Raw genomic sequence first — 72089 nt, forward strand, 5'->3', positions numbered from 1 at the left:
GTCATCTCAATGACATGATCATGCATTGAGAGTGTGCCATCAAACTTCATGGTTGTAAGATCTGCCATAAGTTTCCCCGCAAGGGATTTGTCTGCAGTCTTAAACCGATCTTCTATTACTTGTAAATAATCCTTAGCATTTACCGGTTTAGGTAAGGAAGTTTTGATGTTGCTAGCAATTGTCATACGTAAAAACATAAGACTCAATCTGTTAGACTTCTCCCAAGCTTTATGGAGAGCCTTTTGTTCATCATTACTTGTTTCTGTAAGAGGAGCTGGCTCTTCAATTTGAAGAGCCAAATCCAGATCAAGTACTCCCAAGGTGAATTCAACTTTCTCTTTCCATTCTGATAAGTTGATTCCCGTGAGAAGTGGGACAGATGAGACAGATGATGACAAATGCGCAGGAAAAGATGCTGCAATTTGTAGAGATACATTAAATTTTAAGGCATTTAAAAGACATAAGTAACACATAAAATTGAATATTTACGACAAGAAAATATAATGCTCCTGTGGGCAGTCACTATATATTCTACAATTTATACCATTAAAAGTCGTAATATCTATCATACATAATTAAGTAATATATTTACTTTAATTAGACCCAAAAAAAAATCTGTGGATTTTCTTAGTCTATATATACATTACTTCTTTATTATTAATCAAAATATAATTTTAATTATCTGTGGATAATTAATTAATATATTGACTAATAGAACATAACAATGGTAATATAATATTTTATGCAATTCATAATCTTTAATTGAATTCAATAGTAAAATTTAATACATTAAAACTTTTAATATAAATATTAAATAATAAAAGTTCATAATTATCGTCAAAATTTAAAAAAAAAAATTAACATACAGATTTAACAAATTTTAATAGTTACCCTTTTAAATTAATGAACAAATGTATACACTATTTTAAGTCACTAATTCCAACAATTACGAATACAGAACATTTAGGTGAAAAACAAAATTATGTCCAGCAACAAAAATTTCATTCAATCTATAAAACATAGCTTTTAAAGATTCATTGGCCTTCTTCTTTAATTATAAATAATATAGAACATTTAATTCAAATATGAATCCAACAAAACTTAACAAGTGAACCAATTAGTAAAAACGTCAAAACATAAGCAAACATTCATATCAAAAATTGTTGGCAGAGACATTAACCAGCAGTATAATATCACAACAACAAAAAATTCTTTAATTTGTCTATTAATCGATTCACAGACTTATAAAATTTTGACAAAAGAAACTATACAAATATATGCTAAGGCAATCCGATAATCATTAGCCACGCAAATAAAATAAAATTATTTAATCAAAATTAATTAAACAATTTTAATATGAGTCTATTTATTTAAAAGACAATCATGTGTTCGTTAACCTAAGCTCCGATACCACATGTAAGTTAATTTACATGAACCCTAAGATCTTTGAACAAACATGATAATCACAAATAGACTAATATAAAGGAGAGATAGAAGAATACCTCCTTCCATAGCGATTACGAATGCGGAATAATATAATAAACACTATAATGAAGAGTTTCGGTTTCTCTCCTCTCGCCTATATATCTTTTAGTTATGTGTTTGTTGGTGTGTTTTTGTGATGGTCCAAAAGCACTATACATAGGAGAAGAGAGGACCGAAATTCCAATTAGGGTTTCCCCTAAAACTTAATCTCAACCGTCCATCAAGGTAGAGTCATAATTGGAAAAGATCTCCTATTTAATAACCAAATCAATTAGGTATATCTTACTTCCTATAGAAAATAAGATTCCTAATTAGACCACATTACGGGAAAGGAAATAGGCTTGAGGGTCAAGTAAGGACCTTTAAGGTATTTTCTTACAATCTGTGCTTTCTTAAACTCTCACTCTGCTTGGCCATTCTAATTGATAAATTAAATTTCAATCAAAAAAAAAGTTGCTAAATTAAATATATATTCCTTTTAGCATATTTGGTGGTTGTGTTATATTTTAGAATTTTCGTTGCCAATATTCTTATAATCAGCCCTAGCAGCGGAGCTGAGACGCCGTTAAAATCGAGTCGAATTGGACTCTCAAATTTGAAGGTGAAAACTGAATTTGAATTCCACAAATTTTTGTTTTAATAGTTCGAACTCGCTTGAATATTTACCTCGATCGACAGTTCCGCTCAATAATAAAAATTAAAGTAGTACTGTAAACATAAAATTATAAAGGGTAAAAAATTATTGATTAAAATTCAATTAGGTTTGCTAGCTTATAGAGGCGAATATTTGAAGTCTACAAATTAACTCTAGCAATTTAAACTTGAATTCGACTCGATAATTATCAACCCGAGTACAAATACTTTTCCGAGTTAATTTTGAATAACTCACAAGTTGTTTCGACTCGATAACAACTGTTATCATATCCCTATTTTATTTAGACTAGTCTCGCTTTGCGTGCTACGCACGTGGCTCGTAACGTGACTCGTCAATTCATGTATTATTATTTTAAAACAAAATTTAAAAAATCAAATTAATTTTTTTTATAGTTTTACACATAACTAACAAAGATTTGGATAATATCAATTGCGTTGCTAGTGTAGTCAAACCAAAAGATTGATATTCCTATTAGTTTGGAAAAAAATTAGCTATTTTTTCTATACTCAATTAATATTCTTCTGTCATGATACAATTTTATTTTAACTAAGGAATTATAATAATTTTTTTGATTAATTAAATAACTAATTTGTTAATGACTAGACAAATTTACCGAATAATCTTTTTTAATTTATTATTAAATAAAGATTTTATGCTCATTAACTAAATATTTATTTAACCAAAAAGAAAATTAAATATTTATTTAATTTATCACTAAAAATCTATTATAATTAGAATCCTAATCAGAATAGAATTATATTATATGTAATTCACCTATTTAATTCTTGATTAATGACCCAATTCTTAATTCTTTGTAGATACGTAATTATATTTTGATGATTTTGTTACTAACGAAAAGCATGAATCAACAAAGGGCACTGAGGTATGGATTTGAAATTGGTGATATGGTGTTGGGAGGAAAGTCAAATATCATCCGTGGACCGTGGTGGCTTCGGCATAATTTTAATGAAGTTTTTTTGAAGATAGTAGTGAACAGAAGTAATTTATATATTCAAAATATAAATATTAATTTTTTTTGGTTTTTGTATAACAGTATAATAAAAATCGATATTACAAAATTAAAATATATCTTTTTATAAGAAGATCCTGTATTTGATTTAATAAAAAAAATAAGAATTTAATATGGATTAAAAAACTACATTATCTATAACAAATCAAATACTAAACTTTAATCAATTCATGTATTATTATTTTAAAATAAAATTAAAAAATCAATTTTTTTTTTAGTTTTACACATAACTAATAAAGATTTTGACAATATTAATTGCGTTGCTAGTGTAGTCAAACCAAAAGATTGATATTCCTATTAATTTGGAAAAGATTAGCTATTTTTTCTATATTCAATTAATTTTCTTCCGTCATGATACAATTCTATTTTAACTAAGACTCTAATTATAATAATTTTTTAGTGACTAATTAAACAATTAATTTGTTAATGACTATAAAACCGTTATCTAATTTAAATTAAAAAGGGTTATTTCGTAAATTTGTCTGTCCTCCCCCTCCTCCATCCGTGCTTTTATATATAGCATAGATTATCACTTACATAAATTCACCTTATTTTCATTGTCAGTTACATGAATTTCAAGAGATCGCTTTCAAAAAACAATTGACTTTTAAATAAATTATATTTTAACACTCGCTCCGTCCCATACGTAAAAAAAATATTTTTATTTTAAGTCATTTTAAAATATATAAGAATTTTTTGTTATGTCAGCACTGATTGAAGTAATATTTTGAAGACTAAATCAGACATATTGGTTAAACGAATTCGATCTAAAATTAAAAGTCATTTTCAATTTGATTCTTTCTCAATATAAAAAAGGTTTAAATGTTGGAGTTCTATTTTTATTATTATTTATAAAAAAATACATATTTTTATTATTTTTACACATAACTTTCAAAAATAAAATTTTCATGAATCACTTCTCAATTAAATAAATATTCAAATTAGATTTAAATTGCTATCAATTTTTAAAATTGAGATGAAATCATCGAAATTTAATATGTTAGTTAAATTTGTAAAAATATGTTTAATTTAATTTCCATTAGCCCTATTTAAAATTATTAATCAATTCTTTTAAACCATAAAATCGTAAAAAAATTAGAATAACATAGCTGATTGAATCATAGGAAAAGTTTTTGTCTTTATTTATTAAATAGAAAGGTTAATTTAGCTATAAATTTTCCAATATATTTACTAGTTAAATTTTAAATAAATAAACTTATTTCATATTCTGTAAATCGAATCGATGGTTAAAAAAAATACTTAATACTAACAATTAACCCACACTCACGGGTGGATGTAAAAAGAGTTTATAGTGGGCAGCTGACCATCTTATTATTTTGAATCTTTAAAAAAATATGAATATATACTTTAATAGTATAGTTTTTCGATCCTAAAATTTATAGCACTGACCACCTTAAAATTTTATATTATTTATCTTATAAATTTTTGGTACAATCTTGATAAAAAGTTATGGATCCGCCACTACCTCGCTAACAATTAAAATAGGTCTATTTTTACTAAAAAATAAAATTAATAAAAAGACAATGGTTAAAACGTTGAATTATAAAATAATTAAATCGGTTGAACCGGTAGCGACCAATACACCGGTTTGGTTTTTAAATACTGTATTGTGGTATGGTTAGCCTTCAACTTATAAGATGAGTTAAGTGTATTCATTTTTTATGATTACTTTCTTTTGTGTAGTGTGATTTATCCTTTCCAAGATGTCTTTTCAACCTTTTTCCACTTAACTTTTAATTGTCTCTTTTAACCATATCATGATTGCTAAGTGTTTAGTCAAATCATATTTTATCCCATCAATTTGTATTTGTATTATATATACATCTATTTTAACTTATATTGCAAAATTCACATTATCCCTCTCTCGTGATAATGAATCAAATTATGTTCCTAATAATTTTGACAATAATTAAGCTATTTTTAAAATGATTTTTTTGATAGACCTAATTGATCTTGGACAGCCTTTCTTATAATAATCATTCAATTAGAAAATTAATTTTACTCCTTCTTCCCATTTAAAATCAATATGTTTTACTTTTATTATCATATTTTAAAAGTTTATTTTATATTTTTAACATCATTTTATGTGAAGATTTAGCTTTTGTTTTTTTTTTCTTTTTAAATCAGTGACTACTCTTATAAATTAACACATTTACAAATCATTATTTACAGACATAAAATAGAAAAATAAACAAATTATTGTCTTTTTAAATAAATGTTTCTCCCTCCATTTATTGTCGCTTTAGACTAAATTACTAAGATTAAAAAAGTGCCTTTTTCATTTTAAATTACAAACATAAAGACTAGTATCATCCTATTTATAAACTGCACTATTAAAAAATTTAGTTTTGTAAATAGAGTTATTAACCCACTATTGGATGATTTAATTTTAAAAATTAACTACAATTTAAAAAAGTGATTTAATAAAAAGGTTAAATTTGAAATAGTATTGTAAAAATTAACATATAAATCATAAATTGACAACTATTGATAGACAAAAATGCTCCCTCCATCCCATTTTATTTGTCCTATATACTATTTTTAGATGTCCCAAAATTATTGTCACAATTTGATTATAGACATTTACTTTCTTCTTTTAACCTTAATATTAATGAATAAAATTTATTGATTAATGTGTATAACAAATAAGCGTGTTTGACTATTTTATATTTTCAATGTAAAAATTAAACTATTTTATTAAATAAAAACAAAAGCTAAAACTACCCATCCAATTCTCTAACCGTCACCCATTCACCTAAGCCCAACCCAACCAAATTTAAAACTACCTACCCAATTTCCTAACCGTCGCTCCACCTGACACCGACGTCGCCTCACCCACCTACCATCTTCGTTTGAAGGCGAGTACACATGCTCGTTTTCAGGCGAGCAGCTCTTCTCGCCAGAGAACGAATTGTCTGCTCGTTCTTAGTAGATTTGCTCGTCCTCGGGGAGCAGATGCATGTTTACTCGTTCTCAGGCGACGATGGTGGCTGGACGGCGGGTGGATGAGGCGGTGTCGGTGGCAGGCGGAGCGGTGGTTAGTAAATTGGGTGGATAGTTTTAGATTGGGTTTGATTTAGGTGGATGAGTGGCGGTTAGAGAACTGGATGTGTAGTTTTAGATTTGGTTGAATTGAGTTTGGTTATTAGGGGTATTTTACATCTTTTAAACAAAGGGATTTTTGTGATTGCCAGATTGAAGTTTAAGGGGTTTCTGGATTTAAAATGAAATTTAGAGACTTTAGTGATCGGAGACCCTAAAGTCAGGGACGGTAGAAGATTTTAAGCCTCCTTTTAATGATTAGTGGATGTTTCGATTCTTTTGCACGTGGAGGTACGTTTTAATGTCGAAATCTCTTATGTTATTTATTTATTTTGTTATATTATTGTTTGTTGATCAAATTTATAACCGAATATTTATTGGATGGTTTCGATTTCACTGCACATGTTAATCGGATCACGAACCAGTCACAATAGTTGGATCATAATTTCAACAATTGATATTTATATTAAATGTTTTAGATCGTGCACCCGTACCTACTGCCCTCTAACAAAGCCCAAGCCAGGGGGCGGAGGCTCGTGCAGGCCTATCTGATTACTTAAGATCCAAAGTAAATTCTCAACAATGGCACATGATTGTTGCTGAAGGTGACAAATTAAGCTATATAATTTTAAGACCATACTGTGTAAAGTATTTATTAGGAGTGGCATGGACCGATTAACTGATCCATAAGAATACTTTATAAACCAGTTTATAATAATATAATTTTTAAAATTAAAAATTTCATACAGTTAACCATTAAATTGCTTAACTGTTTGAAATAGTTTAATTTTTCGGTTTTGCGGTTTTTAACCATTTAATCGTTAAAAAAATTGAATGCAAAAACAATTATAGCATGAAACTTTGAGCATGATCTAATGGAAAAAAAATTTAATTTCCATTCTATTTAATTTTTCAAACAAACAAAAAAGAAAGTTTAGAAATTCAAACAATACATAAACAAGAAAATACAAATTTAAATTATTTTCTTGAATAGCTAAATCAATTAGGTAAATATTTTATTTAAAAAATAAAATTCTTTTAAAATATTTTTCATATTTAATACTCCTAAAATATAAATATATTTTTAAATAAAATATCTTTTGCATGTAACTTTAGGTTTAGGATTTCTGTGTGTGTAGAGTAGATATTGTATTTTATTTTAATCATTTAATTTTTTTTATAGAATATATGAGTATATATATATATATATATATAATTTATAAAAATATGTATTATTTATAAATCAGTTAATCGGTTAACTACGATTTTTAAAATTCAAATCATAAACCTAAACTATTAACCAAAAAAATTAAAAATTGAAATTGAAACGTATACTCTTGGACCAATCAACCACAATTTCAATTTGATTTCGTGGTTTTGGTTCGGTTAATCGGTTTTATCGGGTTTTTTGCCCACACCTAGTTTTTATAAATTATTTTTATAAACTTTATATATATTAATAGATCAAACTACTAATTTAACTCATAGAAAAAAAAGGATAAAATCAGTATTTTTTTTGTTCTATTGTACTAAAGAGGGTCAAAATAGCACTTTTATGAGTAAAAACGAAATTAAATTGATATTTTATAAAACGTTGAGAACCACTAATAACTTGTAAAGTCAACAAAATAAAATACCACTAACAAAAACAGTAGGAACAAATATTTAACAACAAAAATATACTCTCTCCTTTCCATTTAATAAGAGACATATCTCATTTTTATTTGTCCCATTTAAAAAAGCCATACTGTATTTTTTATGTCAATGTATATGAATTTTCCTTTTTTACCCTCTTTTCTCTTTCCATAATTATTACTTTAGTTTATACATAAAATACAACACTATTATAAATAAGGTATAAAATTAGAAAACACTATAATAATTGATGTTGGGAATGACTCCTCTCAAATTTAAAATTCTCTCCATTTTTTTCAAGTCCACTTAGATGAATGACACATAAGCAAAATGATAAACTTATTATTACATTAAATTAAAACTTGCTTATATGTCATTCATCTAAGTGGACTTAAGAGAAATGGGGGAATTTTGAACTTAAGGGGAGCCACTTCCATTGATGTTTTTCTTAATTTATATGAAAAAGTCATTTGTCTCTTGTTAAACGGGACGAAGGAAGTACTATAATTTTTTTTAAAAAATCAAAATATGCCTATTGTGCCCTCAATTAGCAGAAATAATTTGCTTTCAAAATAGCACCACACTTTCCAAGGCGCGTATCTTTTTGTCAAATTGAATCCAATATATAAAAATATATATTGCATATATAAATTTTTCTAATAGTATTGCTAAACTATTAGAATGGGATTGGTCTTAATTGAATCCATATCGGAAATATTGGGTAATTAATCCTGACCATCACTGAATTTTTGAGTTTTTTCATTTTAGTCGCTAAACTATTTTTTTTTTCATTTTGATCACTAAACTTTCATTTTTTTTTCATTTTAGTATTTCAGGTCAAAAATGCTTAGGTGGCAGCCGGAAGTTGACATGTGACAACCGGATTTTACAAGTTTTACTTTGAAAATTTATCACATATACATAATTTCACTTTGAAAATGAGTTTTTAGATCAAATAATGCATATATGGCAAGTTTTCAGGTTAAAAAAAATTAATTCCGGCTGCCACCTAAGCATTTTTGGTCAGAAAATACCAAAATAAAAAAAAATGAAAGTTCAGTGATCAAAATGAAAAAAAAAATAGTTTAGTGACTGAAATGAAAAAATTCGAAAGTTCAGTGATTTTCAGGAACAATTACCCCGGAAACATTAGTAGTATGTTTAGGATTTTTCTGTATTTAATTTATTTTTAAACTTATCTATTTCACCATTGAAAAAAGTGATTATCATTTATCCGACAATGATAAATAGACAATGTACTAACCATAAAAGTCATCCTATTTGAAAACTATTTTTTCAAACGAATAAACAGGAGTATTTTTTATACAAATTTTCTTCTTATTTCTTTTCTGAAACAATAATTTTAAAAAATCAACGATATTTTTTTCTGTAGAAAAATACGTTTCCCAAAAAAGATATCAAAATGTTAAAGACCCCAAGCACTGAGTAGCAGAAAGGCAAACTAATTTAAGTATGATTTTAATTGGAGGAAATTAGACTCAGCACTTGATTATCAAAAATAATTCCAAAAATACTTGAGCATCTTTTTTTTTTCTGTCAACATTTGATCCCACCTTTTTATTTCATCTAGCATTTAATTCCACCTTTTTATTTCATCCAGCACTTGATTTCACCTTTTTTTTTCATCCAACATTTAACCCAACCTTTTTATTTCGTCCAACATTTAACTTTATTTTTTTATTCAACCAACATTTAACTCCATTATTTTAAGACTTAGAATTTAGATTTTAGAATTTTAGGGGTTTAGGGTTTATGATTTTAGGGTTAGGGTTTAGCATGATTTAAGGTTTAGCATGATTTAGGGTTTAGAGTTTAAGATTTAGGATATAGGGTTTAACATGATTTAGGATTTAGGGTTTAGCATGATTTAGTGTTTAGGGTTTAAGATTTAGAATTTAGGATTTAGGGTTTAGCATGTTTTAGGGTTTAGAATTTGGAATTTAGGGTTTAGGCTTTAGGCTTTAACATGATTTAGGGTTTAGAGTTTAGTATGATTTAGGGTTTAGGATTTAGAGAAATAAGATTTTAAGTGTTAGATTTAATGTTTTTATTAAATCAAGTGCTAGGTGCAATTTATTTTCTTTTGTAAGTATTGTCCGCAAATAAAAATGAACATAAATATTTTTGAGATTATTTTAACAAAATCAAGTATTTTTCAACTTTTCCCTTTTAATTGTTAACCTTGGTTTGGGCTAAATTGTTGTTGAGAAAAAGACAAAGCCCATCAAACATACTGCTTGATTAGCCCATTTGAGAACGAGGCCACTTCAATTTTCTGTCATAGCCCATCGATATTTTTGTTCTTAATGGAAAGCCCATTATTTTATTATGCCAACATAAAAGAATTTGGCCTTTTATTGGTAGATTATTGGTACACCATCAGTAGACTATTGATAAATGGCGTATTTTTATATAAAAAAAAAACGAAGTATTTTTCCCACAACAGAATTTAAGAGTGTATTTTTGCAAAAAAAAAAATTAAAAAAAAGTGTACGGAGCATATTTTTCATAAAATTCTTATATATCCGATTTTATTTATAAATCTAGTGAATTCCGTAATTTAAAGATGGTAGGTTTTTACGAGAAACATTCATGAAACTGTTCTCCTGGAAATATTCCGGACTCGAATCTTTGAATTTATAATCGGGATCGGTTTGAGGTTTGATACTTTAACGAACCTATGCAGATATTCACAGGGCTTGTTTGGTTAAAAACACTTAACCACGTGATCTAAAAGATAATAATCTGGGAGTCACGGACTCAGGCGAGATTAATACCGAAAACTACTCCTAAATTAAAACAATCCGGAGATTGCGAGATAAAAAGCACTGGGCTTGGTTTTTGATTGATTGATTTGTTGATACCAAAATAATAAAGCTCTGAGCTATTTATAGCTCCTCATAATCAAGACTCCTAATTTAACTAGGACTAAGACTCTGAAAGTAAATCACTCCTATTGAGCTACAAACTCCTAATAAGAAGAAAAAGCAATAATTTAAAAGACTTTTCGTTGGGCCTGAATCCCTTGTAAGCCCACATGAAGCTCCTATCCAACAATTATTTGGGCCGGTGTAAACAATGCCCCCAACAAGCTTGAAACATTTATTTTTGGGCTTGTTTCTTCACTTAGTCTTTTCTCTGACGCTGCCAGGCCCATCCCTGAGGCCCAAATCATTGCAGAGAAATTCTAAAGGGGTGCGCATCTATCGACGTTTCGGTACCCCCTTCATGCCACGTCATCACCAGCTGTCACCCACGATGTCACATCTTGGCCCCACGACCTCTCGGATACCTCTAACTTTGTTTCTTAAGAAAAATATCACCTCATTTACTCATTCACCTACTCTCTCCGCATTTTGACAAGCTTTCTCTCTCTTCAGCAACTCCAAGTCTCTTGCAAAACTTCCCTGGTAAGCACTCGCCTCTCTAACCTCGCCTATTTACTTTATTCGCCCGACCTGACCGATCCATTTCAGGAATCATGGCTGCTCCCAATAACCTCGCCGAACAAGTGACCGCAAAAATAGACGAAGTCCGAACCAACGCACCGAACACAGAATTTAAGGTAATTACTGATGCGGGTTATGGCCAAATATGCGTCGGTCCTATTGTCACCTCTCCGAGCCATTTATGCGACCTAACCTCTCCCTTTCACGATGCTGCTCCCCCCAGATTTTCTTTACCCCATCAATCGTCGGTTTGGGTCGGCACTACATTCAGAAACTGGCCGATCGAACATCCTGGGTTCTCTCAATGGGCTGTAAGACTTTCACCACACTTTCGACAATCTTGGATCGACACTGGCATCCATGATCTAATTGAATTGTGCAAGGCAAGCCGGCCGATAGCAAAACACTACATCATGGGGGCCTCTCTTTTCTGGTCGAGCGCCATCAACTGCTTCTGCTTCAAATCTGGGCCGATGACAGTTACCTTGCTCGACCTAGCTCTCATGCTCAATGTTCCCCTTGACGGCGAAAGGATCAATCCGAATCTCCGTGCCGATGCTCCACAGTTTAATTTAACTAAGGCGCAGAAAAGTTATGGTGCTTTCGTGAAACTTTTCATGGGCGAGGAGCCTTACAAGCCCGACCGTAATGAGCATATCGCCTTCCTGGCCTTTTTCATCGCCAAATACATATTGTGCACTTCATCTTTCAGAGTGACCGAAGACTGTTTTCTCCTAGCTACTGCGCTTGCCGACGGTCGAAGATGCAACTTGGGCGAATTCATACTGGCACATCTATATCGTTCTTTGGGCGATATCGCACCCCTGAAAGACCCAAGAACCTTCAAGTGCCCAGGATGCCCACTTTGGATTGTCCAACTGTGGCTCGCCCTATACTTCCCCGAGCTTTTCGAGGTCGGTCCTCCTATCAAAGCCGAATTATGTGGGTTTCAATTGATATCGGCCGGGACTCGCCTTCCTCATGTGCTTGACGTTTTACAAGTCTTCAATAATCATGCAATAAGGTCGCCCGAATTGATGTGCCCTGCTCTTCAGCTCACTTACCCACCGTCATGGTTACTCGCCGGATGGGAAGTAGAAGACTTTGAAGAAGCAGTACAAGCCGATCCGAGACTAAAACTTGGTGGTCCTTACTGGGGAATCGCCCTAAAGTGCAGAAACTTGGTAGCTGGGCTTGATTATGATCGGAGTGGGGTTGAACCATACTGTCCGAACTTTGTGTCTCGCCAATTTGGCTTTTGCCAAGGCCTTCCCTGTCCTTTATTGATCGCCTTCAATAATCGCGGGACCCATAGAACCTCCATAGAAAACTACTCCAAACTCCAGTACATCATTCGCCTTAATAAAGCCTATCTTCCTCCCTTGTCCGAGCTATCTCGCCCTATCATCACTTCTTCCTGTACTCCGGAATTCACCAACTAGTGGACTTCCACCGTCCAAACTTTTTTCGACCTATCGCCTAAAGAAATCCTTTCTCTTCATAATTTTGATTTACCTCCTTTAAACAGAAAACCTACTCATGCCGATTTATTTCTTTTGCAGGCTCCGAAACGCCAAACTTTCACAGGTATTATTGGCTATCATTATGAAATTGCTCGTTTTGAACGCTTTTATAAATTCAAATTTGACCCTCTAGATCGCCCAGGAATGAATTTAAAAATGCAAACTCATAGGAGAATAGCTCGGCAAAACTTTTATAAAAAATGGGATAAAATATGGGAGGAAAAATATAAACACCCGCCCTATCAACTCTTCTTAGAAAAAGTTCGGCCGAAGTTTAAGTATAAGTCCCCAATTGTCCCCAAATGTAATATGACTATCATCGCCCCAATTAAAAAACCCAAGAAAAGAAAGTCTAAAAAACTTAAGGTAGATCTAACTGATCTAGGAGTAACTTACACTGGCATCCGATGTCCACCTGATGAAGAAGCTATAAATGAGCTGGTGCGCATCGGTTACCAGAGAATCCCAGGTACGGGCGATCATCAATTTTTTACAGTTTACTGACCTCATATATGTACTAACTTTGGTTTTCCTTCAGTCGGCATTCCTCACTTTGAGAAGGAGGACAACTGGGAGCACGACGATGAAGAGGAGAACCCTGCGGCCAAGAAGGGCAAAAAGAAAAGATCGGCCAAAACTTCTGACAAAGAACCGAAGGCTAAGAAAGGAAGAGCCGAATCTTCGAGAAAGTCCGGGAAGAAACCTTCTGAGCTGCAAGGTTCGGCCTTGTTCAATCCATCCCCTACGCCGTCTCAGAGCTGCCAGTCCTCATCTAAAGGAAACACCCATATCGAAGGCGATCAGCAGAACATGGGCGATTCCCAGGGCGCCGAAGAGGTTAACAAAAGTTCTAAGGCGACCAGCTCCCAGACACCTAACGCCAGATGCTTGCTCGGCTGTAGCGAGGCTCTCGGCTTCCCTGGAGGCTTTTCAGAGGATGTATAACGAGTCGGTCTTGATTCAGTCTGAGCATGGTGAGCTGGTTCGGCGGGAGCTTGAGTCGAGGGAAAAACTGGACTCCTTGAAGGCCAGTGTTAAGACTGCTGTCACCACCCTTCAAGGCCGCCGATCGCGTGTCAAGGAGCTGGAAGAGAAAATTGCTCTGATGCAGCATGAGTTACGTTCTGAACAACAAAGCATCGGCGATCTCGAGGTTTCGATGGACAAGGAGATGGCCGAGGGGATAGAGGTGAAGAAGCGTCGGAATCTGCTCAAGGGAGATCTTTCAAAGATGAAGCCGAAGTATGATACGGCGATGACCGAGTTCAATCAAGTTCGTAGCGAACTGGGCGCTTGTTTCCGCCATTTTTAAATTTTTATAAGTTCAGAACAATTTTTAGCTTTTAGCTTCTCGCAAGTCCAGAACAATTCAGTTGCTTTGTGCGTTTTGTAATGGCTCCGAATTTTAGTACCATTTGATCGGTCGGGTGGCCGTATCTTGTTTGATTTTTATCAATAATCAATGTTTATTTGGCCAGAGAGCCGTAAATTTCACTTGCATTACTTCAATGTCTGATTATTCTCATATTATCGGTCCGTAATTGGTCCGATACGAAATAATGTTTATTAAAAAGATTACAATACGTTGAGAAAAACGGAGAACCCGTCGAAAAAACTCAACAGATGTGAAATACCGAAACATAAATGGTACTACCAAATGATCGGTGCTTACATAGTGTGGCCGAACACCCCATGAATTTCCTCACTCCGGGATGTTCGGCGGAAGTTTATAACCGATATTATTATTCTTCGGTGGCTCCAAACAACCGACGGTCTACGCCCTCCCAACAGCTAGGGACGTATTTTTTCAGGAATTGGCCGTTGATCGCCCTTTCGTGTTCCTCTCCATCAATATTTGCCAGTAAGTAAGCACCGCCTTCTAACTTGTTGACCACAATGAAGGGGCCTTCCCAGTTCGGGCTCCATTTGCCAAGCCGAGTGTCTTTATGGCCGATAGGCAAGACTGCTTTCCATACTATGTCGCCCACCGTAAATACTTTTCGTTTTACCCGTTTGTTGTAAGCTCTCTCGACCCTTCTTTTCTGGGCTTCTAAGTGATCCAACGCCGTCAAACGTTCTTCGTCAAGGTCGAGAGAATCTATCACCATTTTGTCAAAGTAGTCCTCTTTGGACAATTCGCTCTGGTATCTGCGGCGAGTGGACGTGACGGTCAGCTCCATTGGCAACATCGCATCGTAGCCATAAACCAGCCTGAAAGGCGAGGTCCCAGTAGCCGACTTCTGACTGGTTCTATTCGCCCAAACAGCTTCGGATAAAAGCACATGCCATTGCCTTGGGTTTTCTTCAATCATCTTTTGAACTATGAGCTTGATGGCTTTGTTCGTGGCTTCGGCTTGCCCGTTGGCCTGGGCGTAGTATGGTGTTGAGTGCAACATTTTTATCTTCATTTGGGAGGCCCACCAACTTACATCGCTTCCTGTGAACATTGTCCCTTGATCTGTGGTTATGGACTCGGGCAAGCCGTGTCGGTGGACGATGTATTCTTTGAAGAACTTGATCACCGCTTCTTGTGTCGGCGACTTCAAAGGTTTAGCTTCGACCCACTTAGTGAAGTAACAAGTGGCGATTATCACAAAAGTATGACCATCAGACGAGCCGGGGTATACTTTCCCTATCAGGTCGACCGCCCATCCTCTGAATGGCCATGGCTTGATGATGGAGTGCAGGTCTTCGGCCGGGACGTGTTGTATTGGGCCAAATTTCTGACAAGCTTCGCAACCTTTGGCATATCTTATGCAATCTTGTTCCATTTTCGGCCAATAAAAGCCGTATTTATGGATAAGCCACCTCATTCTGGGGCCCGCCTGGTGGGCGCCTGCTATACCTTCGTGTACCTCGGCCATAGCAAGCATCGCCTCTTTTGGACCGATGCATCTGAAGAGTAGCCCTTCAAAGCCCTTCTTATATAATTCGCCGGCTAAGACTACGTAACTAAGGGCTAAAGTCCTCAACCTCCTATTCGTGGCGTCTGGGTTCTCGAACCACTTCAGGAGCTCGTCCCTCCAATCTTGGGTGACGTCCAGCTGGTAAACCGAGCATTGTCTTTCGTCGATCGTGGTGCCCCCGGTGTGGAGATTCGGTGTCTCCCTTTCTATGGCGTCGAACTCTCGGTTTACCTTGTACCCACTACCGTGCTGAGCTAGGTCGTTTGCAACGCCGTTATCGGCCCTCTCCGTGTATTCTATTCTCGTTTCTTGGAAGCCTTCGATCAGGTGTTTCGCCTTGTTGCAATACCTCACCAATAGCTCGGACTCGCATTTAAATTCTCCTGTCACTTGTTTAATGACTAGCAAAGAATCTCCTTTTACACTGATCGCCCTTGCCCCTAGCTCGGCTAAAATCTCAAAACCGAATATGAGGGCCTCATATTCCGCCTGATTGTTGGTACATTCGAACTGGAGTCTGAATGATAGCTGGTAGGATGCCCCCAAGGGCGTGACGATGTGTACTCCCGCGCCTGCCCCCTGGCTTGTCCTGGATCCGTCGAACCACATCTTCCACACGGCGATGTCGAAGGACGTGATGTCTACTCGACCAGGTGTTTCTTCCTTGAGGGTAATACCAGGGTGATCGGCCAAGAAGTCTGCCAATACTTGTCCTTTTACTGCTCTTTGAGGAACGTACACCAATGTAAACTCGGACATTGCAATCGCCCATTTTCCAATCCGATTCCTCAGGTATGGCTTCGATAAGATATACTTAATGATATCGGTCTGGGATAATACATACACTACGACCGGCAACATATAGTATCGCAGCTTGCAGCATGTGAAGTACAGGCATAGACACATTTTTTCTATGTCGGTATAGCGAATCTCTGTGTCCGTCAATCCTCGGCTTAAGTAGTAGACTGCTCTCTCGACCCCATCGTCCTCTTGGGCGAGCATACATCCTAGGGACTCGTGTGCAGCCGATAGGTATAGCAACAACGGCTTGTTCGGCTTTGGAGGGGTCATAACCGGAGGTTTCGCCAAGTAACCTTTCAAATCGTCGAAAACCCGCTGTTGCTCGTCCGTCCATATCCACTCGTCGGTCTCTTTTCCCCTTAGCAAAACACTCCAGCTGCGAAGTCGGCCCGCTGTGTTTGCTATGAATCTTCTTAGGAAATTAATTTGACCGATGAGCCTCTGGAGCTGCTTCTTGGTTTTGGGTGGTTCGGCATTGATAATCGCCTTGGCTTTGTTCTTGTCTATTTCTAGTCCCCGCTGGTGAACCAAGAAACCCAAGAAGTTTCCAGCCGAAACGCCGAATGCGCATTTCAGAGGATTCATTTTTAACCCATTACGTCGTATACGCTCGAAACCTTTCCGGAGATCGGCCAAATGAACTTCGCCGGTGTTTGATTTGATTACGACGTCGTCGATGTAGACCTCAAGGCATTCAAGGCCTCTGAACATCTTGTTCATCGCCCTCTGATATGTTGCCCCTGCGTTTTTCAAGCCAAAGGGCATCACGACCCATTCGTACGCTCCGATCGGCCCGGGGCATCTAAAAGCCGTTTTGGAGATGTCCTCCTTGCTGATTGGAACTTGGTTGTACCCAGAGTGAGCATCGAGGAAACTGAGTATCGTGTGTCCAGCTGCCCTGTCAATCAGCATATCGGCCACGGGCATTGGGTATTCGTCCTTGGGCGTGGCCAGGTTTAGGTTCCGAAAATCAACGCATACTCGTAGCTTCCCGTTTTTCTTCATTACTGGTACGATGTTAGAGAGCCATTCGGTGTATTGGGCTTCCCGAATAAACTTGGCATCTTCCAGCCGCTTAATCTCATCTTGTATGAGAGTATCCACTTCCCTGGACATTCGCCGGGGAGGTTGCCGAAATGGCCGAAATCCACTCTTTAATGGAAGCTTATGTTCGGCGATATCAGGATCAAGGCCCGGCATTTCCTCGTACGACCAGGCAAAACAGTCGCGGAACTCAATGAGTAGGGCGATCAGTTGCTCACTGAATCCTTCGTCCAGTCCTGCGTTGATGTATATGGGTTTAGGCGATTCACCTGTCCCCAGATTGATTTCGAGGAGATCGTCCTGTACTTGGGCGGGATCATCTTCTAACTTCCCGGTTGCCAATCGTATGTCCTCAATCCGCAGCGATCCTGTTGGGTCTTGCTCCTGGTCCTCATAGATGCATTCGGCCGAATCAATATCGTACAGCGAGGTTAACTGTCTAATTTTCTCCCTCAATTCTTTATGTCGTGCTATCATTTTGAATCTTTGAGGATGGTGGATCGGCCTTTGCCCCCGAGGGTCACTGATACCGGCCGATCCGAGTTAACAAGCAAGCGAGGAGCGCTCGTTTCTCCTTTCGAACTAAGGGATTGTATGTTGCGCACCTCTTCATCGTACAAACGTGCTTCGAGTACGTTATGGTCCTCGCCGAAGGGGTTGGGGTCACCCTGCACAACTTCGGCCTCGCCGTCATCTCGCCATATGAAGAGCATCTGATGCATAGTTGAGGGTATACACATGTTGGAGTGTATCCAATCGCGGCCGAGCAAAATGTTGTAGTTGCTCCGGGCGTTGACCACGAAAAACCCTTCTTCGGTTTCTACTCGCCCTACCTTAATTCTGAGGGTAATGTACCCCTCGGCCGGCGTCTCGCCCCCTGCGAAGTCAGTCATGTAAACGTCGGTCGGGTCAAGCTGATCCCGCGTTATGCCCAATTTTTTGAGCATTTTCGCCGGTAGTATGTTGACGCCAGCCCCATTGTCGATGAGGACTCTGTTAATCGACACCCCGTTTAGATCGGCCTTGATGTATAGCGGCCGAATATGCCTGGTCATCCTTGTTGGAGGTTTACTGAGGGATACTACCGCGGTATCATCGGCGCTATCTCCTTCTGGTACGATTACATCGCCTTCCAACGTTGCCTTCTGCCCTGGTTTACTTCTGTATGAGTTGGGAAGCGTAACCACTTTCACTCCGTATTCGTCCCTTACCACCGGGACCCAGGCTTTCGACATGCCTTTCTTGTGCGAAACGACGACCTCGCGGTCTTTGGGCAATCTTGCTTTAAGCTGGCCATCGTGGTGCGATACCAGTACGTCCTTGTAGGACGATCGGCCGCTGGAATCTTCATCATCCTTGTGAACTACTGCCGCAGCAGACACATCGGCCGCTTGTTTTTCGATCTTCGGCATCCATACCTTCCTTACCTTGGCATTTCGCCTATCAGGTGATTTGGTGTCCGCGTCGGCCTGGTTCCTTGCCCCCAGTCTCTCGGTTATTGGCCTACTTCCGTGCTGCTCTCTGGGAGCCGAATCTGCCCCGTGATTCGCCCGCGACTCTTGTCGCAGCCTTTGCATTCGCCTCTTCTGGGTTTTCGTCATACGAGGGGTCTCCTCCGTTGGCCGAAATATCCTCTTGAATACATTAGTGGCAGGCCTCCGTTGTGGCTCATGCCTCTGCCACTGTTCTGTGGGCGATTTCGGTTTAAAGGTCTTGGGATGCTTCCTCGTGTTATCGCTTCCCTTGACTTTAAAACACGTACTGCATGATGGGCACGTCATATCTGCAGTAGGCGAGTTATATCGCTTCCTCTTCTGTTGTTGAGGTTGCCTTTTTTCTCCTCGCCACTTAGAACCGTCGGTCTCTACTCTCGGCTTGGGTCTTCTTGGATTCCACTTACTCCGTATCTGCCCTTGCTCTAGGTAGCTATCAAAGTGAGGCCGAACTGTGTTAATAGACACGTATTTGGCATCGGCCTCTTTCTTTGTTGGGAACAAGAGTTTCCCTTCGTTAATCGCCTTCTGAACCACGTTTCTGAAGTTTACGCAGTTGTTCGTGCTGTGCCTCCAGGAATTGTGGTACTTGCAGTAATCTTTACCGACCAGCTCCTCCGTCGGTGGAATTGTGTGACCTTCGCTTAGGGCGATTTGTCCATCCTTCAATAAGGCATCGAATATGTCGTCTGCTTTGGTCAGGTCGAACGAATACTCCTTTTGTACTACCGCCGTTTTATTTCTCTTAACAAAGCCAGGCTTTCGCAAGGCCGAACACTCTAGGGGTTTCGTTCCCAAAAATTCGGCCATGTTGACTTCATCCTCGGAACCACTATCCTCGCTATCGGACACCACGGCCACGTCAAGCTGGTCTTTGTAATAGGTCCCTTTAGATGCGCCCCTCCTCTGTTCCTTCTCCTGGAGGAGTCTTTCGTAGCTCGTTACCCTGTTCGTTAACTCGAACAAGTCACGAAACCTGTGGCCCTCGAAATGCTCTCTCATGGCGAAACTCATTCCTCTTACCACCATCGGCACGCAATCGGCCTCTGACATTTTGGTGGAGCACCTAGTCCTGAGGTTTCTAAACCGGCCGATGTACTTCTCTGCCGACTCACTCGGTAACTGTGAGATTCGGGCGAGGTCAGCCAGGGTGACATCAGGTGGTGCCCTGTAAAACTCTTCATGGAAGAGGATTTCGAGATCCTTCCATGTGTCCACCGAATTGGGCGACAATCTAGAGTACCACGTGAACGCCATTTTCGTCAAAGAGCTGGCGAAAAGCCGGAGCTTCCAGAAATCGTGAGCGGCTGCTTCGCCGCATTGGGCTGAAAACCGGGCGACATGTTCCACCGTCGATTGGCCCTTTTCCTCGCCTGAAAACAAACTGAACTCTGGCACTTTATACCCCCTTGGGAAAGGATATAACTTGTCGATCCAGTCTGGATACGGTTTCATGTACGATGGGCGAGGCATAGGTCGCAGATCCACCCCGAGCCTTTCTAGCATGTCCACGAGTTGCCCTTGATTGTATATACTTGGATCGCCTCCGTTGTAGTACGATCGTTCGCCCGTGTTGGGCTCCTGGGTGTTGGCTCCAGTAGCTCCCCCTTGTGGTCTGGCCTAGCCTTGTGGGTTGGACGAGCTTGCTCCCGGGTGATCGGCCCTCCCTGAGAACTCGGCCTCGTTCCTCGTTAAGAGCTTAACGGAACCATATGTATACCCCATCTTGTTGCGTTGTTGTTCGGCCGAACCACCTGGTTGACAAAAACGGCTCGGTGTTTGGTTCTGTTCGGCCTTTCTGTACCCTTGATCGGCCGCGGATTGCCCAGAAAATAATCGCCCTAGGTTTTCCATTGCCTTATTGAGGCCATCTAAGTTCCCTTGGATCTGCCTCTGGACCGACGTTTGGTCGGCCATGATGTTCCTCATTACTTCGGACATCTGATGCATAGCACCGTCGAACATTTGCTTGTTCTCTTGCGCTATTTCGCCCCTCATGGCCGAGAAGTCGGCCTGTGATAAAGAAGGGCGAGAGGGAGGAAGCTGGCGCGAGTAGTCTATCATGTCATCGGTCGCGTCGTCGACCTTGTCCTTAGGTAGGCTCCCCTCGGTGTCCGTTGTATTCGGCGCCTTGCTTGATTGGTTCACCTGTTTGTCCTTGGCCATGGTTTCTGATCTATCCGAATCTGATTCGTCTACTATGTCACCTTCCTTCCGTTGTTGTCGGCGTATGGACCGAGCGTGCCTGGAATCGTCCTTAAAGTCCGTTTTTGTGCTAACCATAAACTGGTCCCCAGTGGAGTCGCCAAAAGATGTTCGCCTGGAAATATTCCGGACTCGAATCTTTGAATTTATAATCGGGATCGGTTTGAGGTTTGATACTTTAACGAACCTATGCAGATATTCACAGGGCTTGTTTGGTTAAAAACACTTAACCACGTGATCTAAAAGATAATAATCTGGGAGTCACGGACTCAGGCGAGATTAATACCGAAAACTACTCCTAAATTAAAACAATCCGGAGATTGCGAGATAAAAAGCACTGGGCTTGGTTTTTGATTGATTGATTTGTTGATACCAAAATAATAAAGCTCTGAGCTATTTATAGCTCCTCATAATCAAGACTCCTAATTTAACTAGGACTAAGACTCTGAAAGTAAATCACTCCTATTGAGCTACAAACTCCTAATAAGAAGAAAAAGCAATAATTTAAAAGACTTTTCGTTGGGCCTGAATCCCTTGTAAGCCCACATGAAGCTCCTATCCAACAATTATTTGGGCCGGTGTAAACAGAAACATATCATCCATTTTATAGGGGAAAATCACAATATCTATCAACTATTTAAGAATTTCATACAAAATTATTGAGTAAAAGTCAACCTGACCCCTCAACCTGTAATCTATCATTTAAATTATTTTGACCAGTTAATAAAAATGATAAAATTGTACAATATGAACAAGTTTAAGGACATACTCCAATTTTATCTTGAATTGACTAAAAAATTAAAGTGTTGTTCTTAATTAATCAAATTAGTTAAGAGTGAGTTATAAATTCAGAGACCGAGTTGACACTTAAAGAATATCACTCCATATAAACTATAAAGTAACAAAATGCGTAAATATATTTATTTAAAATATCGTAACAGTAAAAAAGAAAACCTAAATTAGGCAGAACAATGTTGAATTGCAAACAAATTGGGCAGCATAACAATCTGGCAAGCATATGGGTATGCCTCATCTTCATAGAATTTGCCATACAAAGAAATAAGACCAACTCAAATCCAACAAATCATAACCAAAGACATAGACAATACCGTCTTGCTCCACGTGAAGTAAGATATAAGTCAATTCCCCATCACACATTTTTGAGTTAAATCCTAATTCATTTCATAAAAACCCCACAAAAATTGGAGCAACCACTCATCAATATTATCAGAAAAGGATTTTTCAATTATAATGTTATAACTAAATGCTTAACCTACCATACTTATTGAGGTTTTTATTCATTTAGATATTGTCTAGAGTTTTAGTTAGAGTGGGGTTATAATGCTGCCTAATAGAGAAACCTCATTTATTATTGGCCAAATGTTGTAAAAAGGCCAAATCTTTCACAAAAGTTTCACAAAAGTCCTGACCTTTCAATTTTGTTGATTTTGGCCAAAAATAGATTATTTGGTTTCACAAAAGTCCTGACTTTTCAATTTTATCGATTTTGGCCAAAAATGAATTATTTGGTTTCACAAAAGTCCTGACCTTTCAATATTTGGCATGCCACATAGGCGTCACATAGGTGTCACATAGGCAAATTGATATCAAATTGAGAGTTGGCCACAATTGAAACCAAATAATTTGTTTTTGGCCAAAATCGACAAAATTGAAAGGTCAGGACTTTTGTGAAACTTTTATGAAAGGTTTGGCCTTTTTACAACATTTGGCCTTTATTATTTCCTTTGTAATGTCCTAATCTTCAAAGACAATCCATATTTTCATTTTCATTTTCATTTACATTTACATTTGTTTTTGTTTTTCTATTTTTTATTATTATGTAATGTAAGAGTAGGTGAATTATTCATATTGTTCGTATTTCATTTAAATGAAATGGATGTGTTATTCCTTCCTATATTTTTAACTAAATAATTTCTATATGAATAATATCAATAATAAGAAGAAGAAGAAGAAGACAAAGAAAAAACTTTTCGTAACAAAAAAATATAATTAGAAAAACTTAAAATATAATTTGTTTACATAAATAACATATAAAAAAGATAGTTACAATAAGTATATTTTTCATAAAGATTTTGTTAGTTGTATTAATAGATTATTATCAAATTTTTCTTAATAATATTGTGAAGTTTAAAGACAGTTTGTAAAGTTCAGATTTGAGCATTCACCCTCCCTATACTTTTTTTAAAAGAAATATGGTGTGCAACAAATGGTAGCTGCTTATATACATATACCTAACCATATATATATTCTCAAATTGTCTTCTTAACTCAAGGAACCGTGTTGGCTATATAGAGATTAGCAAAGGGTCCGTTTAACCAAATTAAGTAATTCAATTAATCAATTTATTTCCGTCAAATTTAATTAAAATTTTAATTAATTTGGTTCAATTAATATATTTTTCTTATTCAGTTACGAATAATAGCATTAAAAATTCAGTTAATCTAATTAAGTAAAATTAATTTTATTATTATTATTTTAACCAAATTAACCGATCAACTAGCTCCGTTAGATTAATCTTTTAGATTTTGACAAAAAAATAAGATAATTCAATTTTGATTGGATAATTCAGATTTTAACGGAAGCACACTATTTGCTCAGGATTGAAATTTTTTCAAGTTCATTTAAACTTGAAGGGTTCATATTCACGATCTACATCGTTCATATTAAAAAAAAAGGTGTAGATTAAAAATATAATTTAATCAAAATCATTTATACCGTTCATTTTACAATGAACGGCGTAAGTCTTGAATATGACCTCCCAAGTTTAAAGAATCCCAATCCATTTGCTCAACCTTACCTGGTTACCTTAAAACAGGGTCAGCAAAAGTAGTGGTAGTCAGGGTTATCCATTTTCAGGAGAAAAGCAACATTAAAATTGTTGGATTTGGACAGTTTGGGCTTTTATCAAACAAAGAAAATGTCCACAAAAATATCCAAGAGGCATTTTGCCACTCAGATTAGTATGGTCAGTAAGGCAAAATAGTGATTGATGGCCTCACCCTCACAATTATAAAGCACAAAAACAAAATTTCAAAATATTAATAAAATACAATAATATGTGAGTTATCCTTTTTATACAATTACTTGGCTTGGAAAGAATACCTTTATGTATATATCATTGTCTACTGGGCAATTTTTGAATGATTGCAGAATCAAGAGTGAGATACCAAAATGTTGGTCCACAAATTCTTTTTTTTTTTTAACAAAGGCTAAAACTTTCATTGATGAAAATGAAAATTACATAGATGAATGGTTCTTCAACAAATTAAAAGAACTATTCTAAAATAATGATGAGAGCTGTTAATACAGTCATCGATTAGGGCTTTTTCAACCATCAAAAGGTTACCCAAAACATACATGGTTCAAATTGAAAATACGATCTTGAAACGCTTGCTTCTTGAAACTTCAAACTTTCCAAATCCCATCTTCAATATAGATCCATTAGTGCTTCCAATTTTTAGATCTACAAGAACATAGATCTAAAACTCGAACGGATCAAAGAGGAGTTAAAAGACTTTATTCAATCAAAATAACATTCAAATAAACACCTTAGAATAAAATTTATTGCAACAAAAAAGTAGATCTGCGATTAATAGTACTATGGGCGGAGAGAAAATGATTTTCCGGTTAACCGGAAAAATCATCATCTCCCACCCTTTAATTCATTTTTCACTAGGTTCGATTTGGTACACACACATACTTTTGCATAAATATGAGTGGATGTTTTGAGATATACATTTTTTTTTTGCTATTTTTTATGAATATTTTCGATGATAGGATCTCACTTCCTCTTTTAGATTCCGTCCACTCTTATATTTATGACGAAGTTACCACATACAATTCTATTATTTTATTTATAAATATAATGAAAAGCTAAAATATGCCTTTTTTATCACTATCAAAATTACAAAAAATATAGATATTCCACTTCCAACAATGGTGTCAACATCCACTTTCTCGTGTATCAAATTGGCTCAGCATATGCGTGTTTCTGTCAACTATTATAAACCATAATAATATTAGTGTTGTGATATTATTGATTTCACTCTCCCCTTTGCTATAAATTGTCTGCTATTGTTTGTCCACACCACAATATCTCCCACTCCGATATTCTTCTTCATCTTCTTTTCTGAAAACTAATAAGGTGCACTCCTTTTTTTCAATTTATTATCCCATCTCAAATGCCACATATGAATTAGTGTTTCAAGAACTCCATTGGATTGGCCGGTTTGATCATGACCGAAAGGTCAATTCGGTCCAATTCTTTTCCAAATGTTGGATTTTTGGTTTAACCTATTTGAACAAATAAAAATGAATAATTATTAAATCACTTAAATGTAGATTAACTTTCAGCCAATTCATTTATTCAAAATGGCTAAATCAGGTTAATTTAGTATTTGAATCCAAAGCTTATAAACTACTCAAACCATCCTCACACTTTCAACATGTGATAGTACATTCCCCTCTTAAATTCACGACGTCCTCATCGCGACTAACTAGCCCAAAATTAATTTGCAGGCTCAATGGACTGATTTAAAATGGTTAATGCAAGTTATTTAACATTTAAATCTAAATTATTATAAGCCATTCAAACTATCTCCACGTACGCTTTTAATATTTAATATTACATAAAGTGTTATCAATTTATTAATTTTTCAATTTATTTGATATTTAAAGTTTATATATATTATATTATATAAATGTATTTTTATTAAAACTATTTGAATCGGTGATCGAACCGGCCGGACTATGAACCGCTTCGGTTTGTAAAATATACGTATGCGCTGAGTCTATTTATCTGAGTGTTGGGTCACATCTGTTGCTACTTGGATACAAGCCCAAAACTACACCGAAATATATATAAGTGGACCTAGTGGTGGATAATTTATTAAAAGCCCATTAAAGTTTAGTTTTGATTAAAGTTTGTTAGAATTAAAACAAAAATTATCTCAAATTTTGGATAATAAGTGTATTAGTAATTAGAAGGAAATAGAGAACAATAATTAAGTGCATTCTGTAGAGACTACCCTTTTGGAAGTCGAGACCACATAATTAAAATTGCATTGCGACGGTCTAATCCAAGTTAGGTGGTTGAAAAATAATTGGAGATGGTTATCCAAAGATATATAATATAGTTGTTAAATACAAAAATGAAAGGAAGAAGCATAAAATAAATAAATAGTTGGGCAAATGTCCCCTCCAATGGAACCTCATGTTGGCAATGACATTGACCTATTATACACCAATGGCCATATTTTCCTTTTTATAAATGGACAATTTCGTTTTTAAATAACTACACTTTACTCTTTTTTTCACTCAATTGTTTGAAAATCTAGATATTTATTTGAGATTTAAATTAACTTTCAAAGACACTACTCCTATGAAACCATGGCATCATTCTTAATCTTTTAATAATCAAAAGTTAATCTAAAAATGATTAAAAAAAAATTACTTTAAATCAAAATTAGTAATAGTAAATATTTTTATTTTAAATTCAATCCATTTAAATAGGAAAAGATAAATTTAAATGAAAGAGAAAACATAATTTAACCTGAAATTAAATCCGTTTAAATGGAGAGAAAAATATCGATTTAACCCATTTAAATCGAAAATATACTGATTAAAATAATAGGACTTTTTTAACTTAAAAAAATTAGTAATCATACTTACATTAGTTTCCTAGCTAGCATTTTTGGAAGAATATTTTTTTTGAGAAGATTTTTGGAAGAATATTAATCCTAGCTAATCAACACTAAATTAAGAATTAAAGAGATTAAATTTCATTGACTTGTTATTTTAATTTGTGGCACTCAAGTATGTTTTATTAATAATTGTTTAGCCTCAGTGCAATTCACGTTGTGCTTATATGGCCATGCACTAATATACACTTTCCTGATTTTCATCCCATTCACATTGTGCAATTCTTTTCCGTTAACAAATAATTAAAACTTGTTAGATACATTTAATTCGACCTTCTTTTAAAAAAATACTTAAAAGAACAGAGATGATTAAAATAAAGCCACCAATAAAGAACTATTGACTTAATAGTAATAATTTAAAAAACATCTCTACCTTCACTAATTTCTCTAATCAGAATATGGAGAAAACAAAGAACAATATCAAGGGAATAAAATAGCTGCCTGACTATGGTTAGCTATTAAATAATCAAAAAATTAAATAGTTAGATGAGATTATAATTATAATTTTATCATTTTTAACCTTTCCACATATAAATATCAATGGGATAATGTCAAAAAAAATCACAAACTATATATGTTTTTTTATTTTAATCACACGGTTTAAATTATGTCATTGTCATACACAAACTACCACTTTTTTTTTCAAATTCATACACGGTGTTGAGGTGTCACGGCTCCATTGGTGTAATTCGTTAAGGCGGAGGTCATTTACACCAATGAATAAGTGTCATCAGCGCCGTGTTTGAATTTGAAAAAAAATGGTAGTTCGTGTATGAAAATGACAAAATTTAAATTACGTGATTAAAATAAAAAAAAAACAAATAAAGTTCGTGAATTTTTTTTGACATTAATCATTCTGAAATTGAATTGCAATGAGAATAGATTAGACTTGATTATATATCAGTATTTATCTGACCCGTTCAATCTCGACTTTCTCAAGCCGAATTCAAAATAATTATTTTTATACCAAATCCGGCTCAAGCTAAACCGATCCGGTATTAAACTCATTTTTTATGTGCAATATTAATTTTTTAAAGGGAAAATTTACGTGTTAACCAATTTATTAAAAAAGGTTAGCAATCAAAATGGAGAATCATTTTTTTATTGCCTTGCATCACTTCAAAAGTATTACTATAAATGTATGCTTGTGTTTTGAATAATTAGGACACTATAATCATGTAGGGTTTAAATAGATGGTAATTATGATATACTTTTCTTCTTGCATAATCTTTAATCTTAATTTGATAATATAGGTAGATAAAAAATTGAATTGGATTAATATTAAGAAAAACAAAGTAAGTAATCTCTAATTTACATGGGGAATGTGCTGTCCCCCTCTAAGCAAGCCTAATGTTGGGTATGATTATAGCTTTTTGGCAGACATGTGGCCGCGAACCCATTTAAGAAATTGGAGGCAGACATAGGATTTGAATTAGGAATTATAGGTGCATGTATTAATTTTAGCTAATCTTGAATTGATTTTTCTTTTTAATATTCTTTTTGAAACAAGGAGTTGAAACTAGGAGTCAGTAATGTATATACATGTACATGTACAGATTGCCAACTTTTCAAATCCTTTAGTAGTTACTCCATCTGAGATTGAAAACAACATTTCGTACTCAAATTTTTCATAAAATTTTTGTTTCCCACCAAAATAAAACAAAACAATGAAATGCACATGTAATTTTAAATTGAAAATTCTATAATTCCCACCAACTTTTTTCTATAAAATATCATTTGATCTTGATTAACAATATTACAATAACTTAAAAATTCCAAATGATTATATTTGACGTAGATTTGCAAGAGGGTGAAAATTTGTTCATCTCCCTCTTCTGACAATTTGTTCATCTCCCTCTTCTGGTAAATTTTTAACATAGCAATAACAACTTCCTGAAATGGTCTTTCTTCATCTCCCTCTTCTGGAAATTTGTTTAAATCAAACCCCATATCTGCTGGCAGATTTAAATCAAAATTGTGGACAATTTTTTCTTGGGCAATTTCTTCACTTTGCTGGATAATTTCTTCATTTTGGTGGACAATTTCTTCACCTTTGTCTTTTTTGTTTCCGCCACTTTTCTCTAATTTTGACTTTTCCTTTTCCATGTTTATTTTGAATATGTATGCATTATGATATTAACATACAGTATATATATGTGCATGTTTGTGTAGGCGAGAGAGATGAATTCTTGGAAGTTGCACTATTCATTTTTTTTTTTTGATAATTGCACTATTTATTCTTTGTTTGTGTATTGTATTATTTCAATGTACATTTATTAAGGGTAAATCTGGAAAATAAAATAAAATTTATCTTGATATTCCAAATGCGACAAATATTATGGACCAATTTTTTTTTCCAAATGCGACTAATATTACGAACCGGAGGGAGTACTATTACTATTGCAATAAGTATTTTTTAAGATTGTAAAATTTAGAAATTCAAATAGCAATCATAACTGATTTATAACACAGATGACATTGTCTATAAAATACTTCTTAAGAATTGAAGTATCGAGATTAAATGACAATATTTTTCTATCCCAACACAAATATGTTTTAAACTTATTAAATGAACCCGGAATGGCAGCATGTAATCCCGTTAGCTAGTAGTACTATAAAAACAAACTTGAAGTTGAACATATATTTAGATAGAATTTCTGCAAATGAAAAATGTTATCAAAGGATAGTTGGAAGATTAATGTACCCTACCGCACACTTTTTAACCGCCGGTTATTAATTTTTTTATATCTTTTAAAATATAATTACCTTTTAAATCATTCCATTTCCATCCAGTCTCATTCTATAGCCACTGCAGCTGTGGAAACAGAAATCGTTATATACAAAAATTAATTTGTGATAGGTTATATTAAGAAAAGGTGGGTATGGTAGGTTATATTAAATCGAGTCCAGAAATTGTAGTATATAGTTGTATATGAATAATCTATCACATGAATAGTCACTATCATATCATTAGTATTACTGTTCAGTTTAAATTCTGGGGTCACCATTGATCTATTCATACGGATGCAAAATTACATTCTGATTGGGACATAAGCAAACTCATATTGTACATTCCCTTAATTCTCTTACAAATTATATGAAATCAAACTATATGTTAAATATTTATCTGTCCTTCAATTTCCATGGCACAAAAACTAGACACTCTTCTCTCATTTCCACCATCAATTTTAAGGTATCTTTCATATTTATGCTTCGTCACCTATCTACGTCCACATGTATGTCAGTGCACATTTACACATGTATTTTCTTAATTATTATTAAAAAGATATTCAAGATTGATTTTTTATTATTTAGAGTAGAGAAAAATTTACTGTTCATACGATCTACTCGATTTAAATAGTAAACACTGGTATACTAATTGGATCCGATGGTTCAATATATTACGCATTGATCTTCAATTGTTTTACAAAGACCGCTTTCATTTATAAAACTTGTAATATGCGTTTTTGTTATTCGATTTTGAATTTTTTTAGAAATCCTTACTGTTATATTTTTTTCCAAAAGAGATGTAACTTTTTTGTCCTTTTTTTTGCCTAAGCTTCTAGTACTCATCTTTGTGTGTCACTTTTTATGGGAAGTTTAGATACGGGATTTTGGTCACTTTTTGCGATTTTAATATATTTTTATTCATTATAAAAAAATATTGTATGAAAAAAATAACCAATACCTTCTATCTATTTTATTTAACCGAGATATAATTCATTGAAGGAGACTAAAGGATAAACATGAAACTCATGTAATAACAAGCAATATATGATCTTTAAAATACTTTAATCTAACAATTAAATATGAAATAATAAAAAATACAAGTAAAAGATAATAATTGAAAAAGAAAAATTAAACCGAAATCTCGCTAACAGGCCATCTTGGCGCACAACGATAAATAAAATTCCGTTGGTACGAGTGTATTAACTTGAATCTCGTTTGATCCTTTAAAATTTCAAATTTTTCAATCATGTCCTTTAAGAGAAATTCAAGAGTTAAAAATATCATCGACAAAAATCAAATATTAAAAACAAACAATAGGATAAAATAATTTTCAGAAATTTTCAGATATATGAACATGGCTTCACCATTGTTAAAGTGCCTAAAAATCTATTGAATGGCTCAACCACATTGCTAATTAGATTTCCTGATTGTGGGGAGTTCATACTCTTTGGTGGTGCAATTAGATAAAGACTTTAAACCTCTGTTCAAGCTACTAGAGACGCAGTCAGATCCATCTGGGAAAGGTCATTCTTCTAATGACTCAAATAATGTGATGCGTATCAAGAAAATTGACGTTAGCCAGATGCAGATGCTTGAAGATGAGTTGAATTTGAGTCTTCTTAACTGAGGAAAATTGGATGGCTTTTTAGCTAATGGCGGGGGTTCCATTAAGACTTCTGAGCATGGCCTTCTTTCTGAGTTCAGTCTTTAGGGTCCTGTACAATAATAGCAGACCCACGGCAGTGGGTCTACTACAACGGTGGTGGGTCTGCTCTCCGGTGAACAGACCTATCACAGTTTCACCAGATCAATTTAAAAAATTTCTGTTTCCAATGGATTCTTTTGACTAGTTATAAATTCAGAAAATTGTGGGAAACAATTTTGTTCTTTTGCGTTTGGAAAATTTAAAAAGTAAGGAATAGACGGATTTTTAAAAATGAGCATTCTAATTATACGGATTTAATTTTAGTTAGTATTAATAAAGGACTGATTCATTACAAATATCACAACCCGGATTTCTTTATAATAGTAATGATGTGTATAGAAACCTAGCGTTCTTTACTAGAAGCTAAGGCCGTTTATTTCCACTTCTTGTGGTTGAGCTAATATACTAATTTTTTATTAAAAAAAATGTTTAAATTATTTAAATTAAAAATAATTATTTATTTAATATTTTAAATAAATAATTTTTTTCGGCGATGGGCGGTGGTGGCTGGAAAAATTGGTGGAGGCGGGTGACGGTTTCCGGTTGAGTGGCCTGATTTAATTGGGTGAATTGTTGATTTAGGTATAATTTGGTTGAATGAATGGATAATGTTTGATTTGGTTGGGTGAGTGATTTTAGATTTGGTTGGCTTGGTTTTTTTATTGACTTTAGGTATTTTTTGGGCATTTTTGAAAAAATAAGGGCCCCGGGCGGGTTTTTGGACAAAAGTACTTTAGTTGAGCATTAAGTGAAGTTTAGGGAGTTTAACGAGCTAAAATTTTGTTCAGAGGCTCAATAGTTGGAGTGCCTAAATTGAAGTGCTGTTAATGATTATTAGCCGGTTAAGCTTGCATGTTGTAGAATTTTATAGATTCAACAATTTTGTACAATGCCTCGTATTATCTTGAACATACAGCTATACAAATTCCGTTTAAGAATGTAAATTGATTTGTTGGACGGGGAAATTTTTATTTAGACTCGTTCTATAAAAAATTTATGAACCTATCCAATGAGGTCTTAGAAAAATAAGAAAAAAATAATAAAAAAAAGAGAAAATTGTATTAGATTTTTTAACACCTCATTAGATAGGTGCATGGAAAATTCATGGATCAGGTTTAGGTTAGAATTTTCATGTTGGACGAATTTATATATGCTTTAGCATATGCATTTTATTAATTACCAGATCATTTTAAATATTATAATCTTTTACATTTTTTTAACAGAAGGTGATTTTATCTATAAATAGAAATATGAGTATAAGAGTCTTAACACTAGCCATACAATTTCGATAGAAATTACGAGAACTATTCGACAATTTAAAATGTCGGCCAAAATATACACCACAAACCTAGATTTAAAAAATAAACCTAACTAATTAAATGGACATAAAATCTATAAATTTAAAGATTACAATAAAAAAAATAGATCTATAACTTATTTAGGCAATAAGATTCAAGTTGTAAAAATTAAAATTTGTAAACTAATCTTTCAGACGGAAACACAAAAATATATAATCTTCAACGACATATTTGTTCTGGTCCATTTAAAAAAAATCACCAAACGATCTTAGAAAGCGCTATTGCAAAGATATATTGCAAAACTTCCGTTTGAAGAATACACAAATTCATTTAGGCTGTATACAAAAATTTATATCAGATATATAAAATTATTTAGAGAGGGATGAAAATAAAAATAACTAACAATATGTATAAACTAACTATTTATAATGGTTTTACATTTGTAGTTGTTATTGTTTGAGAAATTATAAATCATGAATTTTACCTTAAAGAACAAATATAAACTTAAAACAAGTAATTTAACGTACAGAAAAAAGGGCAGAGAGAGCATGCAAAATAATAAGCTTGCTTGGGCAATTATATCAAAACAGACAGCTAAAGAAAAAAAAAGGTACGGGTGTGATGTTATAGCATCAGAAACAAACAAATGTTTATTATGAAGTTTCGCAGCCTTCTCAGCTTCCTTAATGCATCTCTAGTTACTTTCAAACTTACACTTAAGGACATTTTATCATAATTGCAAACACCAGGGAAAAAAATATATATTTTCTAATTTGAACTTTTTATATTTATATATATAAACGGAAATATTTTAGAACTCACCCATTTGTACCACCTTAAATTTCTCTTGTTACGTGTCAAACTCTCATTCACTCAATTCAAAAATGTATATCTCAAAAAAGAAAAATTCCTCCACTCGTTTATTGCTACATAAGGCACAGTAGAATAAGGTGTGTTAAGTAAAATAATTTTTTTATTTATATTTTTATTTGTTAAAAAAAATGATATAGAATTGTAGTTTTGTTTAGACTACATCTAAAATTTGATTCTATACAATTTAATTTTTATCTTTTTAAAATTATAGAAACTATAAAACTGAAACTTCAACCTAAATGAATAACTGGTTAAATGGTTAACCATTTTAATTTTTTAATAAATTTTAAATTTTAAAATATTATAATATCATGGACTGGTTTACAAATTATGCTCATAAATTAACCTGTTAACCGGTTCATGCTCATGCCTGCTTAATTGAATTCAGAAATCAATTCCAAAGTTTAATGCAATTTTTTATACATTCACATGTTTTATAGCTATAGTATTAGCTACTCAATAAGTATTATATTTATTTTGATAATAAAATAAGATATTTTCCTTACCGACTAATGAAAAATAAATAATATTAAAATAATCAATCCACTTAAAAATTCAAATTAATAAGTAATAGATTTTCAATAATAATATTACTAGATCAAATAATTGATCCACCTAAAAATTTAAACTATTCCTCCAATATTGATAGTATTATATAAGGCTTAACTCATCTTTAGGTTCCTCTATTTTTCATTTTTTGTTTACTTGATTCCTGAGCTACTTTTCTTCTTTAATTAATCCTTGTACCTTTTTTTTTACTTGATCCCTCTATAATCAAATTTCTCAGCGGTTTAGTTCTTAAAAGTAGATTAGAACAAAAAATAGAGCTTTAAAAAAAACTAAGTAAATAACAAATTTATAAAGAATTTAAACGAAAATAGAAGTATAAATACTAAGTAAATAAAAAATGAAAAGTACATGAACTAATTAAAGAAATAAAGTAGATCAGGGATTAAGTAAACAAAAAATAGAAAGTATAGGGACCGGAGGATGTGTTAAGCTATTATATAACTATAGGTTAAAAGCTAATTATATTTATTTTTTTGATAATTGAAGAAGGGGGAGCTGACCTATCAGTTCGCTGCTCAGCGCTTATACAATTTGATTTATAACTGATTGGTATACGTTTTTATTCTTATCCTTGTCTTACTTTTCTTTTTGTAATGTTTTTAAAAAATAATTTTCTTTTTTATATTTTATTTATCCAACTATAAATTATAAATTAGTATAAAATTTATAGATTTGGTTAAGTTAAAGTAAAAATATTGTATAGTTAATGTGTTTTAAATTTATATTTTTTATATAGACGAACAATATAAAAAAATGCTACAGTTTATTTTATAGTCTTAATTTTTATATAAAAATAGCATGAAGAAAAAATGAGAGGCAGCCAGTATCATTTTTCTGAAAATAATCTTTCAAGAACTGATAAAATCTCATAACACCAGCCATCATGATCTCTACTGAAGGCATTTCCAGCAATGCAAATATTCAGAAAAATAATAAAACACTGACAGGATCAAACCAAGATCCTAATCAAGCTTATATTAATAAAAATCGATCAGATTCAACTTATCTAATATCGACTGCCAATAAACCATTATTTTATTACTCATGTGTATCGAATTAAAAGAGTAAAACTGAAACTTGTAGCAGTACATAATGAAAGTATAAAAAAACTTAATGCATGTCTGCCACAGACGGCTACTCTGTCTGAATTGAACAAGACATACAGAGTATCAAATTCTTCATTTGGTGTTTATAAGTAATTATTTTTAAAATTTAACCCCTGAATTTTGACATATTATACTCTTAGACATATAAAAAAATATACCAAAACATCCCTAAGTTTTATAAATTTGGATTAAAATATTTTTTATTAACTTTTTCATTAGTTAACTGTTAGTAAGAAAATAATATATTATATATACCCACTAAGATTTAATAATTGTACCAATTAATTTTTTATTTTAATCATATAATGCACACTTTATTAATGTCTTTGAAGATTAGTTGCTTAACAAATCACGAATTTTAATACGAACTTTCAATTTAAACAATGTTGGACACCGATATTTAAATTTTTGAAATTCGAAACTCCAAGCAATTTTCTGTCAAAAAAATTTAATATAGGTGCCGGAACAATATTTATTCAAATGTTCATATTAGCATTGTTTTATGAAAAATCATGCGGTATTCCGAATTGTGTATAAAATTGCATAAAATAATAGTTATTCAATTTTAGAGACGGACCTGCGGATATAGTATGAGGGGCATCTGCCCCCTAATATTTGGTTTTACAAAAAAGGCCTAGAAACTTTTTTTTGTAAGTATAGAGTCAATTTTATACAAAGACCCTTTCAGAAGAAAAATAATTGTACGATTAAGCTCTCCATCAAATTGCAATTCCGGTCCTGGTCAATCTGATGTGGCATCAAATTGCAATTTCGTACATTTATTGGAAATTAATTTTTGTTTTCAATTTAAAATATATGTTTGACGTTTATGCTTTTAAGGCATGTGGGGATTTAATGGAAATTACAAATGGCAAGGCCTTTCTAAGCTTTCCAAGCTATAGCAAATAGCAATATATCTATATATATTATATATACCCCATTACAGATATTGGGCAGGTCTATTGCTGCAACTCTCCATTTACACGTCAATTTTGATATTTGTACACTCACCTTCCAATTTGGTCCCTCTTATCCTATGTTTGTTTCGTGAGAAATTCGTTCAAAAAAAATTCAAGAATTTTACTTATTGGACTATATTTTTGTTACTTGTGAAATAATACTCCCTCCGTCAAATAGAGTTGTCCACTTTATCTTTATTACACAGTTTTTTTTTTAAATAATTACTGTTAATGAATTTTGTAAAATTTTCTTTACTTTTTTTGTCATATCTATTTAATATGGAGACTACTTACAATTTACTTTCAATTTACCCATTAGTGGATATTAAATAGGGATAATATAAGAAAAATTAATGTAAAAATTAATTATTTTTTGAAAGTAGACAAGAGTTTTTAGACAAAAAAATTTCTCGAAGGGGACAACTCATTGGGACGGAGGGAGTATAAATTTTTCTAATTATTTATTTATGTAAATATAATCTGGAATTTCTTCACCAAATCCTTTAAAAGAAATTGCACACAGTAGAAACGGCACTCTTTTGTTTAATAGGTTTTCTCCATTGTCTTTTTTTAATAATTGAATTAGAAAAATCATTACTAAAAAACTTTGTACGTAAACATACACATGTGTTCTTGAAGAGATAATATAAATTACTGCTTCGGAAAATTCACCTAATCGTTTGACTATAGTTTTGCCATAGTATTTAATTATGGCTAAACTTGGTAATCAAGATTTGTGACCAATTACGGCTAATAATAAGAGTTGTTAGATCTAAGAAGTACACCAGAGCAGGGAGTAATTAAGGGAAAGTGTAATTCTCAAACCAAAAAAAAATTAAGGGAAAGTGTTGCAGCATAAGCTAACCGCGAAATAAAATGAAAAAAATTTCGTAACTCGATCATGCGAAAGTTATATATATTTATATTTAAATTCTAACTAAAATACTTCACATAATTTATTTATTTTTGTACATGGTCTATGAGGTCTTCTGAACGGGTCTTAATTATGAGACGACACATTTAAGTCTTTTACATTCAGAGTAATCCCTATCCGAATAGTATAAGTCCCTTGCGGGAGGCAAACTTTGTCCCCAAACTTTAAACGTCTGCATACATGAGTACGGTTTGAACCCACAACCTCACTTAAATTAAGAGAGCATCTTAACAACTCACTTGCGCCTTGCAATTACACATAAATATTTTTACATGTATTCCAATAAGTAAAATTCTTCAACAGCCACGGTTTAAAGGTGCAATCTGTTTTATTTGTGATTCTTTTACCACGGCTTGCACCATGGCATTTCAACACGTCATATGGCGCTATCTTATTGCAAGAAGAAGAAAATATTTTAATTTCACCTGATTTGCACTAGGGCAGTAATAGTTCAACAGTCACGAATTTGCTCCAAGATAAAGAAGTGATTGCAATGAGACAATAGAAGGTCCCGGAAAAGAGGAATGGGAGAACTAACATTCCAAAGAGAAACCAAAACAAACCAGTGTTTTGTATGGTAGGATTCCCTACACCCATCACCACTGTCACACACTTTGACCTCTCCCAATTCCAAAAATATAAATATTTTAATTTCTACCCCCTCCCAATGACCCATACAGCATACAATCACTAAATTGCCCTCCCAAATACACCCTCCGAGGCTCCAAATGATATTGAAGATGCAGGGTACTAGTAGTACATTCTTTTATTCAGTAAATAAAAAAGATTCAGCAGTAATAAATTAAAGTTGGTAAACAAAGTTAAAAGAAACAGAAGCCACCACGTCTTTCTCATATACTTACTTTCTCTTCTTTTCATGCTTTATTATTTTAAGTTTTCACTGCAAATTATAAAGCAACCCAAAATAGACCCCATTTCCATACATCGCACACATATTCAAACGTTTCTTTTTCTCTTTTTTTTTTTGTAAGTCCAACATAAATAAATAATATAAATATAATATATCCAAGAAATTTCATAATACTATCAATTTCTTTTTGTTTTAGGTTCTATTAAACTGTACAATTTCTTATTCCAGGTCCACCCCCCATTTGTTTTTTTGAATCTTTCTCACTGGGAAACATTTTCCCTCTTCCCTATACCTATCTTTCAAATCTTCACAATTCACAATCCTTAGCTTGCCTTGCCTCCCCACAAAATTTTCAGAAAATGTAATCAGAAAATTAAAAAAATAATGAAAAAAATTCACCCCCTGAATGTACACATAAGCTTTTTCTCCCTTCCATCTTTATGGCTGATCATCAAAATTCAGCCTGCAACACCACCTTAAAAAACTCGCCCGTCAAGGTCTAGGTGGAAGTCGAGCTCTCTTAAATATTATAGCTCATCCTACTGCTGGATGGCCGGGAATGGCAATAGTTCCTGCATTTCTACCCTTAAAAAGGTGCAGCTGCTCGGATTCAAGCAAAATCCATGTTAAGTTATAGCAGACTGGTTCTTGCAATTTCATCGGCGTTTTTTAGTTTCTACCTGTCTTCTATAAAAATTCTCCCAATGAAATCCCTAAATCTTTTCGAGTAGAGTTTGGGATCTACTGCCGAGATTGAGGTAGGGTCGGCCTGTAACGATTTGTAAGCATGCTCTAATTTCTTGCTAATATCATAGTCTTGTAAGATATCAATGATCCCAAAATAAAGGACTACTTCATATATCTCACCATTTCTTGAAGGGGTCAAATGACTAATCCCACCAGGGGTGTACTGATCAAAATCACTTCTCCGTGCCATTCGATCTGCTCTTGCTGGCATGTTCGCTCCTAACCGAATCAAAGGTTTCCTGTTAAGAACACATTTCAACTCAGTACTTGCACATCATCTACATAATTATAATTGAATACAGATCACAGAATCATGCAACAGAAAAACCAAAAAATGGTTGCGGAAGAAACAAAAACACCGGAAAATGGTTGCGGAAGAAACCAAATATCAGAAAATGCTTGCAGAAGAAACTGTTTCACAGATCATATACCAAATATATTCAAACAAAAGAAGAAAAATCAAGCAACTTCCTTCGCTCTTATCAAGCAAGGCACAGGACCACCCAGCTTGTACAAGCCCCACAGTTTGTAGGCTTGTAGCAATACAAAACAAGCCCTTTTTTATTATTCTATTAAAAATTATAAACTGAATGACAAAAACAATGAGCTACCTATTCATGCCCAAACCAACAACACTCAACCACATGCCTTTGCAATTCTTAGTTAAGTGACGTGAATAATTACAATTCAGCCTTCAATAGAGCAAAAGCTATTATATTTGTCCCTAGGAATAATTTTAGCCAACATAGTAAATGAGTCAAAACAAGATGGAACAAGAAAATACCAGCCAGCTAAAATCCGATCTCTGTCTTGTAGCTCTGCTTCAAGGAATCGGCAGCCACGCATGAACTTCTCGTTTTGATACGAGTCATTATCTCCTGCATGTGATGTGATTTCAGCAAGCGAACTACGGACCTTTCGCAGCTCTTTTAGAATAAAAATAAAGGCATAATATTAACAATTACCAGAGCGCAAAACAAAAGGTGAAAGTCCCATTTTCTCATAAGTATTATCATCACGAAAATGTAGGCCAACCAAGAGACTGTAATCCATAATTCTCTCGGCTTCTAAGAACTCACAATCCCGGTTAATTTGCCTGCTTATTATTAAGAAGGATGTTAGAAAAATTCTACAGAAATGACACAGATGTACGCTAACGAGTAAATGCCATTCAAAATCAACGCACTTACTTGATTAGCTCCTGGTACCAATTTTGTTGAAGACGAAAAACAAAATTAAGATCCAGGTCCTTGAGAGTTGTGGTTTCATCAATCTCTCCCTCAGACTTATCAGTTGTGCGGCCATGGGATGATCCTTTCAGGTCAAATCTCCTATGTATTCGATACTCAGAGCAAAACAGATTGCCCATCACAATGAAACGGGTCTGAGGTTCAAAAATAACAAACAATCAGTCTAAGAATAATGCTGCATTATCAAAAATAACAGTTGCAATAAAACACTTTCCACCCCATACCTTCTGCCCACCAATTGGTTTAACACAATGAACACCGAAAAATTTAGTCACCAATGAGTTTTCATACCGACAAACATGTCGGTAATAACTGTGAAGCATCCTGATTAGCACCTAATCAATGGTAAGCAGATCATCAGAATAATTGCAATTTATTTTAGTGAAGAAAGTTCAGTGGAGACTAGGTCACAAGAAATTTACCAATTTCCTTCCTGAACAATTGACATTTCATGCCTCCCACTAACTTGAAATTTAATAAAAAGAGTCAACCAAGTTGGCAACTAACCTTGACTTCAGATTTCTTTACTGTCTTAATCATGAATCTGTCATCCTGAGTAAGGTAAAAGAAACTTCCACTCTTCCCGGGAGACGACAGCTCTCTAAGGGCATCATTTCCGCAAATAGCTAACATGTAATCAGCCGTATCCACATGGAATAGCTCCCTCAAATGTCTAATGCAAGCAAGATGAGAAAAAGAATAAGGGAGCAATATAGGATCACAATACCTCTATAATGCAAAAACAGATAAAAACAACCATCCAACCTAAGACAGCAGCCGAGATGAATATTCAAATAATACCATATTAATTAAGACTTAAATCAATAGAGAAGAAAAATACAAAAGTACCACGTATACCTAAAAACCGTAGGACAATAATCCTTCCATCGAAACTCAAAGGATTGATGTGGAGGTGTAATCTTAGATCCTTCAGCTGGAAACCTTGTCCAGAACTTCTCTTTTGGATCAAAATCACTTGGCTTCAAAGGTCTTAAAATCTGGGCATGCTTCCCAACAGAATGCCTGAATAAATACAATCAGAGTACCAGAATCAAAATCGAGCTCCAATAAAGCACCTGAAACTCAATATCTCAGATTATAATTACATAAATCCAGAACCTCATAACATAGCAATCACATAAAAGCATAATTACCTGATACCCAACTGAAGATTTAGCATCAAATCGTAATTCTTATGCCCTTTAGAAATGGTTACACCCGGTTTCTTAACTTCACCGCCACTAAAACAGCATGGCCCTCTTTTAAACTGCCTAATCCCATCTCGATCCAACGACCCTAACCCTTCTCTGTAAATCATAGAGGCTTCAACAGTATCAATAATATCACAAGTAATATCGCCAGCTTCACCGTCACTTTCCCATATACATATTCTGGGAAAATTTACCATAGTACCGCTCCCTCTTGCTCCATCCACCGAGGACCTCTTCCTCGTGGCGGCCGGAGCAGGCATCACCAAATCAACATCTTTACCATTTCCAGGATAAAAAGTACCATTCAAATCATGACCCGGAAACTCCTTATTACCACCGCTGTTATTACTGATATTCCAAGTACCAACATAACAGCTACCATCCGGCCAAGTAAAAACTCCATTCCCTTTCGGCACCCCGTTCTCCCATTGCCCGTCGTAACGATTTCCGTTAGCCCAAATCAGAACTCCACGGCCTGAAATGACACCGTTTTTCCATTCACCGTCATACACATTCCCGTTTTTCCAAACGTACCTTCCTTTACCATCTTGCAAATTCTTTTTCCAGGTCCCTTCATAAAAATCCCCATTCGCATACCTTTTCTGCCCAAACCCGTGTTTCCGATCCCCGTTCCACGAACCGCGATACGTGTCTCCATCGGATCCGATAAACGTACCGAAACCTTCCATCCGACCCGACTTAAATTCGCCTTCAAATGTGGCTCCTGATGGCCATGAAAACTTCCCTTTCCCCGAAGCTTTCCCCCGTCGCCACTCTCCTTCATACATGCAGCCGTCGGTCCAGAGGTACTTACCCGATCCGTGCGGCGCGTTAGCCGTGAACGACCCGGTATAGAGATCTCCGTTGGGGAGAAGTTTTTCCACTGAAGTAGTGGAGCCACCACCGGCGGTGGTATCAAGTCCGGTGGGAGTAACTCTGCGGGTGGCAGACTGAGATCGGGTTCGGTTACCTAAAATGGGCTGAGGTGGGAGCTGAACCGGAATGGGAACAGGAACCGAGACAACAAGTGGAACCGATTTAGTGATTTGTTTGGTGTCGGGAAGTAAGACAAGAACCTTATCCTGTTGTTCTTGTAATTCTACTGATTTCTTCTTCTTAATGCTTGAAACGACGCTGTCTTGGCTCGTCTCGTCAACAACTATTACTCCTTCGAGCATTTTGTTTGGCTCATAAAAACACTTTCCTCTCTTCTATCAGTATTCTTGCAGGTTCGATTTTCAGTTACAGTTACAAATGATGACAGGTGGTCGGAGATGTAGAAATGGAACTGCCGGAAAATAAAAGCATTTCCGGCTGAAGGTTTCACTTCTCTCTCTAGAAAGGTTCGGAGTTTCAGATTCTTGGGTTTCTCTCTCTACAATGCTTCACTTTATTTTCTTTTCTCTTTCTATGGTATGTTTTGGGGAAATAGAAGCAGGCACTGTGAGAGATAAAGATAACCAAATAAAGGAAATACAGAAATCTTATTTTTATTTATGGAAATTATATATAATTATAATTATAAAAATAAAAAGGCGAAAATTACAAAGAGGGAAGAGACTAGAGAGAGGGTGTGATGAGCCGGCTTTTGCCTCGGGAACGTTGCTAAATAACTATGCTACAAGTAAATTTACATTCACTATTTTTATTTGAAAAAGACGAATATATCCTTACTGTTTGTGTGTAACTACAAATGTACACAATAAACATCTGGTTCCATTCTGACGTGACGGAATCGCTTTCAAATCCCAATTCAAGATCATTGCGTAATTCCTTTGCTTACCCTTTTTGTTTGGATTTATTTACATCTCAGTGCCATTTTATTATGGCCGAAGGTACAAAAAAACCCTCGTAGTTTTTCAAAAAGTACAAGACAGCCCTTTAACTTTTTTTGGTACAAATCGACCCTTAAACTTTTAAAATTGAACAAAAAAACCCTTCCGTCCAAATTCTCAGTTAACTGATGGCATGGCATAGAGGGGAAAAATTTAAAAACATCCTTAATGTTTAAAATACTTACCGATTTTATATTTTTGAATTTCTTTAACTATTTTCACCCTCTTCTTCATTTAAATATATATAACTAAATAAAATTATAAATTAAGACCAATTAAAATCAAATTAAAATAATTGAAATCCGATTAAATCAATCGAAACCTAATTAAACACTTTAAAATACAATTAAAAAAATTGAATTCTATGTGTTTACAATAATTAAACAAATCGAAACCCAATTAAACAAATTAAAATCTAATTAAATACATCAAAACTCAATTAAAATTTAATTATATTTTTTTAAATTTTTTTTACAAGAACACCCGGAGGAGAAATCTCTGGTCGCCGGCCGGTGACTTCTCCTCCGGCGGCCTGTTCTGGAGGAACAGACCTGCTGGTCTGTTCTTCATGAACAGACCGTTGAAGGTTTGTTCATGAAGAACAGACCGTTGAAGGTTTGTTCATGAAGAACACACCAGATCTGTTCTTGAATAGCAGACCTGTTGGTCTGTTCTTCAAGAACAGCCGCCGGAGGAGATTTCTCCGGCCGGCGACCGGAAATTTCTCTCCGGATGAGATTAAAAAAAATAAATTTTGATTGGGTTTTGATGTATTTTGATTGGTTTTAAAGTGTTTTATTGTGTTTCGATTGATTGAATCGGGTTCCGAAATATTTAATTAGGTTTCAATTCGTTTAATTGTGTTTCGATTTATTTTAATAAATGTTTTAATTTTAAATATTATTTAAATATTGATATTTAAATGAAGAAAAGGGTGAAATGTGCTAAAAAGAATTATAAGTATAAAATTGGTAAATGTTTTAAATATTAAGGATGGTTTTGAATTTTTTTTCTTATGTGCCACGTCAGCGATTAACAAAGATTTTGGACGGAGGGGTTTTTTTGTTCAAAAAAAAAATTAAAGGGTCGATTTGTACCCAAAAAGAGTTAAAGGTCTGTCTTGTACCTTTTAAAAAACTACGAGGGTTTTTTTGTACCTTCGGCCTTTTATTATTACTATTACTTTTAAGGCTATTTTAAATTTTATTTTATAGATATAGACACTTTGAGGGGAGAGATTTTGAATTATAAAAATATTCCGCTCAATCTATAATTTCACCGAAATTCATCGTTCCATACAAAAAATAATTAAAAAAAACAATTAAAATTTGCAAAATTTTCTCGTATTTTAAAATCTCACGTCGGGAGGCGGCGGGATGAATGATAAATTCTGTTAAAATTTAATCATATCAAATATATTTTTTTAAATTTATGAATGTTATGTATTTCAAAAGTGGAATTTGTAAATTTATGAATTTCACATTTCATTGATTAAAAATGCATGATTTTAGTATAATCATAGATTTTAGAAATCATCAATTCAAAAGGTGCCATAGAGTTTTATTGACTCTCCTAATTATGAGAATGCAAACGGTTTTTCGGTTTGGTGCAAAAGTAAATTTATTAAAACGATCTGTATTTTAAGAAATAAAAAGCCAAATCGAATTTTAAAATAATTTTTTATGCGATTTGGTTTTATATGTGATCATCCAATCATATATATTTTTAAATTTAAATTTAAATTTATCTACGTTTTAATAATAACTACCAACTTTGATATGTAAATTAGGTTGCTCTTTTTGGATTTATATAAAAAATTAATCAATTATGTAAGTCTAAATTCATAAAAACAAAAACAAATTTTACACGGATTTAATAGGAGGGTATTTGAAAAAATTAGAGATTTAATCGTCCAAATATATCCTATTTTTTTTAAAAAAATACATTTATGCTCTCGCCTTTCAAAATCCTCATTTTTAGCCTATTTATTAGAGTGGCAAAAGGTATAAATATACATTTCATAGTGCTTCAGATTTGAAATTTTGTATGATAAAAATATAAAATTGAAATAATATGAAATAGTATAAAAGATGTATTTAAATTTTTTTACACTTCAACTTGAAAATGGTTACATTTAAAATTGAAAATAAAAAATAAATTAAGATTGAAGATTTTTGAAAGTTAAAAAAAATTAAAAATATGAGATGTTTTGGATGATTAAACCAAAAATAAATATCTAAATTTGGTCTAAACATGTTTGATTCAGGTGATCTGGCAGGTATCTATTAGAATTTCAAACAGTGACAGAGAACAATTATATTGATGAAGCTTTGATTACAAAATTTGGATTGAAAAATAAAGCCTAAAACTATTTATATACAAAACATAATATAACCGTTCCTACTTATGTTGCTGAGCTGTATCTTAGCTGGAGCTGAGTTGTACCTTAGCTGGAGTTGAGCTGTCATTTTGTTGATGATTTTGAGCAGCCACACAGCAGCACCAAGAACAGTAGACTTGAGACTTGAGGAGTAGAGGGCAACATCAATATGTTCTAATATCCCCCCTCAAGCTGAACATATATCATTTATGTTCAGCTTGCAACAACTTTGCAAAAACACCAAGAACAGCAGACTTGAGCAGTAGAGAGCAACATCAATATGGATGAAGTTGAGTTTGCCATACTCTTCTTCAAACCACAGCCCATAGCAAACAATTATGTACTAGCTCTTCAATGATCAAAATATACACTTACTGCACATTCTCATCTCGCAGTGAAGCATAACCAAAATTTAAAAAAAAATTGAAACAACAAATTAACCAATCACGTTATCATGAAGCACGTTGCAGCGGTAGGAAACGTCAATTTTAACCAACTGTTTACAGGCACCAAAAGTAATTAAGAAAACCATTTCAGCCTCGAAGTGCAGCAACTTGTACATAATTTTGCACCGAAACAGCAGCACTTTTGCAGCAAAAATAGCATTTTGAAGCAGTTTTGCGGCAGAAACGATTTGCAATAACAGAAGATTCGAAGCAGCAACAAAAGCAGACTTCAATAACAGCCTTGCGGCCAAAATATGACTTCACCACGGCATTCTCCTTCATTATATCACTTTGCTATTTTTAGCTTCAACAAACTGAGGATTCAAAAACTAATGGTTGTGCTGTCGATTGTCTCATTGAGGAATTTTATCAAACACAAAGTGAGCTTGACAAAAGAAACTATTTGTTTCCGCAAATCTGTTCACATCTTATTCAATTGCTAAACTAGCAACATCCAAAATTCATATCACAACAAATTGTTGCAGCAAAGATTTATTTAAGAATCAGAAACTTATAATGTGAATAATAGGAAATCAAAGAATCTAAAGATAAGATAATGGATAGAGAAATCAATCTAATAATCGATGAGAGATTAACGAACTTGAAAAGTGAAGTAACTCAAGAATAGAGAGAATTTGATGGAAGAATCAGAAGAAGATGATTGAAAAATGTGAACATGAAGAATTAAACTTCAAATCTGAATTTTCAATCTGACAATAATGAATTGGCGACTGAAATCAAACAGTGATAACTGAAATTTGAGAATAATGATCTTATAGCACAAGATCAGAGATGCAGAATCAGAAAGAAGAATGAAAAAAAAATAGAAAATAGAGAGGAACCTGAACAATAGAAATGATCAAATTGACCCAATCAAATAGCCGCCATTGATGCAGCTGAAACTGAACTTCAAGTCACCGATAGCAATGCTTGAAGCCGAAATTAAACTCAATCCGGATCGCTGGGGCTGGACATCCAGATCGATACAACGGAGAAGAAACAAATCGATAAATCTGAAATCACGGAACTGCTGGGACTGGACATCCAGTACAGTTAACCGGAGAAGAAACTAATAACGCGGCGGCAACTCCGGCGGCAATGTCTGATCCCGGGCTCGGACCCGCTCTGATACCATATTAGAATTTCAAACAGTGACAGAGAACAATTATATTGATGAAGCTTTGATTACAAAACTTGGATTGAAAAATAAAGCCTAAAACTATTCATATACAAAACAGAATATAACCGTTCCTACTTATGTTGCTGAGCTGTATCTTAGCTGGAGCTGAGCTGTACCTTAACTGGAGTTGAGCTGTCATTTTGTTGATGATTTTGAGCAGCCACACAGCAGCACCAAGAACAGCAGACTTGAGACTTGAGGAGTAGAGGGCAACATCAATATGTTCTAATAGTATCCAGTCCAACGATTGAATTATGTGGAAGTATTTTTTTATCTAAAAAATAAAATTACGTAAGAAAATGAAAATAAGCATCTTAATTAGGACATAAATTGGAGATGTAAACAAGCTTTGAAAATCCATAATATTAACAATGAGCAAAAATTAATACTAATATTTTGATAGTTAGATATCATTCTACAACTGGAATTACGGTGGCTTTTAAATACTTTCAACAGAATCTGATATATTTGATGAGATTATAAACACCAGACAATCACGCATTATTATAATAATGTAACAAACAAATTATCTCCTTGCAATAAGTGTCATCTATATAATAATTATTAGTTAGTTCCAATAAATTTACAATGAAAACATATAATAAAAAGTACATATTGTTAAGCTACATACATTCATTTACATACCAAACAATTGTACTAAAAGATGTGCATAATGCATTTGATGTTGTTACATACTATTATACAACAAAGTATCAATTACATATCTAATTATTTCATAATTTAATATTTAGTCAACAATATTTTTTTCTTTTATTTATTTAAGGAGTATTGGAAAAACAAATCCCAACGTTTCATTTTTTTTTTTGCGATCTAAGCCTGATGTTTAAAACTTTACGAAACAAATAATAACCTTTCCAATTTTTAAAAATTGTAGCCCAAGCCATTTTTGGCCACTATTTACTTATGTGGCAACCATATTATTAGTATATTAAATTCTAATATTTTAAAATTTTGCAAATAAAATCCAATGTTTCGCATTTTTGCAACTTGTAGCCTAAAAAAGATGACAAAATGGCTGGAATTATAACTTGGCTACAATTTGCGAAATTGAAAAGGTTAGAATTTGTTTCGTAAAGTTTTAAACGTTAGACTTAAAATCCTAAAAAAGTGAAACGTTAAAATTTATTTCGCCAATATTTCTTTATATAATTATAAAAAGAATCAATAAAATAAATATAGATAGAGTCGGACAACTACAAATAATTTGATTCTTCATATATCACAGAGTTTATAGGGTGTCTACAGTTTTGCTTTGAAATCCTCCTAATTAAATTCGTTTGATTATTTTTAATGTTAGAAGCTCCTTGATCTAAGTGTCTAAATTTTAATCATTGAAAACTCTCATTTAATTAGTTAAATATGCACTGCAAATCCTCTAATTATTAATACTCAATAAATTACTAATTTTAATAATTAATAGAATTTTAAGGAACCAATTTAATTATTATGTCTCATAAAATATTCAATAAATTAATAATTCTAGTAATTAATAAATTTTTAATCCACCATTTATGTTAATTATTAGAGGGTTGATGTACAACAAAATTAGTCAGGTCTAATGGTAGTCTGAGTGCAAGGTGTGTTAGAACTTAGAAATAACAATAATTTAATTTTAAAGCGCAGATAAGTAGGTAACATGCTCTAGATGTGAAAAGTTTAAAATTGCTGTCTCATAATTGAAATCCATTCAGGACACCTTATATAATTATCGGAAAAAAAGAACAACGATAACTATTATTAGAGTCTCACTTACAATTGAACTTTTGGACAAATGAGTTGTTTGACACCTAAACAATAAATCATTCAATTAGATTATCAAATATCAATTCATAAATATTACTTTCTCCGTTTTTATTTAGTTGTCCATTTAACCAAAATTATACATATTAAATAAAAGGGGTTTTTATTTTAAATTATAAGAATAGATACTAATAAAACCATACTAATAAAACCCTACCATGTAGTCCGCACGGATTTGGTTTAATGGTCTAAATCTCAGCCATCTGAACGCCAAAGGTCGCGGGTTCGAACCTCGGCTACGCTCTTTCTTAATATGGAGGGGTTGAGGTTGGGCTACTGGCCATTATAGCCCGGAATTACCAGGTATGTGGGCTTGCAGACGGTCCACATTCCGGAGTTTGACAATTATATTGAACTTCCGCTCAGTAGAGTGAGTCCTCGTCACAAAAAAAACCTACCATATAATAAATGCTTTGTAAATTGAGTAATAGAGTCATCTATTAGGGAGTGGTATATTTGGAAGATAATAGCTAATGTTATTTTAAAATTCTAAATGGACAACTAATTATAAACAAATTTATTTAGCTAAATGAACAACTAAATAAAAACAGAGAGGGTAATAATTAAATATTCAAACTATTTTAAAATTTAGGTAATTGAAACTTATTAGGAATCAAAAGATGAATTAGCATAGTTCTACTTTCATTAAAAAAGAGAGCATAGTTTTACTTTTTGAGGGGCATCAAAAACTATTTACAAACACTGGGTCCTTCATTTTTTATTTTATTTTAGTTTTTATGCACCAAAAATTACAAATTTTTGCGTGTTTTTAATATTTAATATATAATTTTTTAATTTTAGTAAAGAAATATATGAATTTTCAAAATTTTACAATTAAACACTGCCACCGTTTTGGATGTAAAGCGACACCGTTTTATATTAAAACAACACCATTTTGGAAGTAAAATGACAGTAATTTTCAAAAGAAACATACATGTGGTTTTAAATTTTAAAAATTTGAAAAGTTCATATTAAATATGTCAAAATTAAAAAAATGTGTTGAATATTAAAAAACACACGAAGTTAGTGATTTTTAATGCATTTAAATTTTTTATTTTTGTCTTTTAAGATCTTTACCATCTTAGTGTGGCCATGGAGATGGCAGTGGTGGAGTGGAGCTCTGAATCATTAAGGGATGGACCTTAATTACCTTACTGCATGGCCCATTTCAATATTTTAGCGGGTTGTCCAGTTATAAAATTCAAATCACTATGGATGACCCGAAATTTTGGAATCGAATGGTTGCGATTTTCATTAAGTCACAACGGAAGTAATTCCTACTCCTAATTTTGTTAGGAATTTGAAAATAATGGTACTAGATTTTTAATTTTATTTGTAAAGAATACACATACTTTAATTTTTTTAGTATTTTTAATCTTAAGTTATAAACTTTCAAATTTTATTTTTGAAACCATTATAAACTCTGTTTATAAACTATTTTAAAAACGTTTGCAAACTGTATTTTAAAAACGGTTGTAAAAAAATAAACAAATATTTTAAAATATAAAATGGGGGTTAATTTATATATATATTTATTTTTAAGTATTTTTATTAACATTCCAATTTTGTTGATTATATTGTGTAGCTCCTAATACGAACCATATTAAATCGATTACATAATAAATAATATAGTTAATGGTAATAAATTCAAATTCCAATGAATTTTATTTTTAACTATTCTTCAAAATAAAAAAAATAGGAGCAAGTTTAATTGCCCATCTTTCTTCATCTACACATCAAAACTAGGTAATTGTATTTTGTGAATTTGTGTCGTGGTGCTAATCATCATATTGTTGTTAAGTAACATTTACTTTTAGTTGGAAAGGAAAACAATGTTAAGAAAGATATCATGAATATTTTCTTCTTTAGCCACCATCTCTCAAAAAAAAAAAGTAATCCTATTTTTTGTCATTTTCAAGGCCACCGCCGATCAATATTTTAATCAGCGGTTGTATGGTTTTCCTTCATTTTAATTTGTTATTTGTATTTTTTATATTTGATCGTTGTCTTTTACTCTTTTAAGTTTTTTATTTTATACTTGTTCTTATCTCCCTTTTTATGAAGTTTCTATTTTCTTCCGTGAAAATTTTTATATTACCCTTTATGAGATTTTGATGTTCCCTTTTATGGATCTTCTAATGTGATGCAGATTTGAATCGTTTATGATTGAATTTTTGTTTTTAATTTTCAATCTGATTCGATCAAAAATATATTCTAGTTGAACAATTCAGGTTGTATTTTTGATAAAGTGCATTTTGAATGAAATGTCTAATTGACGAAATTCAGATCAGTTGCTTGCATAATACATTGTGACGCTTTATCAACAATTTTCAATTTTTCGATTTCATATTACTATCATCGGAATATCTTATTTCATTGATTTGTGCAAGATGATTGCAGCTTTTGTTTATTTATTTGTCTGTTAATATTTTCGCAAGAAGTTATATACTTAAATTAAAATCCTACATTTAAAAATAAATATCATGAATTGATTTCACCCATGTGGTAATTAGGCACACTAACTATTTTCTACCCAATCAAGAAATTAGACGTAATAAATAATAAATCTTGAGGGGTCTCTTTGGATCAATTATTATAGGTCAAGTAGTTAGCACAGCAATTGGATGTTGGAACCATTGCATTCCCAAAATCTTTTCATTTTGTTAATTTCAATTATAATTTGGAACTTTGCATAATTGAAATTGTTATTAAAAAATATTAAAGCCATCCATATTCAATCATCACACCAAATATGCTAGTCCAATAATTGAAAATTCAAATGCCCATTCTTATCCCAAAAATAATTAATTTTTGTTCTCATATGCTAAATTTTTATTAATAATAATAAAAATATAATAAATAAACGGTTCTTTAACAAATTGAAAGAACTATTCTACAATAACGATGAGTGCTGTAAATACAACTGTAAATACAGTCATCGATTATGACTTTTCAAACCACCAAACAGGTCACCCAATACATTTATGGTTCAAACGTTAAAAATACGATTTTGAAACCGCTTTATTCTTGAAACTTCAAGCCTTTCAAGTCTTATCTTCAACATGAATCCAAAAATTAGATCTAATAAAACGCAAACACCACATTAAAAACATATTAAAAAAAAAACAAACACAAAGATTTTATTTTGTAAGTTGAGGATTTAGATCCGATGAAAAAAACTTTCAACTTTTGTGATCCGAGTAAAGATCCGTCAAATCGATTAGAAAAAAAGAGAAGAAGAACTTCATTAATAGAATTTTGTAGAAAATCGTTAGTTAAAATAAGAAGATGGTTTTCCGGCCACCAAAACTACCTTCAAACTATTATTCTTCGTTCATCTAAAATAAAAGAATCTTTTTTATTGGATAATAATTAAAAAAAATTATGGTTTTTGATTTGTAGTTTTTAGAGAGAATGGAGAGGTTTTTCTATAGAGAGAAGAGTTGAGAAGGGAGAGGTTATTTTATTAATGAAAAAATCCCAAAAATAATTAGTTATAGCATGAAAACAATAAACCTAAATACAGATACAAAAACATCAAAATTATGACAAGGCATATGCACATACTTGTCAAATCATTGTATGATTTTTTAAAAATCTTATTTGTTCTCTTTTTAATAATAATAACAATAATAATGATAATGATAAATAAATGTATCCATGAATGCAAATAGAATCACGTATTCTTTTATGGCACGTCTATACTTCTTTAATTAACTGTGACTTTCTTTTTGCTCTAGTTCATATTGCAAAATAGAATAAGAAATAATTATAAAACAAATTATAAATTTTAATATGAACTTTCTACTCATAACAATTGAAAATATAAAATTATAATTTGATAATAATTTTTTTATTTAAAAACGATAAATGATGATGTGTATGCGGGGCATAAATATTTTTAAGAAGGTCAAAATTTTGATACCGATAATAAAAGTGGGCATGATATTATATAAATAAAAGTTAATATATATATATAAAAAATTAAATTAAAACAAAAAGCTAAAGGTGATCAATTGACCACCTTCAGCCTCATGTAGCTTCGCCCGTGATGATATAGTATTATATATTTTGACTTCCACGTCTATCGTTTTTATTATAAAATTATTTGATGTTTTGAAAAATAAAAAAAAATGTCTAGTTCATAGTTTAAATTGTTGAAATTAAAAGATTGTGTTAAATTTGCAAAATATGCTGAAATTTATAATTTATTTTATAGTAATTTAATTCTAAAGCAGAATAGTAAGTATATTTTAAACCCTTAATTTTATTTTATTGATAGTTTTGGATGATAGATTAAAAAGAAGATATGAATTATCAACGCAGCTTAGCATAAAATATACTCCACAAACAAGGAATCATGCCGAACGATAACATTTTGAATCTAGTACAAGTCCTTTTCAGGCAAAATGCACAATCAAGTCCTTGTATTTTTATTAATTTGTCATTAGATTCCTATGCTCTTATTTGTTAAAAAATATAGGAATCTAATGCCAAAAATACAAATGCAGGGCCTTAAGTCCAAAAAGAAAAATATAATCTAGGGATCCAAAATCAAAATATAGAAGTGCAGGGATTTTCATGTACAAATTTAATTAAAGAGTTAATGAACGTCCATAATATTTTTGGTCAAGATATTTTAATTTATTTCAAATTAGTGAATAAAATTTAATTTTCTTGCAACAAAAATGTTTTATATATCTAATTTCGGATAAAATATTGTCTACATGACAATCAATTAATGTTGAATTATTATAAAAGTGTTATGATCAAAGGGAAGTTTTATATTTTAAAAACTCATATATACACATACTATGTAGGCAACATTTTGACCTAAAATTAAATAAAACTTTCTTTGAGAAGGACATCAAAATTTAGTCATTGAACTAAAACAAATCAAAATATTATATGATCAAAATATAATTTTATAAAAGTTCATCTAAAATTAACTGTCCATAGGATCTCATATTAAAAATTCTACAGTAAAGGCACAAAGAATATATTGTGAAGCTCTCTATTCAGATGTAGCCTCAAAATCGTCGAGTCGCATTACTAGGCTAGGAGTTGTAATTCGAGATGATGAAGGTCGTGTTATGATATCGTATGCTGCAAAGAGATCTAATGTTGTTGTCGCAGTATATTGAGTTAGGAGAGCTTGAAGCGGTTCGTTACAGAATAACACTTGCTCGTGAATCGTGATTATTTTCTAAAATAATTAATGTGAAAAATTGCCTCGCAGATAGCTATTGACACTCTTATATTTTGTTTATTGTTTTGATATTTGTTTAGTACTCCACTTATCAGACTACTACGATCGATCAGTCGTGAGCTAGCAAAATATGCTTTAGAGAAGAAATTGTAATTATAATTTATAACAGATATCTCCAATCACATTCGACCTTGTACTGTTGCGGAGTTGCCCGCTTTGATTTTGCAATAAGATACTTAGATTGTAATTTAATGATAAAAAAAAAGAATAGCACACAAAAAAAAAAAAAAAACCTTGAAAAATGAAAAGAGATGTTGGTCTGGCTCACAATGGTGGCATGTGGACTAATAAATTCACCATTAAAATCTTGTGACTAATTAATAGCCTCTGCTCTATTAATTTGATTGAGGCTGCAGTCAATGAATTCAAACCTATACTTCCAACTACCTTTTACTCAATTTTTGCTTGCTTTATTTTTATTTTTATAGATTATTGATCAATGACTTTCCTTTTATTAGAAATTATTTTCAAAAATAACACACATTGTCCGTAGGTTGATTAAATATTATTTATGAGCAGTCGACAAATTAAAATTATTTATCATGAACATGCAATAGCACATATAGAGGATTTAATATACATATTAAAATGTTGAATGAGAACTATACGTACTTTGAACACTATATTTATAATGTCATCTATTTTTACAATCAGTTTGTTGATGTGAATACTATAATTTGTTTGGTCATCCAACCGGATTCAGAGTTAAAACAAATGGTGATCCTGAATTAAATTAAAACTTAAATTCAAACCGATGGTTATCAAAATATTAAATCAAACCATAAACAATATAAAAAAAATTATATATCTAAGTGAAGAAAAAGATGCGACAAACTTTCTAGACTAAACATGCAAGAAACTCGCATAAAATCATAAGTTAAAAACAAGAAAATCCAAAAGAGCTTCTTGGATTTTCTCTGTCATTAACATTAACATTAATTCCCAAAACAACAAAATATTGCAATGAAGATCATGAGAATGACATTAAATTTGCCTCCAACTTTATAAGTATATATTAATCAATCACTTTTACCTTTGATCTCCTCAATAATCTCTGAAATTTTCATATTAGTTTATCAAATCATTTTCAAGTTATCATTATCTACTAATAAAACAGAGAATGGTTAGTGGCTTTGATATATACATCCTTCATGGATATCTGATCATTTGTAATATGAATATCTTATTCAACAGTCCTAAAATAAAATTTATAATTAATTTATCTCGTGCGATATGGAAAGATATCTACCTTAACATTTTGTCCTAAAGTCTAAGGTCTTAGAAATGCCAAACCTTTTCGAATGAGATTATTATAACAAAACATTCTAAAAATATCAATTTACCAATTTTTAATATATGTTTCAATTTTAGCCTATCGCATGTTCTTTTTTTATTAAATACCAAATTTTAAAAATTATTTTCAATTCTAATCAAATAAATCCTTTTTACTTGAAATTTACATATCAAAATTAGGATATAATTTATCAAATAGTCATTATTGAAACAAATCGATTTTTTTATATATTTTTTTCAGAAAAAAAGTGGTTGGCTAAAAATTGAAAGGTATCTATCAAACATTTTTTTTTAAAAGTTTGATTAGGATTTACTTCATCCGAAAAAATATAGAACTCTTGGCATTAAGCCTCTTTTTTTAAGTATAAACTATATTTTTAGTTCATTGGCGAAGTATGTAAAAAATTATGAGATATGTATATCATTAGAGCTTTTTCTCTTTATTAATTAAAGAAGAAAAGCGTTTATAGGAGAAGTTTAATTCACGATTTTCAAATAATGTTGTCAAATTTATACTATTTGAATAATAGCTCGTTGATATATTATTATAGTTTTAGTTGTTTATTAATTAGCAACTCGAAAATTTTAAAAAGACAGTAACGAGTTTGAAATGGAAACTATCATTCATGCTTAGTGAAATGATAAACAATTTTTTGTACTTAATTAGATTATAAGTATGTCAACTTCTATCTGCATAGTATAAATATATAACTATGAGGTAAATGTTCTTTTAATAAAATGATATCTTTGAATTGACTGATTAATTAATAATTCAATAATACTAACAAACTAATCCAATAATTTCGTTTATGAATGCATTGCTTGATTAGCAATTCAAATATTCAACATTATTAAAAAATCTCTAACAATTTATGGCCATGCAATTTCATGACCAAAATGGATACGTAACTCTTAATATTTCTTTATCTTTCTCTAAATTTATACTTCCTTTTCAACTATGTAATATGGGGTTGTAAATCTTGACGTGTTTATTTAGGGTAAAACTATATTATATTGGAGTACTATTATTTATAAACAGTTAAAAAAATTAAAATTAGAGTCGCTTTTACAGTTGGAACGGGCCGGGCCGAGCTGGCAATATACGGGACCCACAAGCTTATTTTAATGTGGTACTGCTATAGTTTAGCTGTATTAAAGTGGGTCCCATCGTTAAGGACGTCGCTTTTTGAACAGTCAGCCGTGCGACTCTGTCTGCCAACTCGACGGTTCAACGGAGACATCATCGTCACCAATTCTTCTTCCACGTGGATCTTCTTATGCATGCCACGCATTCCTCTTAGGTTGATATGAGAGGTGCTTTTGTTCTTACATGAAAATTTTGCCTCTCCTTACGCGTTTTCGCTATCACGTGGTATTCAAGCTTCAATCACAGCAATCCACGTGTTATTTCTCTGTTTGTAAGGACTAATGCTCCATTTAGCCATATCCCGTTCCTTTTTTTTTCTTAGTTTAGTGGCATAGTTTATAAAAATCAACTATTGGATGATGATGGCAATGTAGAAGGAAAAAATAAATCACTTTTTTTTTGTTATTATCTCCTGGAGAATATGCTTATCATCGGAGTGTTAAAAAATGTATAAAAGAATATTTTCATATTTTTCAAAATATAAATGATGGTGGGTTGAAGTTTATATTAGAGTTGTGTCGGGTCTTGAAAATCTCCAATTCCGCACCAAAAGCAATACCGAAAATATTAAAAATCAAAAAATATCCATTGATCATCGACTTTTTCTAAACTAAACTGAACCAAACCCAACTTCCATTTGTACGGTTCTGAATTTTAGATAAATCTTTATATCGAAGAACCAAAACTCTCTCTCTCTCTCTCTCTCTCTCTCTCTCTCTCTCTCTCTATATATATATATATATATATATATTGTATTACCTTATAACTGTATTGTTCGGTTACACATCTCAAAAAGTGAAATTTATAAATTTTAAAATAATATTCATGGTTCTATGATACCTGAAACGAATTTTACCGAACTGTTTAGAACCGAATATCTGAGCTGAACTGTACTAGAAAATAAAATTTTCCAACCCAACATAACCGATTTGTAGTACAGTTCAACATATCTTATTTTAAAAATCCCTGACATTTGGACCGGACTGCCTAAGGTAACAAAAAATTAATTTAATTTTTATAGATTTTTGATCTACCAATATATCTATTAAAGAAATATTAAAATCTAACATCAAAGATTTTATAAAAAGAAATAGGCACCCATGAAGAGGAAACAATAGATTTGGAATTGGTGTTTATTGAATCAAAATAAATTTAATTTTAAACTAACGAAAAATCACCGCCGGTGGAATTGATGGACACAAAAATTTATTAATAAAAAGAAAGAGAAAAAGAGAGGACATTGTTAATATAATTTAGTTTGCGTAAGCTATAAAATATCCTAATTCATATCAACAAAATTAAACATATAAAATGGAATTATTATTTTTATGAAAAACCATGAAAATTATAAACGTAGTGGTATAAGATTTGGGTGAAAGGACGGTGGGCTAATTTCCCAAATGTTATGGAATGGTCTCGTGAGTTAAACAAAATAGCACCTATCTATCGACTCTTCACGAAATAATGAATTAATTACAAAAAGAGATACTTCCTAAAATTCATAATATTTATCACATTTAAAAATATATTTTAATTCATAATATTTATCACTTTCGAATATTGAAATAGTATTTATTATTATTTTTCCAAATTTATCCCTAATAATAAATAATTTGTGAGACTCAAAAAACTAGTCAAACTTAAAAATAGTAATAATTAATAGGATAATGCCTTAAAAAAATCGACCTTATAGCCCATTTTCAATCATATCCTAACGTTGAAAATTTGTCATTTTTACCGTATTTTATATTTTATCGTTTCAATTGTACTCAAAATTTTTAATTTTTGTCAATTGTTTTACTTAAATGATGAAATCATTCAATTAACCATGTTTAAAAATAAAATTAAATTCATTTCATTCAAAAAAGTATAAATAAATCCTTTATTTTTTAAAAACTAACTAAAAACTATAATCAAATTAAAACTAATTTAAATTCTTAATTAATTTAACTAAATCTAAAGAAATTTTAAATATGTACAATTAATACATGCTATACATGGAAAACGTTTTTAATTTTTTTTCCAAATGAAAAAGACGTCAATTTAATATTTCAGAGTACAATTGAAACGATAAAATGCGAAATAGAATAAAATTTATAAATATTTAACGTTAGGGTAGGATCGAAAAGAGGTTATAATGTCGGAATTTTTTAAGGTATTAGACCTAATTAATATGGAAAATTTAGTAAAAAAAATATAAATTAAGATATATTTATTATTTTCTTAATTTATATGAAAGAGTCAAATCCGACAAATAATATGAACCTGAGAAAGTACTGAGGATGCCTTGTAGAATAAAACAACAAAAATTATTCACATTTTGAAAAATTAGGTCACTATCTTTAGACCAATTTAAATTTGTTGCAGAAATGTGATGGTTTCAAGGAGGACCTTCTTACAAAGTAGATAAAAATGTCAATCAATAAGGAAATAAATAACTAACTGAAAGAAAATGTAGGAATTTTAATTTCAACGGGAAGTTGAAGATTACGAAGAAAGAAAACTTACGTAACTTTGGTAGATAAGGCGGACTTGCATCAATTTTCCAACGAACCATGTGATTTATTTTCGGTGAGATATGCAAAAAAATAAATAAAGGCTGGAAAACAAAATGCATTACATTGTGAGGAAAAAACATGCAATGGATATATTATTTAGCTTATTCTTTTTCCTTTTCCATTTTACTATGATTACGTCTTAAATTCTGAAACGGGTTTAACTTGAAATTTTTGTCCGTAAATAAAATTCAATAGATAATATTATAAATTTTATATTTATAATATAACATGGGACTTCTTTAAACAAAAATATTTAAATAATTAAATTACATAAATGAATTATTGGACTAATTTATTTTAATTAACATTGACATAGCTTTTGTTGATTAGTAATTTTAATTTAATTATAACACGTATCATATTACTGATTAAAACTATCAATGAAAAATTAATAACTAGAGATGATGAATTCATCTACAAAATTTTGGTCAGTTGCAGGGAAAAAGTCCGAAAGAACGAAGCAAGTGGATTTAAAGATCCTGCCTTCTATCTATAATCTTTTTTTCTCCGGAGATCCCAGAAAATAAATTTTCTTCCTCAAATGAAGCAGAAAGGCAAGGAGCTCCCCCTCTGTTAAAACCAATGTTGTTAAAACCGGACCGAGTTAATCGAGAACCGGTCATCTGTCCGATCCGGTTAAGCATAAAAATCCAACATTTAAAAAATCGGGTGAAAATCGGGTTAAACCGGAAAAATCGGATTTGTTATCAAAACCGGATGACTCCGATTTTTGAATTTCTTTTGTATTTAAAAGAGGACATGATTCAACATTGTACTTTTTTTCCGGAAACAGTGTACTTCACTTTATGTCAAATACCCTAGTGCCTATACATTATAGTCTATAACTCTCTTTTATTTAAATTGCGTTTCTTTTTTATTTAAAATAATTTGACATGAAAATAAAGTTTGTTAATACAAAAGTTTTAAATTAAGTATTAGATTGTCTTACAAAATTACTGCGACTTTTTAATTAATTTAATATATTAATTTCATTTATTATATTAACTAAAAATTTATATTATTATTAATTTAGTTAAAAAGATTAAGCACGGAAAATTTAATTTATTTAATTTTTTTTTATTAATATTCAAAAATTCAAGTTAACTTTGGACTCCTCAAAAAGCCGACTTAATTTCTCTTACGGTTTTAAAAATATTGCTCCCAACACGCACCCTCTTTTTTTCACAAAACACGATAAACCATTATTATTTAATAATTAATTTTATTTAAATATATCATCCTTTTTCAATCAATTAAAATTATATTTTACATATATCATATTTAATTTATTTGAATGTATTATATTTTTATTTTTAAACTTTTGTTATACAATTTTAATTTAATAATTATTATTTAAAAACTTTAATTCTTTCATAAAAATAATTATTTTATATACTCTTACAAAGTGTTAATTTATAATTATATTTTACAAATAAAATTTAAAAAATATTATTAATTTAATTTTTTTTATCATATCTTTAATTTAAATATTATATATTTTTAATTTAAATAATTTATATTAATTAAATTAAAAAATCCGATTCAACCCGGTTGAACCGGTGAAATCATAAACCTCCGATGAAGCCGGTTCGTTTTCCGGTCCGGTTTTAAAAACATTGGTTAAAACTCAAAGGAAAAAATATTTGCAGAAGCTTCAAAGGTCATCATTACAGAGAGTTTTGACCCGGGGCCCGCCATAACGTGATAAATAAATGATTTACTGTAACACATAAAACTTCAATGAGTCAAACAAGATCGGATGAAATCTAGCCGGAGTTTGATTTAGTGATAAATGCCAATACTTTTACTATCTATTTTTTTGTTTCAAATTTAATAAAAAATATTAAAGGGTAATTAATTCATGTCTTAAAACATCCTAAACAACCAGCGTAAGATTTATTTTCCATCACATGTTAACAATGTACCCTCTGCTTGTTCTTTGAACATTTTTACCATTTCACAAGTACAATGACAAAACATTAACTGTGGCAGAGCCGTTGATCATATGCAACATGTGAATTCATTAGCTTCTGTAAATGTGGATTTACCCTATCTTTGGTGGAAAGAAAATATCCTCTAATGTTTTTGTTTAGAAAAGTACTGAAAATGAAAAAAAATAAAAAAAAATACATCATTCAACTTCTTCTAAAATTTATTTATATAATATTATAAATTTTTAAGGTTTACACTTCATATTGTACCACTTAAATATTTTTAACTACTTTATTTATTATTTATAAAAATATTGCATTTAAAAGACGCCATAAATATACACCGTTAACGTACGTGAATAGTCGCCAAAATTGTAGCTGGAAAATTGTCTAATCAATAGTGGTCAACATGTGACTAATGGACACTTAGTTTTTATTAGCTACTCCTTCCATTTCTTTCAATTGTCACTTTTAGATAAATTACTACTAATTCTTGTATCTTAAATTACAAGTATAAAGACTAGTTTAACCCTATTTATGAACTCTACTATTGAAAAGTTAATTTTGAAAATAAAAATTTTAATTATACTATTAGATGATTTAACTTTAGAAATTGAACTAACATTTAATGAAGTGATTTAATAAGAAGGTTAAACTTAGAAGATTAATATTATAAAAGTCACATAGAAATCCTAAAGTGACAATTATTAATAGATAAATATATTAGTTTAAAGTGACAACTAAAAACAATGGAGAGAGTATTATATATGTGTGCGTGCATATTGTCACGTGCCGTATAATTCTTCGCACGTGATGGAGGTTATGACCCGAATTTCTCCAAAACACTCTCGGATCTCATGTTCCGGAATCCTCCGGAACATTCTAGAAACTTTATATTCAGGAATATTCTAGAACCCTTTAGAATATTCTAGAAGTCTCTGGAATACTCTAGAATCCTCCAGAACCGTCTAGAATCCTCTAGAATATTCTAGAAGCTTCTTTGCGAGACTATTCCAGAATTATCTAGAATTCTCTAGACTAATCTGGAATACTCTAGAACTCTCTAGAAGGTAGTAGATGTAAATAGTAGCTTCTTACATAGTGTAGAATAGTGTAGATAGTTCTAGATGATAGAATAGGAACCATTGGATCAAATAGATCCTAGCCATTCATTGAGGAGGTGGAGGACTATATATAGCCTCAAACCCTCATTTGTAAAGTATCCTTGAAATCCTTGTGAATCCAAGAGTTGTGTAATCAAGCTTTCATAAAGTAATACAAGCTTTCATACGTTCTAGCCATCTTACGATCTTTACTTCCGCTTAAGTGTCTTTAAACACTTCAAGAGAGGCTGACTAGTAACTTGTTCGAGAAAAGTTCACTAGTGCCGCACGGATCTTTGGTTAGAAAATCCAAGCCCGTGACAATATGTGTGTGCATATGTGTGTGTATTTTGAGTGTTTTTAGATGTATTTTAAGAGTCTTTTTTGGTGTTTTTCTGTGAAACTTTAGCGATTTCTAATAGTTTTACAATGTGTTTTTATTGTATGTTTTAATTTAATTTTCTTTTTATAAATATCATTTTTTCAATATTTCGGAATATCTTTTCTCCGTGCTAGTATATTTGTAATTTTTCCCGGACGGTTATGTAAAAATCTCAAAATAAGACAGTATGAAATATTTTCTTACATAAAAGTACAAATATATTATTGTCTTATATTATCAATAATAAAATAGATAAGTTATATTTATACTTTATTTTTTTACATTCATTTTCACTCAATATTTTAAAAGAAGGTTTCAAATCGGCTCTATACACGGTTTTAATTTCTTTATTTTTTATTTTTTATTATCTTTTAAAAAAATGAAAATTTCAAAATTATTGTCCTTTTTTTTTCAAACAAGATACTAAGGGTGCATTCTACAATACGATTGTGTCTTCGTTGAACAACAGTGGCAGAATCAAAATCTATTTTAAGCTCAGGTTTAATTTTTAACTTATTTTTAATTTTCTGACAGCCTGAATTTAATCTCTATTTACTTGTAATTTTCTAAAAAAACCACCGGTCTCAGTCAGACCTGGAGCTCACCCTAGCCAAAGGGTGGTTCCGCCGCATGATTTTTTAAAAGGAAGAAAACATTATTATTTTTTAATTTAGTTTCAAATTTTCACCCGTCCCATAAATAAACAAAATATATAAGGTGTGTGTACTTTAAAAAGAATCTCTCTAATAATAAACATTTCTATAAAATATATTTTAAATTTATTAAATATTAATGATAGAATTAATATATAATGAGATAACATTCTCTATACATTTTTGCTTAAATCAACTTTCATGTGAGAAATTCAAGATTTCACGGGGTTAATAATGAATAATAATGAGATAACACCAAAATATGCTTATGACACATCTTGCATTTGGCGTCTATCATACTGGTCTCTAGAGAAACAAGGCTTAGAACATTTTTTTATTATTTTTGGCTGCCATCGTCAGAAAGCTCAGGTGTCATTATATATATATTATATTGTCCCAAAATTAACACTTTATTTAACAAAAAAATTTCTTCTTACACCTCATAAACACACACTTAAGTTAAGTAAGCAGCCACTCAGGAACCTTATTAAGAAGAGCATTTTATTAAAGAATTGTGAGCATTCTGTCCTAATTGTAATGAAGACTGCATGCAAGTACGTACCATATGCACCCATTCCAAATCTTGCTTTTAAAATCTTGTTTCAGAGTACTTTATATTCCTTGGCAGATGAATTTTAATTTCCATGTTCTTCTTGATGACACAGAGATTTTTTCCATCAACTCTCTAATGTCTTGGTTTCTTGTGAATAGCATATATTTAGTGAATCTTTAACATCATTAACTAAGGAAAATATACGTACTTGGAAAATCCTTCGTTTGCTAATTATTAAGATTTGTATTTGGATCATTCATGTGAACGTTAACCCATCTCCAAATTTTCAAGATTGTTCAAGATATTATTGTATTTTCTAATAGGGAATGATAATAATTTTTTTGAACAAAAAGATAAAATGAAGGTACATATATATGTTCCATCTAACGCAGTGCATTGACACTATTATTAAAGAAACAGGTCATGCAAATTCTATAATCAAAACATAATCTGATGAGTGAGATAAGGAAACTCAAAGAAAGCATGCATGAAATGACATCAAGTAATTAAAAAGTCCGTTTGTTTCCTGAGACAATCACAGTTTTTTTCTGGAGAAAAAACAAGGAAAACATCATAAATCAATCAAGAAAACAATAAGAATCAGACGTGAGACACAAACTTAACACAGAAAGAACACTGCAGCTAATCTTTTTGTTTGTTTATTAGCTGGTTGGGATGACCGGTGAATGGTTGGTTAGTTTTGGTTTGGGTGATATATAAACTAAATGGGTCCCATGGTGAGTGAGTGAAGGGTGAAGATTAAATTCAGGAGTTTAGAGATACGAAATATATTGATGGGTCAGACATCTATCTAATCTAGAAGAGCATGCAAATAAAAGACTAACAGAAGCACAGAACATAGCAGCTGTGAGTCTGTAATGTTGATGTTAATGTCAGTCAGAATTGCAAAATCTTCAAAAATTGCGTCATCTCCAAAGCGTGTGTTGCGTATTAGTATGTGTGTGAAGGCGTGAGTGTGAGCTCGAGCTACTATGTATAAAAGAAGAAAAAAGAGAGCGTTTATGCTGTTTGAGTGTAGATTGATCGGTCAAAAAAGAGCTATTCTGTACAAATAGTACGTGTATTCTTGGGGATACTGTACATTTGTTCCTCATTGTATTATACATTTATTGATAATGAAAATGAAAGTATCTCCCGTCACTCCAAAACGGCTGTGATGTGAACTTGTTTCTTTTTTCTTATCTTCCCCTACATAAGGGGATGACATATCCCTAAATATAGTTTTTCATTTCCACCCATATCTCCACTTTCCTCATCTCCTACATACAGCTTCATTTTTTTTTGTTTTTTTTTTTAATATTAAGAAAACATATACTATTGTTTCAACTTTATTGTCATTTAATCTCAATGTTTAAAACATTATAAAAATCATAATTTTTCTATTTTTTACATTTTGTAGCCCAAACCGTTTCCCAACAATTTTTTGCATACATGACAGTCGTATTAAATACATATATTGACATATTAAATTAGAACATTTTAAAGACGTTACAAATAAAATCATAATCTTTCGCGTTTTTGCACTTTATAGGCTAAAAAAAATGACAAAATACAAAATGCTAAAATAGAAAGATCATTTGTTTTGATGTTTTGAATATTGAAAGAACTCGCTATAAAGTTGAAACGTTAGGATTTATTTTGCCAATACTCTTTCTTTTTTGAGATAAAATAGCCTCATTTGTTTCGAATTGGTATACTGAGAATGACTTTACCCAAAAACATTAAGGATCTAATAGACCTCAAAAATTTAAAATGGTGAGCGCCGCATTAATCCTTTCTTCATTTTTCAAATAGGTATACTGCAAACATATGGTGAGCGCCGCATTGTTTCGAATTGGTATACTGCAAACATTTGTAATTTTAATTTGTTTTTGTCTTTTTTAAATTTTTTTTCATTTATATTCTAAATTTTCAGTTTAAATTATACCAATTTAAAAAAAAAGGTCAACACGACCCTTAAACTTATGTCTAGTGATTAAATAAGTTTATTTTAATATTTTTGAATCAATTAAGAACTCAAACTCATTTTCGGACAAATAGATCCTCAAACTCTCTTAATTTAGATCAAATAACCCCTGTAAATGCATGACTTATTTGACTCTCAAGCGATAAATTTTAAAAATCTTGTTGACTAATAAAATAAAGAATGACTTTACCCAAAAACATTAAGGATCTAATAGACCTCAAAAATTTAAAATGGTGAGCGCCGCATTAATCCTTTCTTCATTTTTCAAATAGGAGTTTTACCACTATATTGAAGGCTCAAATCCTTAAATAAACTCTAAATATTTAAATAAAAATAAAATAAACTCTAAATATTAAAATAAAAATAAAAATTAGGATAATGATAAAGTGTGAAGGATATTTAAACTTTATTTTTTAAAATAAAAATTCTAAAAATATAAAGGAAGAAAGCCAAAGAATGAGATATTTTAAAATGATTATACCTTTATTTTATTGAATTAATAATCTTAATTATTTATTTCTTTTTTCGACCAACAGATTTCTAAAATTGATAATTGTTCCACCAAAGACCACAGATGGTGCTAGCCACTTAACATTGCCTCCAAATTGCATAACAAAAGAATTTAGATAGGGATAATAACAGTGTACGAGGCTCCTTTTAATTTTGAAATGCTATCTTTAATCAATTTTGTAAAGTCTGATTCAGATATCAGACATAGGGTGAGTATTTATATTTTCAGAAATAATAACTGTTTCTTTTATGTATTTAATATTTATTTGAAATACACAAATGTGATAGACAATGTAATAATAAAAACAATAATTGGATATATTACTAATAGTCTAATACCCTTATCTAACCTATTTATTCGAAAATCAAGTATACCTAACAGCCAACACATTTTGGGAATCAAGATAAGTGAAAGATGAAGCGAGCATAATGGCAGGAAGAAGTTGCAATGGAAACAAAAAAGAATTAAAATCTTTTATTGACATATCTTTAATTACTTACATGGATTTCATAGAGGGCACCTCTCTCAAACTGCACACAGCAGCAGCTGTCCACTACCTATCCCCAAAAATAATTTGAAAAAAAAGAAAGAATGAATTTGGAAAATTGAAGTTTAATCAACCTGATCCGCAGGCACCTGACCAAATATATCAGGACACAAATCCCATTTTCCTTCTTCTCTGGCTTCCCAGTATCCACCAACATATCGATAGGCGTCGCTTCCTTTATCCTTTGCAAACCACCGCGGTTTCCATCCCCTTTCTTGCATCTTCCGGGCCTAATCCAATTATATCATCAGTCAGAAATCAACACAAATGACATAATTACAATGAAAAATGTACAAAAATCTTCAGAATAAGCATAGCAGCCAACAAAATACCAGACAATAATCATATGTAAATTGGATTGGACAGAAAATCCTAATCTCGACTTAAACTATTATTCATATTAAGGATTAAATTTGTTAGGGTTAAAGCTTTATCATCACCCCCAACCTTCTCCATCCAGCCAATCTTCATTCCCCAATATTGGAAATGGTTGAACTAGTATGGACCTTGCTGCTTTTCCGCTTAAATTTTTATTCAAACTTCCTGAATTATGGAGCCCAATTGAAAATTATTGATGATGCCCCACTAAAAATAATAGTTAAATTGTACCAATCTTAAGATGATTCTCCTCATTTACAATCTTAAAGAAATACATATGCTCCAACAGGATAAGGGCTTCAAGAATACGATTTCAATTTGAATACTGTTTCTCAGAGTCAAATCCAAGATTGTTATTCCATATTCATAATATAAATTTAGTAATGACGCCTATCTTGGGCATATCATTTCTTGGTGGATCAGGCATTTGCCAGACAATATTTCCACCTTGTATTAACTATATCATTGACCACCTTCATACAAATATTAGACCAGTTAACCGACATAAAATTAGTTGAAATGGCATTAAGATATGAGGGCAGACTCCAAGCATTGATGCATAAAATTTGACTCGGCAATGGAACTTCTATCTCTCACACACAGGTTAAAGGAGAACAAAGAGGATACTAACCTGGCGTTGACGCTGCTCAAGCCGCAATTTCTCAGAATTTGCCATCTCAAATTCACCATTTTCCAAATATCTTTGATCAGGTCTAAGCCTTGAATCTGTAGGAGGCAATTTGTCCTGCATATGAGAATGAATGTTAGACATTAATATCTCAATGAACTGCAAAAGTCCAAGCTATCAAGTAAAAGAACCCTTCAGGCCATTTGATGTAGAAATCACATTTCATTTTCATCCAAATTACCAATAGCTGTGAGGGTTTGCATGCAAATGTTAAGCACTCAATAAACCACATTGACTGGTCCATTTAATAAATGCTACTGGCCTATTGACATGTGTACTTTGTAGATTGTAAGCAGTTTTCCAATCGACATTAAATTGCAAAGAGGCATAATTGAACAAGATCGGCAAGAAGCTGTAGAACCTTGAGTCCTGGGGAGAGCTCATTCAATGTTATAGCAAAGCGAGTCAAGTCATATCTGGTTGGAAATTGTGGAGGCCTGCTTCGTTTCCATATCAATTGGGAATCTTGTAAGGATTCAAATCCTTTTGCCTTCCCAGAACTGTCACCATTGACGTAATGAATGCTCTCATCCCATTTTCCAAATACAGTCGCCACTCTTTTACCACTCCTATCTTGAACAATTCCCTGAACCTGCCAAATAGAGAGAACATGTCAGCTGATACCATAACAGTGATTCTAGAAGGCAACAAAACTTCTGTGTCACATGCAGAACACAGTGGAAATATTTGCTTGGAGGATAGCTGATAAGAGAAGATTGTTAATGTAGCATCAGAAGAATGCATTTACTCTAAAGCATGAATTTTACTACTGTTATTCTCCTTTTATTCCCAGATTTACAAAAGTAATGGGACTTCTTTTATTTCTAATCAAAAACTTCACAATATAAACCACCGTCTCGATTGAAATAAAAAATTATCTAAAAGACAAGTTGGCAGGTTACAGCTCTATTAAATATCTCACACATATATCCAACAAGAAACCACTTGCTCCTCTGGTACAGTAAATAATAACTCTATAATACACTACCTGAACTAACTTTGGAGACTAATAATTGGAAAGAGAGCAAGCACTGCTAAATAAGGAACTATTTTATTCTGCACTCTTATTACCATGATAGATGGCTATAAAAATCAATCACCTCCTAGTAAAGAATTTCAGTCAGGAAAAAAAACAGCTGGATTCTTTTCCTCCCCCGTCCTGACTATACAAAGTTCAATTGCAATCAGCTGATGGTAATATGAAAGTGTAGGCATTTAAATCTGGCACACTTCGAAATATTCTTTGTCATGCAATACATGAATAAAGTAGAGGCACTGCTTTCAGTTGCCTAAATGGCATGTCCCAATTTCCAAATCCAAACATTACCTTAAAATTTTGGCCTAATGTCTTAAAAAACCCTGACCTTTCATCCCCTTTTCAATCCTACCCCGACGTTGCAAATCAGTCAATTTTACCCTATTTTGTATTTTTTCATTTCAATTGTACCCTAAAATATAAAATTGACATTTTTTTAATTTGCCAAAAATTCTCTAAATTGATCAATTTTGCATTAGATGAACTCTTTATATTAAATTGACCATTTTTAAAGAATTCTTTTGAAATTTGTCAAATAAATAAGGCTTATCTCCTTAAAATCCCCCCACCTTTTACCCTCAATTCGTTTGCACCCTCACGTTGTAAAACCACCAAATATACCCAAATTACGACCTTTCACTTTCAATTGTACCCTCAAGCATTAAATTGACCTCTTTTCACTTGAAAAATGTTCAAATCAATACTTGAAATTTTAGCATATATTTTAAAATAGAACTTAATATTTTATTTAAAACAAATATAAACCTATTTTTTCAAGTGAAAAGAGATTAATTTAAAGCTTGAGGGTGCAATTGAAAGTGAAAGGTCGTAATTTGGGTATATTTGGTGGTTTTGCAACGTGAGGGTGCAAATGAATTGGGGGTAAAAAGTGAGGGGTTTTTAAGGGGATAAGCCAATAAATAAAGGTCAATTTTATGCTTCAGGGTACAATTGAAATGAAAAAATGCAAAATGGGGTAAAATTGACAAATTTTCAACGTCAGAGTAGGATTGAAAAGGGGATAAAAGGTCGGATTTGTCTTTAAAAATTATTCAAGGAATACAAGTTAATCCATCAAATAACCAAAATTATAGTACAACTCAAAGCTACTAGTTTAACTTCTCTCACACTCTTTTAGTTTGCAAATCAAATAGTAAAACAACAAACTGCAGGTCAGGGAATTTAAGAAATAATTACACTTCATGACCAGTAAAATTTAAAGATCCGAGGTATAAATATATTCATTTATGGAAGTGAAAGCAGACCTGGTGAGGATTTCGGTCTATGATGGATTGCTCTTTAAATTTCAGTTTGCATGAATATTCGCGATTTCCCTCTATCCTCATTGTACCATAGTGATCACAGTACAATTTTCCCAATATGAGATTGTATATTGATGTCGTAACCTAAAATTACAGGGGGAAACAATCAAAATTAAAAATAAAACCTGACAAATAAAGTGAGATTGTCTGAATGGCCATACCTTACTCCATTGAAAAACTTCTCCATCATCAAATTCCAAAGTCAATACACCGACTGGATCAAGCTGAATAGAGCGACCCCAAAATTTGCTTTTCAGATTGCTATCTCCCCAAAATTTCCACCCCGTACCCTCACAATGACATGCAACAATCATAGGGTGATGACTGACCTGACAATAACAGTAAACTTCTTGAATTATGGAAATAAAAGAAAGAAGAATAAGTATTAACCAAAATACTGAGTGTGTGTCACAGATTTACAGAGCAAGCCTGACAACCCCATCATATTTTTCCTGTTAGTTATACTTTCAATGTAACAGCATCATGACCAATTTTTCCCACCATAAAAACATCTACCAATTTCTCAATTGGGATGTCCAAAAACCATCTTTTTTACTAATTAAATGCATAAGTTCTTTCTATCTCTCAAATTATCCCCTCTAACGTGGTTTGTTAATTATCTGGCCGACTCTTTGATATATCCTCATTCAATCTTACGTCAGATGGTCAAAGAAATCATTGACATTAGCATCACTATAGTTCAAACCTATTGACAAATATGAACAAAGGACGCCCTCAGTAACATCTGAACCAAACTAACACAAACCTCACCATCACACTTTGTTATAAACAATAATCTTGCATGAGCAAAGCAACAAGAAGATGTTACCAATAAACTTCTGAACTCAAACCAAATTTATCCATCAACTAGTCACATAATTTAACCAAGGGAAGAACTACTACAATCTTGATACTCTGGATGAGCTCAATGTATCTTAACAGTCAACCCACACTCCAATAGCGACCAATCATATTGATAAACAATCTAAACATAAGGAATATATATCTAACCTTCTCAGAGAAAAACCGAAGGCCTTTATCTGGGTAGTCAGCTTCGTATGTTTCACCTAATAACGGATTAAATGGCTTGCAAATCCTTCCTTCAGTTGAAGCATATCCAGATACAGCAAAAGCAGCCACATTAAGGATCCTCATCAGGCTATTACCCTGCAAAATTTAAAATGTAAATGCTATATATGTTTAACCCGTTGACAACAGAAGGTGAACATCATTCCCATATTCCAAAACTAAAAAGACACCAATCAACACAAAACAATAATCAAATCCTTTGACAGTGGATAAAAACTATTTACTATATGCAACATTAATATAAATTAAGCATAAAGGAAAAAACCTAAATCTATGATCAGAAGACTTACCATTTTCCCCCATTCGTATGCTCGGTCAAGTAGATACGAGTATTCCAAATCTTCAAAACACTTTTGCAGAGAAGAAAGAGGCTCATTAAAGTAAACCGGAAGGCAAACTTTAGTGAGATCCTTTCCAATGTTATCCTTAATCATTGACCAAAGGCTAACACCTTTCTCTTTCTCAACTGGGTCAGGTAACTTCTTACGCCGCTTAACACGAGGATAGTTTTTCCCAACAGATCTAATAGCAGGATCAATATCATCTTCTGATTCAACCGGGAAAATCCCTTCATCATCAGAAGAGAAAGACGATGTCCGAAATTCAGATCCACTGCTTTTGAAGGAACCTGATGATAGAAAGTCACGAGTATCAAAGAACGTATTCTCTTCGTCATCCGTTTCTTCCTCTGCAGCA

The 72089-nt window shown here is 32.4% G+C and overlaps 3 protein-coding genes across 4 annotated transcripts in view; 1 reads left to right on the top strand and 2 right to left on the bottom strand.

Moving 5' to 3' along the window:
• Positions 1–11370: 11370 nt before the first annotated feature.
• On the top strand, positions 11371–12780 carry LOC126673245 (uncharacterized). Its single transcript, XM_050367324.1, has one exon. It carries the CDS (start codon positions 11371–11373, stop codon positions 12778–12780), a length of 1410 nt encoding a protein of 469 aa, XP_050223281.1.
• Positions 12781–38204: 25424 nt separating this feature from the next.
• On the bottom strand, positions 38205–42805 carry LOC126656435 (phosphatidylinositol 4-phosphate 5-kinase 1). The gene is made up of 8 exons (XM_050351013.2): positions 41228–42805; positions 40932–41096; positions 40581–40746; positions 40298–40408; positions 40014–40207; positions 39789–39919; positions 39608–39701; positions 38205–39062 (listed from the first exon to the last, which is right to left on the bottom strand). Exons 1-8 carry the CDS (start codon positions 42460–42462, stop codon positions 38753–38755), a joined length of 2406 nt encoding a protein of 801 aa, XP_050206970.1. The 5' UTR covers positions 42463–42805; the 3' UTR covers positions 38205–38752.
• Positions 42806–66781: 23976 nt separating this feature from the next.
• LOC126656420 (oxysterol-binding protein-related protein 1C) overlaps positions 66782–72089 on the bottom strand; it is a 9236-nt gene continuing 3928 nt past the window's right edge. For both annotated transcript variants that reach the window (XM_050351002.2, XM_050350996.2), the window contains exons 4-10: positions 71684–72089; positions 71316–71471; positions 70466–70633; positions 70248–70388; positions 68308–68538; positions 67890–68003; positions 66782–67110 (exon numbers count right to left, since the gene is read on the bottom strand). The exon at positions 71684–72089 is cut by the window's right edge. In XM_050351002.2, the coding sequence (XP_050206959.1) occupies positions 66946–67110; positions 67890–68003; positions 68308–68538; positions 70248–70388; positions 70466–70633; positions 71316–71471; positions 71684–72089 (1381 nt within the window). In that variant the 3' untranslated portion in view covers positions 66782–66945. The remainder of the gene's footprint in view (positions 67111–67889; positions 68004–68307; positions 68539–70247; positions 70389–70465; positions 70634–71315; positions 71472–71683) is intronic.

Source organism: Mercurialis annua, linkage group LG1-X (assembly GCF_937616625.2).
Source record: "Mercurialis annua linkage group LG1-X, ddMerAnnu1.2, whole genome shotgun sequence".
NCBI classification, from domain to species: Eukaryota; Viridiplantae; Streptophyta; class Magnoliopsida; order Malpighiales; family Euphorbiaceae; genus Mercurialis; species Mercurialis annua.

What these genes read in the sequence shown, in the direction of transcription:
- LOC126673245 (XM_050367324.1), top strand. Translation starts at nt 11,371, where the DNA reads ATGGCTGCTCCCAATAACCTCGCCGAACAAGTGACCGCAAAAATAGAC.
- LOC126656435 (XM_050351013.2), bottom strand. Translation starts at nt 42,462, where the DNA reads ATGCTCGAAGGAGTAATAGTTGTTGACGAGACGAGCCAAGACAGCGTC. An exon ending in AATCTTCAGTTGGGTATCAG is followed by an intron (nt 41,097 to 41,227) that starts GTAATTATGCTT and finishes GTATTTATTCAG; the next exon opens with GCATTCTGTTGGGAAGCATG. An exon ending in TAAAGAAATCTGAAGTCAAG is followed by an intron (nt 40,409 to 40,580) that starts GTTAGTTGCCAA and finishes ACCATTGATTAG; the next exon opens with GTGCTAATCAGGATGCTTCA.